This window comes from Toxotes jaculatrix, chromosome 16 (genome assembly GCF_017976425.1).
Source record: "Toxotes jaculatrix isolate fToxJac2 chromosome 16, fToxJac2.pri, whole genome shotgun sequence".
Taxonomy (NCBI): Eukaryota; Metazoa; Chordata; class Actinopteri; family Toxotidae; genus Toxotes; species Toxotes jaculatrix.
In genome coordinates, this window is record NC_054409.1 from 22,980,067 (window position 1) to 23,051,112 (window position 71,046).

The 71,046-nt window shown below is 40.2% G+C and overlaps 3 protein-coding genes across 4 annotated transcripts; all 3 read left to right on the top strand.

Moving 5' to 3' along the window:
- Positions 1–23,636: 23,636 nt before the first annotated feature.
- Positions 23,637–32,704, top strand: tbca (tubulin cofactor a). The gene is made up of 4 exons (XM_041059823.1): positions 23,637–23,782; positions 29,055–29,160; positions 31,334–31,420; positions 32,397–32,704. The coding sequence occupies exons 1-4, from the start codon at positions 23,730–23,732 to the stop codon at positions 32,475–32,477; spliced, it is 327 nt and encodes a 108-aa protein (XP_040915757.1). The 5' UTR covers positions 23,637–23,729; the 3' UTR covers positions 32,478–32,704.
- A 5,427-nt stretch (positions 32,705–38,131) lies between these two features.
- otpa (orthopedia homeobox a) lies at positions 38,132–42,370 on the top strand. The gene is made up of 3 exons (XM_041059821.1): positions 38,132–38,168; positions 38,691–39,100; positions 41,727–42,370. Exons 1-3 carry the CDS (start codon positions 38,132–38,134, stop codon positions 42,246–42,248), a joined length of 969 nt encoding a protein of 322 aa, XP_040915755.1. The 3' UTR covers positions 42,249–42,370.
- A 7,462-nt stretch (positions 42,371–49,832) lies between these two features.
- Positions 49,833–58,463, top strand: wdr41 (WD repeat domain 41). Of its 2 annotated transcripts, none has more exons than XM_041059631.1 (15): positions 49,833–50,033; positions 50,142–50,223; positions 51,150–51,265; positions 52,098–52,146; positions 52,241–52,369; positions 52,489–52,551; positions 53,572–53,683; positions 53,763–53,825; positions 53,942–54,046; positions 54,151–54,335; positions 54,444–54,565; positions 54,848–54,933; positions 55,495–55,628; positions 55,716–55,892; positions 56,790–58,463. In XM_041059631.1, exons 2-14 carry the CDS (start codon positions 50,176–50,178, stop codon positions 55,854–55,856), a joined length of 1,353 nt encoding a protein of 450 aa, XP_040915565.1. In that variant the 5' UTR covers positions 49,833–50,033; positions 50,142–50,175; the 3' UTR covers positions 55,857–55,892; positions 56,790–58,463. The 2 variants fall into 2 exon arrangements, with proteins under 2 accessions (XP_040915565.1, XP_040915564.1); XM_041059630.1 differs by lacking the exon at positions 56,790–58,463 and adding an exon at positions 56,288–56,781.
- The last annotated feature ends 12,583 nt before the right edge of the window (positions 58,464–71,046 follow it).

A 71,046-nucleotide genomic window follows, 5' to 3' on the forward strand; every position in this document is an offset into this window, starting at 1 on the left:
TCATTTCCACGGTGCTGAACACGCACAGGCAGCCCCTCTTTAGCGCGGAGAGAAAAGAAATAGGGGAGGCAATGTTGCAAGCCCAATTCTCCTCCTAAATCCAGCATCTAATCCCCTGAGATGGCCTTTGAAGGGGCGGATCCCGGGTCGGCCCGAGTCACTTTTGGGGAGTTAAACGCTTTGGAAAGATCCTTTTGTTTGCTCCACGCACACGGCGGCGATCTTCTGAGGCAGCTTAAATAGAAAGTGACTGGCCTTTAATTGGAGTGGTCTGCGAGCAGTTGTCATATGGAAATATTTGAATAGAGATCGTGTGCAGCACTTCACCCAAATCCACTGGCGGTTTGGAGGGTTTGAGGGCAGCCGTGAAACTGAGGGATTAGATAAATGGACTCAATCAGCCAATTAACACTTTACGCGGCCTCGGGAACATGCTGGTTAACATTTGAAAGGAATTCAAGGCCCGGTCCACTTGTGCGGCCACCTTTGTCACAGTGCTTAATAACAGATGTGTCATAATACAGGGGGATTACACCAGAGGAGGCGGTAATCTTGTTAGGTTAAGATTACAACTGTGATCCGGGCGCGTTTGTGTGGATTGTTCCGGATTGTTTGGGGTTGTTTGAGTTTTGGCTCGCACCGTTTCGCGAAGCCGCGTTCGGCTCATAAAGAATTGGATATTTGGATAAGTGTCAGTTGTTCCATTTTGTTTCATTTCTCATTGAAGATGATTTCATATCAGCTCGCAGCCTGACAAGGTTACACGCTGCATTTGCTTTGAGTTTGGCATCCCTAATCATGGCGCTTCCAATTGTGTGATTTATGTTCACCGTCCAAATGCGGGCTATGATTACGGGCCTGGTGGCGAGTGCAGTTTGGATGTCTGCGGTAGGCGAACGGGGGAGTAAATGGGCGTTTTATTTATCACCGGTGCCACAGCCCCCCGGAGCGGAAGAGCGCCCTCCCAAATTGAAATATAGCGGAGTTTACTCTCCTGATTAGGGCTCTCTCTCCGCCGCGCTCAGCCCAAGGCTATCATCAAACTGAGAACAGCAGCGCTCTGACACCTAATTGCGTCTGGATTAATGTGGCCCGGACTGACAGCAAAGCTTCCCTCCAAACCGGCCACACTCACTTCGCCTCTTTTGCAAAGACCATGAATCCTATAGCGAAACTCTGCCGCTGGATTTATGAGCTTTTAAGGGAAATAAAGCGCGAATTACTTCTTTGATTTATCTGCGTGCGTAATGTTGGCGCAGGTCTGCCTCATTTAAGATCACTGAGCAGATGGCTCAGACGCATTTTTAGGATGCTACAGTTCATATCATCACATGTTTTAGGGCCTGTTTAGGGAGTAAATATAATCAATATCATTTCTGAAAATGTTTGTTTCATTGGGCTTGTTGGCCTCATGATGGTCACCAACTGGAGCTCATATGTCACCCATGTATTTCCGGATAATACAAGTCTGTAGAGCATGAATACATAACAGCATCAAACTGAAGGGCTCTGAAAATGTACCATATTTAGTTTATTATAATGTCATATAATCATCCAGAACTGATCACGATCATAGATGAGCCCCCAAAACATTTATTTAAAATTATACACATCCAGAAATATTGAAAAAAATAAAAGACATAAAGTGAAATACTGAGAGGACAGATATCTCTGCCCTGACCTGCTATGGTGTGATCAGATATTTGATATTGATTTTGTTGGTCACAAACTCGTATCCCTCCATTTGACTCCAATAATCTTTGAACAGATCTGAACATCAGGCTGTTTCCGCCCTTTCACTGTGGAACCAGGAGACACAGGATAAAAGACTAAAAATGCTTAAGATTAATTGAACTGACTGAAAAAGTTTTTATTTTTTCCATTTTTCTTTCTGGACACAGCTGCATCTGCCCTCTGCACTGGATCAAACCTCAGAGCAGGTGAAGCAGCTGTGACCTGGGCCTCATGTCTCAGAATCTGAACCACTGATTGTGTAATTTCCTAAAACAGCTGAGAAGTTTAGTTTTTAGCAAACTTTACTCAAACCAGGTTTGGTGCTCAGGTGAGTGTCTCCAGCATCATGTGTGTGGGATTCATTCAAAGTGAACTGCAGAGCCAGAGTTGATGGTAATGAAGGAACGTGTCGCCTGTGCGACAGAGTGGATCACTGATGTGTTTAATAGTTTGTGGACAGTGAAGCTCTGTGTCTCAGAGGAATGAGACATATCAGACAAACACCGCGTGTTAGTATCTGTTTATTGATGGTTCTGATCTTTTCCTGATCCATTGTTGACAATAAGGAGAAGAAAAAAAAAACAATCAGCTCACGTGATCTGTTCAACCCACTGGACTACTTTTCCCAAAGGCTCGTGGGAAGTTAATCTCCCTTTACCTGTGAATGCAAAAGGTAAAGTCTTGTTATGAGAAAAGTGACCCCCATCACCACCCCTCCTCCCCAGAGGCGCAAGAACCCCTTAACCTGAACGAATATGTGTGTGCATGGGTGTGCGCGCATGAGAAGCACCGCCCGCCCGGCCGGCCGGCCCTGGAGGCGCTCACCTGAGCGTTGCCGTACAAACCCTCCATAAAGCAGCGGCGGGCTGTGACCTTTACTATAATTCATCACGCGGCGCGGTGACAGAGGGGCCCTTCACAGGCCGATAATTTGATTACTATAACATCTGTAACATCAATAATGTCCGATGAGATTGTTTTGCGCAACCAAACATGCAGAGGCCATAAAGGATTGTTGTGGCGGGAAGGGGGGGGGGGGGGGGGGGTCGTGACATTTAAACGCGCGCGGTCGGTTTGGCTGCAGGAGAGGAGGGTGTTGCTCGTGGTGATGTAAAGGCTGAAATGCACTGGAATCACCTTTACGCACAGGTGTAAATGACGCGCACGTTAAAGGAGACTGACATCCCATGATTTCAGGATCACGACATTACTGCGCGTGGCTCTGTGGCCTCATTACGCGCACGTTCATGTTCCTGCAGAGATGTGTGTGTGTGTGAGAGAGAGAGAGAGAGAGAGAGAGAGAGAGAGATTGTGGGATATAAATGTTTTGCTTAACCAGAGGAAACACTGTGCCCGCTAACCGATCGTCGAATCCATTAAGCTAATTTATTAAATGCAATTTGCCGTGTGTCATTGAGCTGAGTAATGCTGGGAGAGTTGAAAACGGGGCGACAAAGGGCCATTGGGCGGGACAGCGGGGATACACGGCCCTGACACGCGGAATTAGAGAGGAATTAAGAGACTCGGTGGTTCCAGGATGCCCAGAGCAGAGCCATCACGGACGGACAGAGACGCGGAGAGATCCGGCGGCCTCCGCGGCCCTCCGTGGATCTCTGCTCTGCCTTTCAAGGTGCTTTGATTATTGAATTTCCATGTTCAATACAGCCTATATTTAGCGAGTCATCAAGGTTTGATTTGCAGGCGGTATCCCCACCGGCCAGCATGCATGATTAGCGCTTTTCTCTGGAAGCTAATGTGCTTCAGCTTGTTTCCCCCCACGCAGCAGCATTAAATCATCTTCCAGCGGTCGTCTCCCCTCTGCAGGTCCCTTCACTCTGCAGGTTCCCCGGCTCCACCGTGAGGCGTTTACGGCCCCTTGGAACACACGCTGCCTCTTCTGTTTCTTCTACTGTTCTTTAATTCCCCATTCAAGTCCACAGCAGCTATATTTTTTCCCCTCACCAGTCACAACTGTTAATGCTACATTACAAGATTGATGTTTCATCATTTTGACCATTATTGTTCATGGTAACGAACGTAAAATGAAACGGCAAAAAAAAAGAGAGAACCGCGCTCCAATTCCCACACAGAAAAAAAAAAATCTCATGCGCCATGGTTATTAGCCCGGGCAATTTATTTTGTTGATGTCAGAAAACAAGAAGACCAGAAAAAAAGAGAATATATAGGCTTTCTTTTCCATTACCAAACATTACAACCTTATTTCCATCACTGCACCGTTAAGTAATTTGCGGAGAAAAAAGCCAACAGAGTCTGGCGGCATTCTCGGTGCGTGTGTTTAAACCCATTACTTTGCCTTTTAATCAAACGGCGCGCTGGTGTCAAAACGCACTATTTTCTCCATGCATCTCCCCTCCCCGGTTCCAGTTCACCGGGTGACCTTGAAAATGTTTGCTCTCCTAAACGTCTCCCTCTCCCTCCCTGCAGCGTTCCGGGCTCCCGCCTCTCATCCATTCCGGCTGATCCCCGGGAAAAACGCGGCTCCAGTCGGCCCACAGACAGAACCGGTGCTGGGCGCGGTGATCACCGTAAAGATGGGGATGTGATGGGTGGTGTACTGAAGAGGTGGAGGAATGGCCTCCTGTAGGTACATGATCATCACAGGCAAAACACCCACTAATATCAACAAAAAAAATCAATTATACTTCCAGAAAGGCATGAATTAATGTTTTTCTTGAAAGTTTAGCATGATGGATGGCATTCATTTAAGTCATTTAGATTTATATCGGCTTAAAAAGGCCTGTAGCTCGGTTTGTCCTCAGCTGCTCATCCGTGCTAATGTGAGGAAATAACACCAGACCTCACCTATCGGTGGCATAAGAAGGAGAAGGAGGGGAAAAAAAGGGTATTTAAAGCAAATTATACAGCAGAGTGTTGTTGTGTAAATCCTGATTAGGCCAAAGAATCAGGTCTAAACGAATATTAGTGCGTAATTGTTTCACTGTCATCGCATCAGGCTCAGATAATAGACTATTGCTTCAATTGCACTGCTGATCAACTGATTTAACCCGCAGGTGCAAAGGTGTGAGAAGCGCGTGGCCAGCACGTGATGTAGTAAACATACCTGCGTGCGCGCGCGTTGTGTGTGTGTGTGAGAGAGAGAGAGAGAGAGAGAGAGAGGGTGGGGGCCGTCTGAGTGTGAATGTAACAACACTGGGCCGTATGATTTATCGCGATGGGAACGCAGCTCCAGTTTTTTGGTGCCTGGCCTGTCCTAACGCATTTCGCTCCAGCCATCAGCTATGATTAAACACCTGCTGTTGCGGGGGAACAAAGCGCACTAATCCAATATGTATTTCTGACATCTTAAATATCACCCAATCCCCTGACATCACGGGCCGCTTTTTCCGCGGGATGGAATTCTAAAACATATTTTTCTAATTTATGGACGGACTATAAATCAAAATTAAGCCGGCGGACAACGAAATATACATCAGTGGAACCAAAAAAAAAAAAAAGGAAAAAAAAAAGAAAAAAAAACAAAAAGTGACGATGAAGGAGGCTCCTACAGCCACATGCTAACACACAAGCCTGAGCCACATGCCCCCCCTTTGCCCCCCTCCCCCGGCTCTGACAGATACCTTCATGTTTCCTGCAGGTGTTCACAGTAAAATAAAAATAATCCTGATTCTGGTTCTGTGATGTCCGGTATTTATTTTGGTCATTTGTAGCAGCAGCAGCAGCAGCAAACTAACTGCACCTGCTCTGCGCTAAGAGCCTTTTCAGCCATTTTAAACCCTCAAATGTTCATTTAGCTCCACAAATCGAATCAGCACCAGTGATAAGTCATTCATTCGCGCCGTTTAAACGTGCTCTCAGTCGATTAGACACAATTTAAAAGCTAAACTGGACAGGGACCTGTGGGCCTCCTCCTTGATTGGTCTGTGGTTTACACCCCTTTCTGTAGCCTATGCACAATGCGCACCGTGGGGACCTGGCATTGATGGTACTGGAGGAAGATGCTGTCATCGTCTCTGAGCTCGGTGTTTTGTTCAACTTCACATATTTTTTAATTTTCAGTTCAAATAAATCAGCTTCTTTAAGATCAGATGTAGAAAGTAACTAATGTACAGAATAACCAGAGGATAGTAATAATTCTGAGGTACTTGTACTTTACCTGAGTATTTCCACTTAATATTACTTTATACTAACACCGCTCCACATCTCAGAGGGAAATGTTGGACTTTTCACTGCATTACATTGATTTTACAGCCAGTTTACAAGCTGTTTTAGTTACAGGTAAAGGTTTTATATACAAAACTTATGATGAGTCTAAAATAAAATGCATTTCCACATTTACATTCCCAGTTAAAATGAGCTCCACCACAACATATGGTGCTGCTTACACATAATCCAACAATCTAACAGACAATAAAATGACTTTGACTTAAGTAATATTTTGAATCCAGCACTTTTACTTCAAATTGAATATTTTTACATTCTGGATATTTCTTCCAGAACTGCTTTTTATCAGCTGTAAAGGTAGAAACTGCAAAACAAACAAACAAACACACCTAAATACAACATGAGAAGATGTGACAGTTTAATAGTAGATGTTTAGATATCAAAGAAAGGGCTGCACCTAATGATTATTTTCATTATCAGTTAACCTGATCATCTTTTTCTTGTTAAATCATTTGGTTTATGAGGCGTACTGAAGAAATGGATGCCACAGTTCTCTGAGGTGAGGTCTCAGTTCACATTCTTTGTCTGACCAACAGCCTAAAACCCCAAAATATTCAGTCTCTGAACATATACCTCAGCAAAAAGCAGCAAATCCTTCCGTTTGTGAAGGTGGAACCACAGAATAATTAACACTTTCCTGAAAAAACGATGAATCGATGATAAAAAAAACAGTTGAAGACAGATTTCTGTGATTTGATTACTCATCTTGTTTTAGTTTATGTAATCAGGAGGAAGATTTATCATTCAGATCCACGTTCCCATCAGTGTTTCCTGTTTTTCTGCCTCCTGTGTGTGAACTTTGCCCCACATCGCACCTTTTCCTCACTTTATTTCAGCAGGTGTCAACACTGCTGAGGCATTTTATGTTTAGAAAGAAGATAAGTTTCTCTTATTTCTTCCAAGTTGCTGCAGTGTTTTAGGAAGTGTTGCTGAATCTGTGCCCCCAACTTCCCCCAACCTCCACCCTCAGCCCTCAGGCCACTGCCACCCCCACCTCCCTGAGGTGACACTCATTGTATGTGACTCCTCAATTTCGCTGCTTCCCTGCATTTACAGCACATTTCTGCCGCTGTATTACCGCGCTATGAACTATCTGGACAACCGGTGTTTCCACCAGGTAATGGATTGTTTTTTGTTTTTTTTTTTATCCTCTGGACCCCACTGCTGATGTGCTGAGAAGCCATTTCTACCACAGAATGCCCCCCCGCCCCCTCCCTCCCTCCCCCCAGTAAAAGACCAAACATTATTCTATTTGTTCATTTTCTGGCTGTAGGAATTCACAGCCTTTGTACCGTCCTAAGTGGCATTGTGTAGAAATTAGTCCCAGCGCAGTGTTGATTCTATCACAACAATGACCCATTACAGGATAACTGAAAAACTAACCCAGATAATTGTTTATAGTGGCCTTAATTAATGCACTAATGACTGCATTTCATGCTTCCTAATGAAAATAAAGTATATTTTCAAGCATATAAAGTTTGTGGCCAATAGGGCGGGTAATTGTCATAATGTCTTCTTATTGATATTTATGTAAATAAGCCGGTTTCTTTAATCACAGCGTTTGAACCAGGTGAAAACGTCGGGATTGGCTGCAGCGCGCACGCGGAGAATCGATGCAGCGGTACCGTGGACAGCGCGAGGACGCGTTGGCCAATTTGCATCTAAAACGACTCTGTCAGACATGTTTTGGTAATGCGTTTATGAGTGTTACTCAGACAGCGCCGTGGATAAAGAGCAGCATTAAGGTGGATTATTTTCCCTCCTATAACACAAACTGCAGCTAAATGGTCTGGACTGGTAGAGCGTTGTTAAGTAGCTACGCTGAAGGGGCCTAAAGTTAAGGACACTGGCACTGAGAGAGAGGCAGATATCTCCAAGTGGCATCAACATAATAAGATAAAACGAAGACTTTTTAACGGAATAGTCTTGTTGGCTCTGCGCTGAGCTCTCGGGCTTTGTAACAACAGAAAACGCAGCAGGTTTTCTTCTTCTCGGTGATTCGCAGAGGTTTTGTGGGAACAGGTGGCATTAATTGAGAGAAGAGTGAAAAATGCAGACGTTCCTACCCATTCAGCGACTTTTATGTCAGACAGCACGATTTAATGGCGACGTCAGTGTCCAGAAAATGAATGCTTGCTTTAATTATCATTTTCATCTCCCTGACAAATTGCTTTCTTTTGCCTTAACATGCCTTCCATGGCTGCCACTTACGAGGCAGACTCTGTTTTTCATTTTTCACCAACACGGCTTCCATCGTCCGCCTTTCGTCTTCATAAAGCTCCTAATGCTGAATTACTGGAAGTCTTCTTTACCGTCTCATCTCGTATGTGCAGAGCAGAACCTTGTGTTCGTGCTGTGAAAGGACAGATGTGACTAAACGGATGATGGAAACGCAGTGGTGGGATGTAACGAAGTACATTTACCCAAGTAGTGGTAGCATAATGATCACTTCTACTTTTGATGCTTTAATTTCATTTTTCTTCTTCAGCTACTTTAATTTGTTAATGCAGTGTTTACATTAAATGGAGAATCTTTACATTGTGGTAATTCTTCTTCTGCTCAAGTAAAGGAACTGGCTACTTCTTCCACTGCTGTAATTCTGATATAAATACATCATGTTTATCATATATGATGAATAAAGTCCACACGTTCACAGGTGCAACATTATGTCACTGCTCCCATCATAAACCACGCACACATGCGAACATACATACATGAATTTGTGTGTAAGAGAAATGAGAAGTGCGGAGGGAGATGATTTTTCATTTTGTGTTTCGCTTCAGCTCTGCCCCCTTCTACAGAGGATCCAATCAATCTGCCAGCTATTAAGTTTGTTAATTGATAATGCATACTAATTAGGCTGTGCGCAGTTACTTTGGAGACTCTGAGGAGGTAATTGTAGGCACAAGTCCAAATGGAGTTTAAAACAGTCTGTGCCAGGTAAAAATTCATTAGGCTGATAGATTGGAGAGGACGAGGAGAGGGAGGAGGTGTGGAGCGAAACAGGTGGAGGAGGGGGGGCGGCGTTGGGGCGGGGGCGGGGGTGGGAGAGAGGATGGGGGTCAATGCTAATGCCAGTCTATGGAGAAATTTCCCACCGTGATCCAATCATTGTTTCTTTACCGTGCGGCTTTCCACTTATGGAAAGAATTGGTTGTTGTTCTGTAAACTTCTCCATTCAGCCGTGAGGTCAGAAGACAAACCCCGAGCTGAGTTTCCCATTCTGCCTGAGTGGAACTTATTTCATCTTTTCAAACACTGCAAATATGTAGTTTTTTTAGTTTTCTACACCCACCACCATCCACCACCACCACCTCAGCTCACTGCAGCCGCCGCCTCCGTCTCGTTGTTGCCCTGAGGCGGGTGTGATTGACACGCATTTAACATAATGAGACCTATCTCCGGGATCTCTGCAGTGAATCAAAGGCCCGGCTGCTAATTGAGACGGTTGTGGTGTGTTTACTGTCCCCTTTCGGTGTCAGCCCGACGACCCTTTGAACTGTCTGTCAGTCCCCCACCCCCCACCCCCAACAAATGAACGTGTCCCTCACTGTGAGAGACATGCCCAGGGATCATGTCAAAAGCATGTTGTACAGCTCGCCTCAGTGTCTCTGTCACTGAGACGGAGTGACAGAGACACACTGTGGTGTCCTCAGATCCCTTCAGGAGTTCAGAGATTCCAGATGGGAATTGTGTTGCAGTGGTCGAGAGCGCTCAGATTGTTGTGCTGCAGCTGAATTGAAATATTTCCAAATGCTTTGCAGAGGCAGGGGAGCAGTTTGTACCGTAAGGTGTTGATGGGACTTTTTTCTGTCAGACAGTCGTCTTTGTTTTTTGTTTTTTTTCCATTTCATTGTTTTCGCAGCTGACAAAGTGAATTAGTGATTCCGCTGCTGTAATATGAAAAAGCAGGAGCATTTTTACCATCTGAAACTCGATGAACAGAGACTGTAAACTCTACAAATTGCTTTGATGTTCCGCCGATGTCACATTATTTATCCAGCAGTATCCTCCGTTTTAAAACACACCCCCCCTTTTGTTGAATTAATAATAATTTATAGTGAGAGATTTCCATCCTTCACTCTGTCTTTTCTCCCGTGGTCACTTGTTAAATAATCTCTCTCTCTCTCTCTGTTTCTCCCTCAGTCTCACTCTCTGTCTCTCAGTTTGTTTGTTTCCCGCTCGCCCCGCGGGACACCCAGAGACAGACAGCCTTGCCAGATTCATTTTCTGATCAAAGCTGTTTGATTTGGTCAATTTTGCCACATTGGAGACGTTCTCTATTACTGAGATAAATAGCCTCGGGCTAACTGTCAACGAAAACTTGTAAGCTAATAAATTATTCCAATTTCTTCCAGCTGGATTTCTCTTGGGAGTCAGCCTCTAGGAAATACACTTTTTGATTAGTAAATTTCTGCCCGTGTTTGTGTGTGTGTGTGTGTGTGTGTGTACGTCTGGACATTCGGATGTGTCGTTTCTGATTAGCGGGCAGGCTGCTGGAGTGGAAGGCGGCAGAGGGGGCTGTCAGTAGAAGGAGGCCTCTAATGCATTATGCATTGACAAGGCTTTGGATCCTGCCACCTTCACTGGCACGCCTGGGAGAGGAGCCTGAGCCGGGCTCACCTGAGGGGCCTCCGCTCTGCTTCCCCTTCCCTGCTCCTCAGTCCTCGCTCGCACTCCTGGGAGAGGAGGGAACTTTGACAGAAGCCAACCCACCCCACCCCCCCACCGTCTTCAACACCCATCCCCTCGGACCCCCCCACCCCCCAGGTGTGTGCTCACTCTCTCTCTCTCTCACTCACTCACTGACACTCACACAAACATGCACATTCAAGACAAACACACACACACCTAGACTTTCTTTTTCGCTCTTGGCCTGGAAATGGGCCGATGGGCAGAGAAAGTGTGTCATCAGCAGAAACGGACAGAGTGAGAGGACATGACTGATAGGCTGGAGGGGAAAATTGATCGGCTCCACGTCTCCCAGCCAGGCAGTCTGTCCTCTTTCCATCGCTCCATCCCTCCTCCTCTTCCTCCTCCTCCTCCTCCCCCCCTCCTCCTCCCCTAGCCTGTCTCTCCACTCAACTAGCCCTGGTGACTCAATAAGGCTCAGCATGCTCCACATCTCTAGCCCTGCTCGGCTGGGTTTAGGCCGGAGCAGATAAATAGGTGTGCGTGTGCGTACGAGCACCAAAGCCACACACACCATTCATCAACCTACCAAAACTGTCCCTAGATGATTACCTCTTCCAAGCTCCCCAAAACCAGAGGGAGGGAGATAGAAGGGGGAGATGGTAAATGAAACTTTTGAGGGGTCAGTGGTTTTGTACTTTGGCTATTCATCTTCTCTCTCACCTCGCAGGGCTGCAGAACGGCAGGAGTGCTGCTGGGTAATTACCTCTCAGCGTGCCGCACTGCTTCATTATGTCCTGCAACTCCAATCCACTGAAACATTTGTAATTTAGTCTGGGAAGCTTCGCGCAGGCCATGCTGAGAGGAAGATGGTTGTGTGTATATGCTTGTGTGAGAGCAGCCGTGTGTGTGTGTGTGTGTTAGCCTCAGAGGGTAATATGTGTATGCATATTATTGGTTGGGATCATTTCTATCTCTACCTAGCCCATTTAGGAAATGAATCGAAATTTAATTCATCAGTTGCAGAGATTGCCCATTATTTTCAATGAGTATTGTTTTTCAAATCAGGGATTGGATTTGGATTTACGAACCCTGGTTGAACAAAGTATACATGATGCATACAGATATACACTTTCTGCTGAACACTCTGGTATTTTGACATGCTCTGCGGCCAGTGCTTCAGGAAATTGACCAAAACCTGACATGCCTTCTTCATGCTTGGCTTCAGCGGGATAGTAAAGAGTCTGAAAATGGAGCTGGGCGAGAAAAACTGTGTCTCCAAGTTCCACGTCTTTCCTGACGTGACCTTCACCTAATCTTCCACGTCATGCTAAGCTGGAGTCAGACCAGCGCCGCTCCCCTCCGTCATGCAGACAAACCAGTGACAACACGCTCAGACATCCAAATCCCACGGGGCTTTTGTCCAGGACGAGGCCCGAGTCCCTCAGATGTGGACTCAGATGACAGGACGGATGGATGAACAGGCCTTTGTTTTGACAGAGCCGGTGGGACTGGGGTTACAGTCCCTGGCAAGATGTGTTTTCTGATCTTCTAAAGGCTCCACGCTGACAGAAAACACAGCGCTGTCACTCAAATGGCTTTTTATGTGACACGTGTGTTACCTCTCACTTAACGCACCTCGAAGCCTCCTCTAATCTACCAGGATACAGATGATGCATGTTCTATTTCCATTTCTATTTCCATTATTTAATAATATCTTCAATTCAATCATTATTCAAAGAATAATTACAAATATTTTTTTTGCACACAGAGATCTCTTACACTGTGGAAGTTATATGTTCATAATCCAGGTTTTTACCAAACATTAATACAGATTTTTTTTTGTTTCTGTTTCTGTTCCCTCTAACTTTAAGCATCCCGGTTGCGTGTCGACTTTTTGTACTTGAAAACGACATGTCCTAACATCTTGAATCCTTCCAAGAGGATGATGGAGACAGATAATCTCATCCCTGAGACAAGTTGCGGTAAGTCCACGTGCATGTCCTCTCACCGTTCCCTCCATTCATGATTTTAAGGCCCTGTTTGATTTCTTTCTCTTGTTGCTTCCACTTCCTCTCCCTCGCCTTCTCATCTGAGAGCTCCCTCTAACCAACCAGCTCCAGGACGAGTCCCTGTTAGAGACTGTTGGCCTCTAATCCGCTAATCAGAAAACTCATTTTTCCCCCATCCATGAACTCCCAGCAGCCCACGAGCACACACACACACACACACACACACACACGTTTGTGATGTTGTATGTTTACACACACACAACAGTGTTCCTGTAAGAGGTGGGGCCTTACTGTAGGAACCCCCCTGCCCCCCCTCACCCCACACTCCTCCGCTCACCCCCCCCCCCCCCCCCCAGTGGAGAGGAGAGAGTGTAGGGAGGGCAGGAGCAGCCAGCTGGGTTGTAGGAGTAATAAAGAAGGAGAATCAATAGGGCATGCAATGGAGCCAAGGTGCTGCCATTCATCACGCCGCCTCCCTGACTCCCATCATTCATCATGCTCAATGAGGCAGCAAATAGGAAAATGACTATTTGTATCAAACACATCTGCACTCATCCACCAAGGTATTTTATTCCCATTAACTCTCAGAGTAAAATACGCACAGGGTTGTTGTTTTTTTTTCTCCTCCTTCCAGTGATTTTGTGTGTTTGAGTGTGCGTCGTCTTCGTGTTGCACGTGTGTCTCTCTGTTTGCAGAGAGAGAGCAGTGGTGAAGAATTTCTCGGGCAAAGAACATATTTATGGCGGCGTTAGCTTTTTTTTTTCATGGCCTTCCTACTTTTTTTTTTTTTTTTTTTTGCAGACAAATATTTTTATGATTCGACCACACCCACATCCCCACCCACGTTGCAGCCCCCACCACCACCACCACCTTTCCCCTCCCTTCCCAGGTCTCACACCCACCTCCCCATCATCCTTTATGTGCTGTCATTGGCGGGTTTTCATGGATGTCTTCATTCTTGAACACCGACTATACAAGCGCACGCACACACACACTCGAGCAGGCCGATTCTATTTGCCTTTTGGGTTTACAGGCCTGTAATAAATCTCTGCGGTTGACTCTAAGCGTGGGTTGTATTATTCCAGAGCGGCTTATTCACGCCTTTGCTCTATAAATTACCCGTGCCAGGTAAGATGGAGGTGCAGCTCAGCAGCTAAAGGCTGGATGGGATGCAAATGTCGAGGACTATCATCATTATAGTGTAATACCCCATGAAATGGCGGGATCATTACAGTCTATGGCAGGATCATTATTGTCTATGAGCTTTATGAGGTTCTGGGGAATGGCAGAGAGAGAAGAGCGACTATATGGGAAAATAGGCACGGGCGTGCACGTATGCTCGTGCACGCCCGTGCCTCCTCTTCAAGGCTCTGTGATCCAGCCCCCTCAACCTTTACATTAAACTAGTGCTGTTTGTTTTGAGGCTGCTCCCCTGGTGGCAACCCCATCACATCATTATGGGCCTACAGTTTTAATTGGATCTGTCAAATTCTAATTAATGTGGATGATCCTCAAATCACAAAACATAAACAACCAGATTCTCATTAAGATGAAAATAATGCAGTCTGAGTTTTGAGGGGCTTGTTTTTTTTTTCTTCTATATCAACAGGGAGGCTGAGGGGTGGAGAGAAGGAGGAACCATCTGAACATATTGTGCCTGTTTCAGAGGAATTGATTTGTTTTACTTTAAATCTAAATCTTTCTCTCGTGTCATCAAACTTTTACAGTGAAGAGTTTGACCTCACACTGACAAATCACACAAGTTTGAATCGCTGAACAAACGGGTATAACGAGCTGCATGTTTGAATCCCACAGAGGAAGCGACTCTCAACCCAGCCTTCAGATACTGTTTGTTGGGATCCCCACAAGGTGTCCACATTCAAACAAAATACCTAACAATGTTTGCACTTATATTACACACACTACACAACAATATATTTACAGCAGTACCATACAAGACCATACAGACACAAAACCTTAAAACAGAGCAATTTAAAAGGGTTCACAGGTCAAACCAAACAACTGACTTCAGTCAAGTTGATTTGATAATATATTGGTTTTTTTGTGCATTGTTGAGTTTGCTGATTATCCTCGAGGAGAAGCAGCTTCGCCCTTACAAACTTCTCTCAGTTTAACATCAACAGTTGGTTTAAAACTATGGAAAACCCTAAACGTTCACTCATGGATAAAGTAGTAAACGTTTAATAGAATGACGCTGTTTTCCTCAGGAAGGTGTACACAGAATACATGTGCCTTTAAAAAACATTAAGACGTTTTTTTGGTTTTGCCAGAACTTAATGATAAAGATGAAAATAGATGTTATGTAACTAAAATCACACAGAACTACATTCAAATTGTTATGTAGTTTGTATATTGTAAAAATAATTGGTCATGTCTTTTTTTTCAGGGCATGAATTTCAGATTTGTGTTCTAATAGAAAGAACTGAAGAAATGATTTTTGTCCTTTTTAATGAAACAGATGAGAACATGACACTGTGACTCTGCTGAGTGGGTTTATGACTTTCAGCTGAGGTAGGAACCACTGTTTCGCCCAAAAACTACAGATGAGCTACGCTGAAGTGAGACAACGTGCACCAGGGTCACGCAAAGCCAATCCTGTGAGGAGACCAAAACCAACAACGTGTTAGTCCACCTCTCAAAACCTTCTGACTTCCCCATCCTGTCTGCGGCAGGACAGTGCGTCATTGTTGTTTTTCATGAACAGTGGAGCTTTTTGGCAACACCACAGCTGTTAGCAGAAACAATTCATTGTTGGTTTTAGTCTTTTCATGGGATTTGTTGAAAAACAAAAATATTTATATATATATTTATTATTACCAGATTTATACCTTAAATGTGATGATTGACAGAATGAGAAATTCAAACAATAGCTCTAATTATGCAGGAAAAGTACACTGAACTGCAAAAATACCTGCACTTAGTATACAAATTGGAAGGATGCCCTGAGTTACCTGATCTTCAGCAGCATGCATTAAGCTTGTTAAAGGCGTGAAATGAAGCGATGCTTTATATTTAGCTGAATAAGAATCTAAATTTACGTGTGACTCGTGTCTGCGGTTGTTCGAGTTCTGGGAATGTTATCATTATTATTATCGCTGCTTATGAGAAACAACTAAAAAAAAAACAAAAAAACTATCACTCAACCAACATTTCTCACTAACCCCTCAGTCACAGTAACTTAAATTAACCTTAAATGGCATCTAATGGTGCTTTTCGTTACCATGACAAAATCAGGCTAACTCAAAGTCTCACTGGAGCCAGACTGGAAACATAAAGTTCTGTAAAAACCTTAACACTTTTCCCCTTTCTCCTCCTTTTCTCCTCCCTTTCTCTTCCAGATCTCCTCCATTTGGCCCGCTGCCTGTGCTCCACTTTCCTCCGGGCCCCTCAGGGAGCAGCCAGCAAAGTCACAGACTGCAGGAACAGACCTTTCAAATTCATAAAATTCATAGGATTTTTCACAAATGAATGAACACAATTTTCTACCAATTTCCTCATTATGCAAATATGCAAAATATCGCATTTAGGCCAATTAGGGCTCCACACAGTTCCAAATTTACCCGTTTAAGCCATAATTGCAGAAACTATCAAATAATTACCGCCACTAATTGTGAATATTTGTGACAGATACAACAAATTCTCACACAAATTACATTTTATTCAAGGAGCCACCGAATGCCACTGCAACTATTTTTTTGCAAAGTCTAATTTAACTTACATAATAAAGTGAATTGAGTGCTTGTTATCAAATTTGAACAATTCATAAGGCCATAATGTGGAATGATGAAGTAAATTGGTCCGAGATCCGCGCAATATTTTACTGATCGTCTTCAATGGCATTTCTCTTTGAGGGAAAATGTCTCCCACTATTACTGTGGGTGTCACAAAGTCTTTCAGAGAGTGATGGAAGATGATAAAAGGTGATGGGCTCTCATCACCAAGTCTCACTCCTTCTGCAGTGAAGCTGATTTCAGAAAGACCAATATTTCTGGTACCAATGTTTGTTTGTTTTTGTTAAAATTAGTCATTTAATAACAATATAAAAAATTTTTTATTACAAAGCCTTTATTTCTTCTCTCTCTTTCTTTCTTTCTTTCTTTTTTTCTCCCTATCCTTGTAATAAACTGCAGGCAGAGGCTGGTGCTGCATTCAGGGAAGGTCATCTTTGGACACGGACATCTATTCTACCCCTGATACTAGACACAGGCATTTATAACTGTCTTGCTGGTGACCCGTTAGCGGATTATGGATGTCCCCCTCGGGCAGTGATTTGTTTAATCCGTGGAAATGGTCCTTGTGCTATGTAAACAAGCCAAGTGCGGAATGAAGGTGGGCATCCAAGCGTGGCGGGGAGGGCCCTATTTGTCAGGGACCCTTGATAAAATACGGGGACGGTGCTGGAGATGTGATGTCTTCATTTTACACACAGGGCAAAAAAGACTATTCCAGCGAATTTAACCACAAGAGGAATTTTTAGCTCATTGTGAGCGCTGCTGCAGAAAAATGAAGTTGTACTCGCTCAGCAGATGGCATGAAAGCACTTTCAAGTTAATTGCCTGGTTAGAATATTTTTAGATTAAATCCAGCAAAGATAATTACTTAACAATCAAAGAGAAAATTGAATCACTTTCTATTTGTGTTTTCTAAATAGTGACTAAATTGAGTTTATTTACCTTGCTAACTTTAGTCTTTTAGCCTTTTTTATTATTTCCTGCAAAAATGTGCCTTATTAGTTAGATTTTTTTTTTTTCCCCAAAAATTTCCTTTTCTGTTGATGGAGCTCTCAAAGGAATAGTTTGACATTTTGACATTTGTTTGCTTTCTTGCTGAAGAGTTAGATGATGCCACTCTCACGTCTGTGTGTTAAAAATGAAACTACAGGCAGCAAGTTAGCTTAGCATAAAAACTGGAAACGGGGACACAGTTAGCCTGGTGCTGTCTTAGGGTAACAAAATCCACTGGCGGCCACGAAACTTGCTAATTAACATGTTATTTCTTTATTTTTTTTATAAAAACTAAAACCATGCACCTTCACACAGAGCCTGGCTAGCTGACAACATGAATGTTTATATTTAACAGACAGAGTGATTATGTTCAAGTTACTTTCATCGCAGCCATGTTTCACAGACCTGTAATGAGACCTTTCACGTCCTTTAAAGGAAGACTTCCCATTCATTTTAATGTTAGAACAAATTTACATGTGAGAATCATTAAGTTACACGCAAATATGTCAAGATGATTCCTGTGTTGCAGCGGAGGGTGTGTTTGTTCCTGAAAAAGTCATTATTTTATGGCATCCTTTTCAGACACACACACGGCTGCAGCACTGGACCCTCATGGAGAATGATTTTGGGAGTGAATAGAGATGAAGGAGGTGATATTAAGTCACTCTATATAACATCCAGGACACAATGCCGCAGTGATTGATGGGGGACAAAGTGGGAACAGCAGGACATGGGGCGGCGGGGGGGTGGGGGGAATCCTTGGAGACAGCAGGGGGGAGTAAATATGGGAGAGGAGAGGAGAGAAAAAGGGGAGGAGAGGAGGTGAACAGAGAAAAACACATTTTGGAGGAACCAGGCAGAGTTTGGAGTCTATTTGTATGAGTAATCAGACGCCCATCCACCCCCTAACACACACACACACACACACACACACACACACACACACACACACAAACACACACACACACTGCTCTCTCTCTCTCTGTCAGCCGTGTTTACTCGCTGATTTTCTCAACAAGACAGCCATTGACACTGGATGGATGGGGCTAATCCGACACAGAGAGGAACAGCTCTGCCGGGGTTACAGGTCTGAGATAGAGCGCCCTCGACACACTCCTCTCACCTAATCTTCCGGCAAATATTTATCACTATCAATTTGGCCTGACTCCGTGACATTAAAATACCACGTATAGATAACCTCTTGCTGGAGAATCGATCGTGGGCTGCTGCCGCCGGCCCGTCCAGCTCCGTCTCCCTGCGTTGCAGACCGGAGGATCAGATGGAGAGGGTCGCTTTAGTGGCACATCGCACCTGATACCAAGCAGGTCATCCGTGCTGCTGCTGCTGCTGAGCCCAGGGAGGCCTTATGCATTTTAATACCCCAGAACAGAGTCCGGGAGCCAGCGGTGTTCCTGAGAAGAGGGGGGCACCAAGGGGTCTGCTGGCAGCGGATTGAGGAACCGAATCATTTTACTAAAAATAGAGAAAGAGTTCAATGATCAGGCCTGGTTGTCATCACACTGTTCACTGTTATAGGCCAAAGTCTTTGTTTAGCTTTTAAACTCCCCACAGCCTGACTTATCACTTTGTCAGTTTAATAAAGTATAAAATTTATTAAACCCACCAGGAACCAAAAATGAAAAAACAAACAAACAAACAAAAAAAGACAAGAAAAAGACACAAAAAACACAAAAAATACTTTTTGCACTGTTATAGATTAAACTCCCAACAGTGTATAAGATACTTAAAGTTTGCTCCACTGCGACAAACTTCAACATTAAAATGCTGAGTACATGTTAATACAGCAGTAATTATAATCTAATTTTGTCTAATAATGTGACACTCACAGAGGCCTTTTACTTGCTTTAAGTACATTTTCCATGAGTAATATTTTTGTTTGTGATCAATATTTTTATCTTTAACTATTGTAATTCTGAAGTAAAAGATGTGAATATTTCATCTTTTCTTAATATTTTTTGTGTGTTACTTTTTCTGGCTGATTTTCTTTCTTTCTTTTAAATTCTATTTTACTGGTGTTAAAAAAAAAAAAAAAAACTTTCAACCATGTCTTACTGTTCCAGAGACAGTGGTCCTGAGCCTGGAGTATCCACAGCTGTTGGAGCTGCTTTCTGATGGAGTCTGTGGATTTTTCAGAGTAAGTGATTGTGTTTTTGATCGTTTTAAATTTCATTTTTCAGATCTGTGAGCCTCAGAGACGGATACCTGAAAACCTGAGCGAATAAAAGCAAAAACGATGTGCACAGCCAGAGGTTAGTGAGAGAATAGCTTTTCTTTTTGTCATTTGAGTGAACTGACCCTTTAAGGTGTGTGATAAAAGCTGCTGACACGGGTTCAGGAAATGCAGCCGAATAAACATCCAATAATAAAACACTTCTCTTTAGTCGTCATCACTGTCAGAGATGTTATTTCCCCAACTTTATTATAATTCAGAGGAAATCACATAAGGCTTCTGAGAGAGAGGAAAGACAGAAGGCTGGTGTGTGTGCGTGCGTGTGTGTGTGTGAGTGTGTGAGCGCGCTCTCATCTGCACCGTGTGAGTACCAGCTGATTTCCTCGCCTCCTCCCTCCTCTTCCTCTCGCCTCTCGCTAATTGACCGACGGTGTTCATACACACATTTCACACTAATTTCACATTTGCTATTCCAGCAGTGGCCGAGGCACGTCTCGAGGAATACATCTCGCCCTCACTACTGCAGAGCCCATCAACGACCCCCCCACCACCACCACCTCCACCTCCACCACCTCCCAGTTATAAATTAGCTGTTTTGTTTGATAATCAAATCTCTGTGAATCCGCCTTGTTCTCTCTCTCTCTCTCTCTCTCTCTCTCTCTCTCTCTCTCTCTCACACACACACACACACACACACACACACACACACACTCACTATTACGCACACACGCGCGCGCAGATGCTTTACGCTGTTTCTGATGGAGAAAATTGCCAAAGTGAATTGATATCTGATTTTTAGCATTATAACTGGCTGGCAAACACACACACACACACACACACACACGCACACACAGGCGCATGCATGCATATATAGGCAACAACACATATACACATGCACATGGAGACACACACCCACACACACACACACAGGCAAGGCAGCGCATTAGAAAACTCCAAAGTCATCCAGTTTGCTCTAATCATTACAATTAGTCGTGAATTATCACCGGACTCTGACAGACGTTCCTTGTAACTCTCTTTTATTTCCACCCCGCGCTAATCAGCGGCTCTCATTACAAACGCTGATTAAACTGCAAATTACCCAGCAGCGGCCCCGTCCGCGCCTACCAGAGCCTCGCTCAATATCAATTAAGTCTAGCAGCCCGTCTGTAGTCTCACGGCGCTTCCAAATGCTTGATAGTGCCACTTATTAGTTTGGAAAACTCGGAAAATACCAATAATCAACGGCCATGAAGCTGCAGGGAAAGAGCCCCGGGTTTTCCCACCACTCAGATGCAATCACACCAGTTTAGCCCGATATAGGATTTCTCTGCTGCTCCCACTCCTCCATCATGCTTCATTCATGTCTGCTGTGGGAAAGAGAGAAATACATATTGGACAAGCTCATATCTTTTGCGTTGCAGTGATAGTTTTTTGAAATAATGACTTGCATTAATGCATGGCAAATCTCAAATCTAACATCATTAGATCGTTCCGGCTGCACAGAGAAATGAACCGCTTTCTACCCTCTTATGTTAACCTATTTAGTCTTGGTATAATATAAATTAATAGCAACTCATTAAAATTATTAAAAGGGAATCCTCCTGCCTGCTTCCATAATAATAATTTTTAAAAAATGCCAGTGGCTCCTACACAACTGGTTGAAGAAGTATTCAGACCCACTATAAGTCAGAGTAAGTCAAGATAAAATTATTCCATTACAAGTAAAAGTACTGCATTGCAAACCTAAACAGAATTTAAGTTTTATTATCAGAAAATTTATATTTAAAATAAAAGGAGTCATCAGGCAGTAAAATGATTGCAGTCTGTGTCATTAGAGTAAAGTGTGCATTATTACTGGATTATTCTAACTGATGTATTAAAGCAGCATTTTAATGTTATAGATGACAGAGGTGGAGGTAATTTTAACTTCTGTCAACATATCGTTAGATGGTTTAATCCAATAATGGTTATGAGCATTTTACGAGCTTGTCACCGGTTTGTGTGCAAACTGTTAATCTGCAAAGTGGCTAAACTTAATGAGAGGATGGTTTTATTTTATTCAAAGTTACATTCCGTTTTAAGTGTGAGTTTATATCAAGTCTGTGTTACTACAGCGCAAGAATGTGACTTGGACAATAGTAAAAGCTGTAAAGTGGAGTAAACTCAAGCAAGCATCATGTCAAGTTGAATTTCACCTTGTTTGACATGGAAATTAATGGAAACTAACTGTTTCCTGGAAGGGCACTGGAAATCTGAAATCTGAAAACACACTTTATAAATCTGGTTATTTTAACCCAGCAGAAAAAAAATATCATATGTTTGGTTGGTTTCCCAATCCAGCACACCAGGTCAAATAATGTCTGGGTGGGTTTGTACACATTTGACCCATCTTTGGGTTCCACAAACAAACCCACGCTGGGTAACTTTCAGCCCAACATTTTTATTCAGCCACCTCATATTAAATTTATTGTGGATTGGATTTACTTTATTTCCTCCAGTATTACACAAACAGATGGAACATTTAATTAGGCTTTCTCTGTTTTCCAGGCTTTGATGGCGTCAGATGTTCTGGTGATGGAAAAGCAAAAGGAGATATTTGCTGAGATTTATCAAATATACAGTGTATATTTTTATTTTTTATTTTATTTTTTGTATTTTTTTGTTTAACCTCACCTCTGTCATTATCATGTTTTTCATGCTTAGACTATCACTAACACATTCAGACTGGATTTTCAGTGTGTCTTTCAATTTGACAATGACAACGTTTTGACAGTTGAAAAAACAAGACAACACAGGCCATCAGTCAACTCAATGGTGAGGATGTATTTAACACAAAGTTGTTTTTTTAATGAAGAGAATTTGGAATATGTACTATTTTGCATGTAACAAGAACGTGTTTCACTGCACGAGAAAAGGTGTAAATCCACCCTCTGTTATGCAGTTAACAACTGCTCTGCTCATCTGTCGTAGGTTTTGTTGTTATGATCCGCTGTGACGAACAGTTAAGACCTTTGAGATGTGTTTCTAACATATTGTGTATAATTAGTATTTTGTTGTTATGGAAAAGTTGTGTTTAAGCTCTTATATGTGCAGAAATTTACTTTAGTAACATAAACTTTTAATGGTATTGGCAGGATGAAGACTTGATTGTAAGAAAAAAAAAATTATATTTTGACACATGGAGCCTTGAAGAATACTATGAAATTGATTCTTTTTTCATAGATCACACAAATCAATATCAGATGCACAAAGATTCAAATGATATTGAATGTGCTGTCTTTGTAACACAGCTTTATAAACCATGTCAATTGTTTAGCTTAAGTGATATAGTGTGTGAATAAAGAAATAGGTTTATTCTGAGTCTTTTAAAACCTTAACTTACACAGTATCACATATTTGCCTGTATATAGAGTTTGATGTTTGTTGAAACTTAATGTTAAAAGCCAAACTAATGCAAAAATAAATGAATACACTGACCTACAAATAGATCTATGTTACATTTAGATATTACAGTGAAGAAGATATACACCAAACTAGCAGATTAAACTTTAAGATAACCTGTAATAATAATTATCTCAGGTATAAGTACGCTGCAAAAAGTAGATATTTCATTTTTGGGTTCTGCTGAATGACTAAGCTCTCAGTTTGTAAAACTGACTTTAGATTAGATTAAAAAATATTTAGAGTAAAATACCAGTGGATACCTGAGGTGATCCAAGGTGGGCATTGCTGCCACTCTACAGTAAAGGGTTATTGTTTAATTGACCGTTATTACAGATAACACACTACTTATTGTTTTTTTATCTTTTCGACTGAGATTTTTTTTTGCACTCTATACATGCAATGGTGGAATGTAACTAAGTACATGAGGAACTTGTACTTGAGTATTTCTGATTTATGTTACTTCATATTTCTAATTTCTACATTTTAATCCAAAACTGTTTTGCATTGTAGTATTTATGCCTTTACATATACTGGTATAGATGTAATTGCAGGACGAATATAATTAAATGGAGCGAAAAGGATCAGATGAGCTCAGGCCAAAAAGAGTTTTCCCAGTGAACCTGTCATTCTGATCCAAACGCTCGATAATCTACTCCACAGGATCGATTTATCTGCGAGCAGCTCGTCATCACTGGCTTCCACCTGCTCAGCGTTCACTCATTCACCGGCTACACGTTACAACTGAGAAATAACACACCTTCTGCGGCCATGGCAGATCCAAGAATACGGCAAATCAAGATTAAAACTGGCATCGTTAAACGGTAAGGCTGGTTTTTCTTTCCAGTTACTGTTGTTTGAGCATGTAGAGGAAGCTGCTTACGTTTAGCTAACGGATAGCGGGCTAATTAGCTTAGCCGGGCTCATCGGCGGGCGTGGTATGAAACCACGCCGCGCATTGGAGAGACATTGTCTCAGAGGGTCTAACTTTACTCCGGCGCCTTATCGTGGCCTGTGGCCAGTGACGATGTTGCTAAGCAGTGTTCTTTTGTTTGCAATAGCTACACGACATTGTTGTTTGACGGTAACCAGATAAAGTTTCGGGTGTGGTAATGGAAGCGCATTGTACTCTTAAAGACAGCGTAAATGAATAAATAACTAATGGGTGAAGTGTGTCTGGTAACGTTAGCTAACGCTAGTTCAGTCATGCTAGCTGCTAGCTGGCTAGCTAGCGAACACAGCTACAACAAGTTCCATTTTTTAGCTCGTCTGTGAGATAACGCCTGCTGCATCATTGCTATTTACTGTCACATACGCACATGGAAGAGGCCCCTCGTAACTAGGTTCTCGTGTATTTTTTTATGATTTTATATTGGTTGAAGTGGATGTAAACACAAATTCAACAATCGCTAGCTACAGAGACGCTCCCACTGAAAACTGACATATCTTGGCTAACGTTAGGCACAGCGCTGTTTTTGAGACAGCCCTGTCTGGTTGTTTTTATGCTTTTGTCTCCATTTATCAAGTTTTTTCCCCAACCCAGTCTGAACTGATGGTGGACATTTGTAGTGCTGATGTTGGGAATATCTGCTCAGTCATGACACAACAACAGGGGTTATACCCTATGAAATGCTAGTTATGGCCTGACCAGTTACAGCCAGTGAGGACAGAGCAGTGAAAATTCTTCAGGCATTTAAAGTAAAGTGAGGATGCTTTAATAATAATCCAGTGATTTGCACCACTTCTCCTTGGTACACCTGCACACAGCTTTTCAGGCACTTGGCAGAAGAATAAAATGTCTATTTAATTTATTTGTAGTAACCAAACTGTATATTATGAGCTCATTTCACAGATATTTGTGACTACTCCTCTTGACTATTTTTTTGTATGAGAGAGTATCACATCTATGCCAGGCTTATCAGTGCTGTAAAGACAGGCTATCTAAAAATAAACACTAAACACTTCTGAAGTCTTTGCTTTGTTGCATCTGCTGTGAGGCAAACAAGTCCGCTCTTTCTGAAGGTTTGTTATATTGTGTTAAAAATATCTTATTCTCCAATTTGTACTCTCAAGGCAGACAGACAGTTTATGCATTTGCATTGTTTGATTCAGTCTGTGCAAATTAAAGTGGCAGATCTCACTTGGTAGGGTGAAATTAAAGGACTACAGTGATGTGTGGGAATTTGGGCTATTAACTTACAGCGACAAAGACATAATACAACACTGGTTCTTAATGCCAGTCGTGGATTTTCATTTAAACAGTGTTCAATATAAATACTGTATAGGTTTTGGCAGATGTCAATGGAATTCATAACACTGGAAATGAATATAAGAGGCGTGTCAGTGTTTGTAAAAGGAGTAGTCCAACAGTGAATGGACATAATTATAGAGAAAAATGTGACTTTATTGTGCATCAGTGTGTAAATAATCTGAGTGTCATCTGTTCGTAACTAAGCAAAGAGCTGATCATGTGATCTCATACTTGAGCAATTCTCATGTCACCCAGCAAAGCTAATACTGCAGATATGTTGTGCTTTTTTTAAATCAGTGCTTTCAAATTGAGTTTTCAACAATGCTCATTCAGAATTGATAGAATTTTTCACTTAAGTTTGTGCTGAGACATTCTCAGGCCTACACAGTTTAATATTTAGTGTAAATTTGCTTTTGGTCTCTCTGAACAGAAAAATCGTGCACAGTATTTTTAGTCCTGTATGTAACCCCAGCTTAGTTAACTTTTCTACCTGAAGCTAGAAATGATTTCCAGCTGATGATGGATACTGCTCTTAAATTTACTGTCTCAATTTTTGTCTTTTGGCAAAATGGGAAAAATGGACTGTCACAGTGCAAAGGAATGATAAATAGATCATCCAAACCTGTACCCTAAAAAAAATTCAGTTTGCTTTGTACATTACATCTGAGGGATCTGATATGCTACTAAACAGGCCTTTAGATGTTGAACCTTTTGAGCTCAGCATCCAGTTTAAGCCAGTCTATTAATAGAGCTGACATCTATTCTGAGCTAACATCTGAATTTGTACAATGGGCAGATTTACCATGCTGGAGCAGAAAATATTGTTGGTGTTGTCAGTGTGGTGAGGTGATGTGCTCAGTGTAGTGGTCTGAGGTGGATCTCTCGTCGATCAGGCAGACCTCTAATTCCCTCCTGTCGATGGCGTTTGTGTAATGTGTTATCGATTGTGTTTTGATGAGGGTCAGATTACTAACAGGCTCCCTGAGGTGGTAATGATGGAGGCTGGATTTCCCATAGAGGATAATGTCACACAGGGTCCAATATAGGAAAAACAAACAGTGCAGTAGTACCAGTAGTGCACTTCATCAACCAGCCCTGTCCCCGACTGCTGTACTGATGTTTTTAAGTGTACTATTTCAACACAACGCAAGAGATATTGCATCTCACTCCCTTCTAGGCCAAAAGTACTTCCATGACATGGACCCTTAATCAAGCTGTTAGGTTTAAATGTACAGACTGTCATTGCTTTCTGTCTCTTCATAATCTTGTGTCCCTCCCATTCAGTCTCTTTCTCCCATGTCTCCTTTTTCTCTCTCCTCGTGCCTTCCTCAGTTCCTCCTCCCTTTTATATATTGGAGTTTAGAGAAAACCTGCCTGCTCTTTTAGCCAGGCCTATTTCCAGTGGCTTTTGCACATTCCAGTCAGTGCCTTTCTGCCCTAGCGAGGCGGATGCCCTTAATAAAATGACAACAGTAATTTGCCTTTGTCATTCCGGTCCCAGCACAGACTACATCGTGGCTCAAAAATACAGTGCTAGAGGAGGCGGCCGAATGTGTGTGTGTGTGTGTGTGTGTGTGTGTGTGTCGGCTGACTCTAATTCCCTTTTTTTCTATTTTCCACAGAGCTGCCTTTTCCATTAAGCCTGAGGTGGCAGGTCTATTTAAAACCAGCCACGACCCCACCCCTCATTCACACAGGCGCTCCAAGTCTGGGAGAAATAAGAAATTAACATCAGGACTGGAAGGGGAGGAATGGACATTTTGTTATTAGACTGTCCTTCAGTTTTATTCAAATTATTCCAGCCTTCCTTCCTCCATCTTTCTCCCTCTCTTTGCCACCTTCTTTTACTCTAAACAGGTGACATCACTCATTCTGCATCAAGCCGGCGAGTGGAAGGCAGGAGCTGCTGTTGCATATGGTGCCTGTTTAAAAGCTTCTTGATGGAACTGTATTAGAATGGGTGGTAATTGATGTAAAATATGACAGAGTGCTGTTGGCTTCCTTGGCTAAGCAAGGAGCGGTGCAACACGGAGGGAAGGGTCTCCAGTAATGTGACTGATTAATGAAGGATCACTCACTTACGCACACGCAGCTGATTTTATGAAAAATGAAATTTGTGTTGTCATTCCGACGAGCAGGCACAGCCCGGAAAAAGACTATTAGTTAGGAATCATTATCAATAGCGATATTTTCAAACTCCATTATGCCAATCAGGGTCGGAATCTGTTTAATAGATTTTGTTCCATTTGGCCCGTAATTGATAAATAATCAAAATTTATCAATGTACTCAGGCCCATTTTCACTAACAATCAAGGAAAAGAGGCCCATTTACCACCTGACTTGGTCCAAATTAGGGACTAAATTGATGATCAATTAATCTCTAAAAAGGAGTAGTAGTAGTTGTGTGTGTGTGTGTGTGTGTTGGATAGAGGTGGATAAGGGAGTCAGCTCAGCATTGTGATAAGGATGCGAGCTGAAAGGCATGATAAAGTTAACAAGGACAGTAAAAGGTTTTGTGTTCGTCCGGCTGCTGCATGTTTACTCAGCACTGAGAGAGCAGAGAAACTGTAGTGAATGGAGAAATTCTGCAGTTCAGCTATATGAAAAGTGTACTGGTACCAATAAATTAATTCAGAATTTAGTTTGTTTCACAGAAGGGATGATCACTGATTGAACTCATTCAGTTAAACTAATCCTCGTTAGTATTGTGAGTTGTCGTATTTTTGAATTGTGTTGCTTTAGGAAGAAGAAGATCTTAAATTTAATCCGCAAGAGTCAGAGGCAACTAAAAGTCACTGAACTAAGGGGAAATATGACAAGTATATATTTCAGAATTATCATCTTATAGTTGATAATCATGTTCATTATTGTTGGAGGAATGTGACAACTCTCTTGAATATGACTGAAAAATGAAAAATGGCAAACGTGATGTGGTCGCAGCTTCTCACATCTCCAGCTGTTCCAGCTGTTCTTGTCTGTTTTTATGTGACTGTAAACTGAATCAGTTTGAAGATATCATCCTGGGATTCTCGGAAACTGTCATTGCTATTTTATTATTATTTTGAAGACCAAACAATTAAATGATGAATCAAATCAATGCAGTAACTTATTTTACTGATAGAGAAATAATTATCACTTGCAGCCCTAGAGTAGATGAAAACTAATTTACTGTGTAATTGAGTAGATCCTTTTGATGTAATTAGTCTAAGAAAAGTTTTATTTGCCAAAGTGTAAAAAATGTGGAGTGTACCAAAGTAAAACATGTTGTACAACTCTTCAGGAGTTCACCCTGCCATCTTACCTTCATCAGGGTTGTTATTTTGGATAAATCGCTTGTGCTAATGTAGAATAACCATCTGGTTCATGTTCTGAAATCTATCTAGCAATATGTCCAGTCTCTCAGCCCAGTACCATTATTGTCCATTGCTGGTACCTGTCCACCAAGAAGTCTTGGTTGGTTTTACATCATGGTATAAATAATTATAAGCTGAATTTCATATCAAAGCGTGATTTGAGGCTGCTCTCCTCCTGGATAGCAGTATGCTGTGAGGCCCTGCAGCAGTGAGGAGGAATGATGTGTTCGCTGGTTGTTATTGAGGTGTGTATCTTTCCATCCTGCGGGAGATGATCTCACTGTGTCCCCCCTCAGTCAGAGGAGCGTTGGGGAGAATGAGGATAGATGGCCTTGTCTGTAAAAGGTGACCATCACAGCCCGCCTTTTCACGGTTCGGCCTGTATCATCTGTCCGGGAGGCTGCGCATTTGTGTTTCATGTTTGATGGAACAACAGCCGTGTCACTACCTTTAACTATGAACTGCGTTTTCCTCTCTTCCTGTTCTCTGCAGGCTGGCGAAAGAGGAGATTGCGTACATCACTGAGGCAAAGCAGCAGGAGGAGAAGATTGAGCGGCTGAAAGCAGAGGCGGGAGATGATTATGTCATCAAGAAACAGGTACGCGGGTCCTGTGTTTCTCTACAACAGTTACGTGTCTTAATTTGAAAACTTTGCATTATCCGTTTGTCGCCAACTGTTGTGATCCTCTGGTGAAGTGAAGGGGTTTTTTGTTCTCCTGTAGTTAGGAAGTGAATTGTATCTCGGTGACTTGAGTGGCCCCTCGTTCGTGTAATGAGGTCAGTCCACAGTGATAATGAAGGATTAGGTTTTGAGAGGAAAACCATTAGTGATTTCGTAATTTGCTTGATGCAGATGTAATTATATCATGTTACTTTAGAGGAGTTTGATAATTACTGACACATGCTGGTAATTTAGTGTCCCTAACAGATCACTGGCCCATATCCTGCTCTCCATTCTCTCTCTCTCTCTCTGTGCCTGCAGCCCTCCATCATTCGCCTGTGCTCTGGAGAAGCAGAACAGCGTGTGAGAATTTGTATGGTAGATCAGTTGTTAGCTTGCTCGGCGTCTCAGTAGCATCTTAAACACTAACTTAATCTGTATGTGGTGACTTATGTGCCTTTTTTTAACTTTAGTATTATTTTTTTTTTACAACATTTTAAATTTAACAGAAACTAAAATATAAAATGAAAAAGACTGTAGTTAGAGAACAGATCTTAATGACTTTGGTAATCCCGGGTTTTTAACCCTGTCGCCAGGTTGACATTCGTAGTTTTGGGTGAAATTCGTAGTTTCATCCCATCGTTAGCTGAAAATCTCTGTCCACTACTTCATAGACCCGCAAATCTAAGCGTGCTAACGTTAGCAGTTCTCTCAAAGCACCTCTGTGCCCCAGTAAAGATTCACAGGAGCGCTAACATGGACTGAGTCTGGTTCAGCCATGTCTTTATTTATATTACAGTTGGCAGTGTCGATGAAAATGTCCAGAATAAGGTGTTTTCTCTGAAGCCAGTGGGCAGACATTACATGTACATAAACATTTTAGACATATCTCCAAAGAGAAAGAAACAAAACATGAATGCTGAAACCCAGGATCGCTGAAATTAAATGTCCCACCGTGTCCCCCCCCCCAAAACAAGCTGAGTTTATGGACAGTAACAAACTGTGTGGCCATGGTCCACCGGTACTGATCCACACTTCCTCCAGGAGAAGTTCTGGGTCGCAGTTAATTTGGATTTGACTTCTACAGGTTTCAGGCAGGGGCTGCTGTGCAGACTCCACGTCTGATTAAGTCTGCTGGTACCATTAAAATTCTGCGTGTGTTTTGTTTTGTTTGTTCATTCACAGAGCGGCGCTCAGGCTGAGCAGCAGGCTTGGCTGGTGTTAAATGGGGAGATTGGGAGGCCAGATGGATTATGGTTGGAGATGAGAGGTCTGAGGCAGGATGGATTAGAGGTTTTTATTTTAATGGAATCAATACGCTGTAAGTGTCATCTTCATCCAGCGCTGATGGGATCATTCCACTGCGCTGGGAGGGCACCGCGACTTTTCTCTGTTTCAACACTCCTCCGCTTAGTCTGGCTCACCTTGTCACATCTACATGGCAACCAGCTCGACTAGTTGTCTGCCGTCTTTCAGTATGTCAGTTAGTCTGCCAGCCTGCCCGCGCATGAGTTCATCCGAGCGCCTGTTAGTGTGCACAGCCGTGTAATGTACACGCGTGCGGCTGAGTCCATGTTTTGACTTTCCAGCTCGACAGAGGTCCAGGTGAGGAAGCATCTGTCATGAGTGAGTGTGTCTGACAGCGTTAGCCAACTCTTCTCTGCTCTTTAGGGTGCCAGCTGGGGGAATTCCACATTAGCCGTGACTGTGAAAGTTCCCCAGGCTATAACACAGTTTCACTCCAGGCGTAGTAATACCTCTTTACGCCGGATCACCGTGCCCTCGGCTCAGGGTTTCTTCATTCATTCAGGTGTGCAGTCAGATCGCGGTGGTCCCCTGCTGCCCAGCTCCCTGCCCGATCGATAACTCAATAACATTTTTCATAACGGCGGCGTGTTGGGAGATGTTCACCACAGCAGAGTGTGTGTGGGACGCCCTGCGACTCATTGTCAGGAACAAGGCCACAGCGAATGAATATTCCTGTATCTAGCTGTTTAAATTAAGGCTCCAAACTTTGAAAATACGTGTTCAGTAATGTGTTGATTTTTTTGTGAGGACAGATAATGAAAAATGCATTCTGATTAATAAAGACGGGGATGTGTGGTTTCAGATGGAGGTGTTGCAGGAGTCCAGAATGATGATCCCAGACTGCCACCGCCGCCTGGCCGTAGCACACGCAGATCTGCTTCAGTTACTAGTAAGTAACTCAGTGAGTCACCGTTAAATGGAAGCGTAAAAAAATATTTTTCATCTCACAACAGGACAAAACCGTATTGATGAAACTCTCCATCTATTTCTGTTGTTGCTATTACTGTTGCTAATTTCTGGCCCTGCTGAAAAACTGCATGGTGTAATCGTATTAAAGGCACGTGGTAACAAAAGCAACTGTTTTTCCATAAATGTGCCCTGAACTTCAGCTTGTGTTGAACACAGAGTGGTTTGCTCTTTGCCATCAAGCGGTTTATCCTTTATCCTTTATTCCTCCACATCTGAATGGTTAAATTTATAAATGCTTGTGCTTTGATTTTGGAGATTTGAGATAGAAAAAGAAAGAGAAGTAAATACATTTTTTTCTAAGTAAAGATGTATTAGCGGGTTTCAGCCACTAGGGGCAGGAAACCATCAAACAAAGCTGACATACCACTGTCTTTTAAAGTAAAGCATTGACGTTTTATAGATCCACACAAAAAGATCCAACATTAGAATTAATGTGGAGCGACACTTCTGGACACCTGGCAGGTCTTAGTTCACCTGCCAGGTGTTGGACTTTGTTCACTAACTTTGTCTGCGTTTGTCTACGTTTCCTGTCGGGCCATGATGGGAGCACTGAGACTGAACTGTGCATTAAAACCAAAACAATGAGCAGAAAGAGGCTAAACTTAGAGCTGGATGTTAGGCAGAGAGAGCTAGCCTGCAGTCAAGCTAACCCTGTACTGCTAAGTTAAATATGCTTTTACATTCACAGTTACACAGTAAAGTTGAAGATGTGTGGATTTATTCTTAAGAACCTGTTGTACTTCCTCGTTTCAGGTACAGGAGACAGCAGTGTTTTCTAAAATGGCAATAAAACAAAACTCTGTGTGTGTGTGTGTGTGTGTGTGTGTGTGTGTGTGTGTGTGTGTGTGTGTGTGTGTGTGTGTGTGTGTGTGTGTGTTGTGTTTGTGTCTTTCCAGGAAACAGAAGAGGATTTGGCCGAATCAGAGGAGTACAAAGAGGCCAGGAACGTATTGGACTCAGTGAAGCTTGAAGGATGATTTCTGATCCGTTTCTGTTCTCACTGTGAGATTCACTTGCTTAAATGTCCATTCCTTTCTTCAGGCCTTGTTTGGAACCATGCAGGCAAACTGAATCCATTCAAAGTCTCTGTTCTTGATGTAATGATTTCTACTGTTTACTGTTAACGTGCCACCACATTTGATCATCCTCCTTCCGTGTGTAAGAATCCCACAAGAATCCCACCATAAACTTTCAGTTTATTACAGTAGAGGAGTGGAGGGTTTTTCTTAGTGTTTTTTTTTTATTGATGCACAGCCTGGATTTTATAGACATGATTAAATACTCACATTTGACTTTTATTTTTTATTCTGTAATGATTTTTGATGATGTGGATCCACTGCAGGTCACACCTGAAGCTCCGGTGTTTTAGGAAGTTTTAGAATTAACTTTGCTTTTGTTTTCTATGGATCTGAAGCTTGCAGCACCTTAATTGGCTCTAACCGTTGATGAGGATGTATCCCAGAATACTAACAAGAGCTGCACTTAACGATTATTAGCACAATCAATTAATATGTCCATTATTCTTTTGATTAAATGATTAATTTTGTCTCTAAAATGCAGAAAATAGTTTAAAAAAATACCCATCACAGGTTTCAAACAGTCCAAAAAACCCAAAGATTTTCAGCTCACTCTGTCAAAAGCGGGAAATTATCACATTTGAGGAATTTGTGGCATTTTTTTTTTTTGCTTAAAACGCTACATCGATCGATGTTTTTCTTATCGAATAATCGATTGATCAGCTAATCATTTCAACACGAACACTAACTGATGGATTTATGCGCACGGTGCATTGGCCTGCTGATATTCCTGTTAACAGCAAAGACTGGAGCACTTTGGGCAACCCTGACAGTCAAATGACAAATGTTGGTTATGGCCATGAATGAGAGAACGGGCCTGTCTGACGGCAGCGGTTACATCTATTATCCAAACGGCCTAAAATAACGACACCTTGTATTAAGGCGGAGAGAGTCCTTCCTAAATAGTCATACTAATAAATGAACTCAATTGCCAGACAAATTAAGGTTACATTTGACTTGATCCTTATTTTACAGATTTCGATAATTATTGGGATCACCCCAAAGTCTCATTACCGCCCTAATGAGGCGCTGCTACTCCGTGACATCTACCCCGCTCCATCTCGTTAAGGAAATCGCTCTTCAATGCTGATTATTTTATTTGGAGGTATAATTATATTTCTTTCGGATAAATCACGGCCTAATCGAGTCCGTACAGAGGGCAGCGGTGCTAATTGAGGCATGAGATGCGGCGGCGGGGTGCTACACCTGGGTTTATGTGACCGGAGGACCCGTGCAGGCTGCTGACTGCTCTGTGAACATGCAGCGGCTGGATGAGAAGCATCCACATCCTGAACTGTAAATATACTCTGTTACATTCAGTACTCTACATTCACAATGTTGTTTAAGTGAAAGGATGTATTGTTAGCAAAATGTAGGCACATAATATCTAAAGTGAAAGTCATTAGGCAGCAGAATGGGCCCTCTGAGAGTTAATGTGTGCATCATATGATTGAATTTAATGACTAATACATTAATGTGAAAGCAGGGTTTCAGTGGATATTGTAGCTGGTGGTGCTGGAGCTAATTTAACTAGTTTGCAGTAGTAGTTTAATTTAAACTCATAATGCAGTAACTGTAGCTGTCAGACGAATGTAGTGGAGTGAAGATGTGTACAGTACTGTCTCTGAGATGTAGTGGAGTTACTCAGAGTACAAATACTGAGGCAGTTACTCATCCTGTAATCTGCATTTCATTTCTGAAAACTGTTTCGACCTCTTTCCCTCTTAAATCCACCTGGTTTATCTGCTGTAAATGATCAGGGAAACCAACTGTTGGCCTCCTACAATTAGCCCTAAATGAACAGATTGGCCTGTATATAACCCGAGAGCAATGGTGTGTTATTCATCTGTGGAAAGTGAGGAAGGAAAGTACATCTACTCAGATACTGCGCTTAGTACTCAGCAGGGAATATAACACCTGTTACTCCATTACATTTATCTGACAGTGTTAATCTGTAATTATTTGTGAGCATATAAAATACAGTGCTGTCATACATTGAATTAGCTCTTTAGCAGCCAGCTTCAATATTAAAATGCTTAATTTTAATATGTAAGTGATGATAACCCAGTGGTATAATTCATATTCAATGTAACGCTGGCAGTGGCCGTTTTCACTGCACACTGAGTATTTTTGCTTCTGTGCGTTTGGCTCATGATGATCTGCGTAATGTTATTTACTTTGGTTTAATTTTGACCCGGAAGCATTTTAAAACTTTTACTGCAGGATGTGAATACCACCTCCGCCTGGTGGGAGCGGCACAGCGCGCCGCTGAAGTGGCGCAGATTTGCTGCCGCTGCCACTAAACTTTGTCCGCGTCAGAGTTTTTGCCGCAGAGCAGACCGCTGCGGCTGCGGCTGCCGCTCCTCTCCTGTCGCCACACGGTAGCTTACTGCTCCTAATCGCCCCCCAGACTGTCGCCAAATCAGCCGCATGAAACAGGAATCTCATTTGTTAAACCTGAGGCTTGTGCGGATGGAAGATCGATTGTTTTTCTCCTCAGAAATCTCTAATTGAGTGAATACAGACTGCAAAGGCGGATCAGAGAGAGGAAGGGGGAAAAAAATCACGGGGACCCAGTGGTTTGGAGAGGCCGTACTGTCACCGGGAGGTCACAGGTTCAAGTCCCGCCCGCCGCCAACTGTGCGTCCTCCTGTAACAATCACACGCGTGGATCTGAGGTAAAACGCAACGGCCTCACAGACACTGATGCCCCAATACATTATTTACAGTAGCATTACAGTTTAGTTTAGTTTTATTAAAAGTCACTCATCTCCACGGCGCGTGAAAATATCTACTTTCCACTCAGATGCGCAGCATTAACCCGCGCGGGGCGAATTTGTTTGTCTATTTTTATTTATATCGTGCGTAAGATTGATGTGAGCACGAGGAGAGATGTGGCAAACTGTGCCTCGGTCCTTGTTTGCCCTAATTACAGCCTGATCAGCTCAGCAAAACCAAGAGCCCCTGCACACACACACACACACACTCTGAATCTATTGACACTATTAAGTGAAAAGATGCCTTTGAATTAGTTGAACTAAATGCGTTGCATGCACGAGGAATAACAGCTTCCAGGGAGGATGATTTATCAAACAGCGAAACTGCTTCATATAAAGAAACGTATAATAATAAAATTAATAATAATAATAACTTGCGCGTTAGGTGGCCCCTGCATTCAGTACATTTGTTTTTTTTTTCGTTTTATTATAAAGCATGAAAATGAAATCTTGCAAGATTCAGTTCAGCCAACAGAAACTAAAGCAGTTAAATTGTTTTACGTGCAGCCAATTCTGTCTGAAACCAAACAAAAAACATTTATTTTGGAAAAGAAAAACAACAATTATTATCCACCAAAAAAAATAAACTGCTGTCTCTTTTCGGCTCGAAAATAAAGAACATCATCTTAAGAATATCACAGAAAGTCTTATAATTTTTTGTCGCTTTTAGCTCCATGTTTGGCACAAATGTGTCGCGCTGTCTGACATCCTGTGATCCCCTCTCTGTCGCTGTTTGGGTTAAATATGACCTGCTGCTTCCAGAGGAGTCGTTCACTTCTGTTTGTACAGCTATAAAAGCGCGGAGATATCGCAAAGTCGTAAAATGAAGCGCGCAATCCATCAACCCGCGACGCGATGATTTTAAATAATCCTTATAGGCTCCCGGCGCAAAGAAAAGCTCTATAAAATATGGAAACAAGGAGGAAATACCATGAATTTTGAGCAGAATTATTTACTCGAATAATCAGCCCGCAGAATTGTAAAAATAGTCGTTCATCTAGTTCTAAATCTGGAAAATAAACAAACCTGTTAATCTGTGCTGGGTTACATCCCCTAAAATATTGAATAGCCTATTCTGAACCAACAACGTTTCGTTCCGGTCGTGAATCTCCTAAAGTCTACCTCAAGTTCGGCTTCTAAAAAAAAAATATCTCCAATTGCGCATCTTCTTCTTTTCCTCCTTTGAAGAAAGACGTACGAAATCTCCTCCACATCCCGATGCGTCCGAGACAGACTCACTCACTCCATCCATCCATCCATCCATCCGTCCATCCATCCATCCATCCATCCCAGTCTGTCGGTCGTGCCACCAGATTGCAGACAAATAAAAGATGAGCAGAGGCAATTGAAGCCTGGATGGATGAAGAAAAGAGCCCAAACGAGCCCCGGGTTCACGCTCGGACGCCTCCTTTGTGCCACTTTTCCAGCACATAATAAATAAACCTGCTCTCTCAAAACGTCCCGACATCTGTCTAAAGCATGTCTGATTTTTTTTTTTTTTTTTTTTTTCTGATCCTTAAATATTTGGCAGACCGGTGAGTGTGTGTGTGTGAACCAAAAAAAAAAGAAAAAGCTGCTGTGCTAATTGAGCCTAATGGTTTATTCGCGACTCCTTTTTAAAGCTGATTTTTTAAGAGGGTTTTCTCGTCTCACTGAAAAACTAAAATAAGCCTAATTCAGACAGATAGTGAAGAACTGGACTGCGGAGTGAAGCCAGCTCCTCCACGTGCTGCAGACACAGTCATGTGTTTACCCATGTATCTGTTCGGGTGTCAGGTTATTCACAGCGTATTAACTGTGTCCCTTTATCAAAGGCAAGGCATTCACAGCTCATGTTAAACTCCCTCCACTTTCCGCCGAATTAATTTGCTCACACATCATTTACACCAGGACCCTCCCCTCCTGACAGTTGGTCCTAAATACTAGTAAATTACCGCTAATTTATACTGATCTTACTCTGATATTTGCAATAAAGGCGTATAGATTTGGCACTAATTACATAAAAGCCTAATGGCCTTGAAAATTAGCCTGGTTAGAATTATATAAAGTTTGTTGTTTGGCTGACTGGGAAATCAAGGATATTAGAGGAGGTTCACTTGGTCTTCAAGAAGCATTTAGTGTCGTGAAGAGGTCGACAATGTCATCATGAGACAAAAAAAAATGTCATTAGAAAGAAGAAAGGGCAATAAGAAGAAATGCGGGTTCATAGCATAGACTCGGTGTTACACGGGGCATATTAGCAGCCGCGCAGCGTGGTGTCAGTTTGCGCAGCCATGTGGTTATTCCTCATATGAATAACTCCGAATCTTGTTCGAGTGGCTTGCTATAAAAACGGGTGCAGAGCAGCATGCACAATTAAACAAATATTGTGGTGATCCAACATTTCTTGAACGGGTCGAAGCTTTCACACAGATATTAAATCAGGTTATTTTATTGGATGTAATTTGGAGGAGAAATCAAAGCCAATTACGGGAATGAGGAGGAATGAACTTGTGGATGTGAGAGGATGGTGTGGGGTGTGGGGGGGCGCTGGGGTCTCGGGCTAAAGCTGACATACCTCAGGCTTCAACTCTGATTGGTCCTCGTTTGGAGAAGCTCATGGGTTCATTCCGTTGTTAAGCGCCTCCCCATTTCTCTAAACTACATTATAATGCAACCAACCTCCCTTTTAACCACAAACCGAATTTGCTTTCATTTAGGCTATATATATTTCTTAAATAGGTTAAAGTCATAGAGATTTTTTTTTTGGAGTAGCATTTCGCCCTGGAGCGGTGCGCAATGCTATCTCATGCCGACCTCCTGGATGCTCGCCTCGGTGAGTTATCATCACCAAACTCCGGTCTTCAACTCTACTGTAAGCTGGAGGCACTTCTAATCTTAAATCAAGCTCAGAAAATTGTCAATTTGCTTCTTATATTATCTTAATGTGACTGAAGTGAACTAAACTCGCTTAATTCATTGGAAAAGTAATTATTATTATTATATTACTGCATAATTTGATTTAACCATTTTCTAAGATATCGGTGTGATCGAATTGGATTAAGAGTATTTAAGGAGCAGATTGTAATGTGCATGCTGTAGTTGTCTCTCTCGAAGAGCTGCACTCATCGCTGTTTTAATTTCTTCGTTTGTGTTTTAAAATTTTCTTTGTACCCGGATCGTTTAATGCATGTGCCGCTTCTGTGTCACCATTTTCCACTGGCGCGAAGCAACGCTTCACCTGTTCATGGCTTCTCCTGTTCGCCTGTAAAGTTTAAAATGTCTAACCCTGTCCTTTTTCCTCCTGCAGAGACACTGTTTACTGTGCCCATCTCACCAGCTGTGCTTGTCTCTGCAGGGATGAAGGATGCCGCGGCGGAGCTTCTGGGCCACAGGGAGGCTTTGAAGTGCAGGCTCGGCGGAGGGGGACCCGACCCGGGACACTCCGGCGAGCTCGGCCCGGGCCCGGACGGCGTGGAAGGGGCCACGATGCTCCCCGGTGATGATATCAGCAGCGGCGGAGGATCCAACCCGGTGCAGGTCAACAGCAAAGAGCAGGAGAAGCAGCAGCAACAGCAGCAGCAGAACAACAACAACCCCAACCAGTCCGGAGGGCAGCAGACCCAGAAACAGAAGCGGCACCGGACCCGCTTCACCCCGGCGCAGCTCAACGAGCTGGAGCGGAGCTTCGCCAAAACGCACTACCCAGATATCTTCATGCGGGAGGAGCTGGCGCTGAGGATCGGTCTGACGGAGTCCAGAGTGCAGGTAGGGCCGCTGGAAATGTGCGACACGATTCAGATGCAGAGAACTGACAAACAACGACTCACTCACATTATAAAACGAATCCATTTAAAAATCATCTCTATCAAATGTTTATTACAATTACAATCTACCACCAACTCCAAAAAAATAAAACTAAAATAGGAAACTGTTCACAGACAAAAGCTGCCACGGTGTTTCAGCAGCAGCGATAGAGACAGAAATGAAAAATGAAAAATCCCTGCTCACAGCAGCCGCCTGTTATTCTGTGACTTCAGCTCATTGTGTCCTCTGACATTACAGGAGCGTGTCAGCAGCTGTAAAAATAAATCCATCCACAAACACCAATTATTTCCTTTCAATAATTTCCTTTCAAGTAAAATTCCTATTTATTTTTTTAATGGATGTAAAATTAACGTTTCTCATTTTAACCGTCGGTATAATCAGAGAAATTGGAAATTATTTTTAAATTGTAAACTGCTAATTAAGTTATGTAGACAAAAAAAAAAAAAAAAAAAAACCAACCACTTTATTATCGTTTTGATTTAGATTTCTGTTGAACGGAAATAATTTTCTGTAATATAAAAACAAAATTCAGAATACACACTATAATCAAACTATCCCTGAATTTTACTCTGTAATTTATTTTATTCAATAAAAATAGTCAAGAAATTCACATGACACAGAAATTTATATTGTTAGAATATTATTTTAAATATTACAGGAATATAAAGGTAAAGTGAGTCAGGTAATAACCAGCGGAGTAAAGATTACAACACAGGTGTCCGGCGTTCAGGTGTATCTGTGTGTGTGTGTGGTTTCGCTGCCGTGCCCTCACTCGGATTCGAACCGGCGACCCTGTACATTTCACCTGAACCTCACACGTTCACCGTAGAAAACAAGGCTTTCAGCAGCAGACCTTCCCGTTACACTGACATCTGACCCAGCCCTGTTGTCTTTTCACTTCACTATATTTCACACTATCACAACAAAAACAGACATTTTTTATTTTATTCGTATTTTACCCAGTGTCTGTCTGTGCCTGTGTGTTTACAGCGGTTTGTCTCAGATTCAAACTCTGGGTATAGCGACATGTCATTTCAGCTCGGTGCTATTTATTGATGACCAGACTTAAGCCCCTTAATTCAGCCTGATTTAAAACTGGCCCATATTTTGTGTCCATCTCATTTAATGTAATTGATCTGGAGGGAACCTAATGATGAGCTTTATTACACTCCTCTAATCTCCTCTGATAAAACTGGCTCTGCAACCTTTTTAATGCTTTTTTAACCTTGTGACGACGAGTGCAAGAAAAAAAAACTCGACTAAATTCTGCTCCTGTTGTGTTTTACTCTGGATGTGATGCTGCCCTCAGTGACTTCCAGTCTGCACAAAGTCAGAATACTTTCCTCTAACATCCGCCACATTAGGAATTATACTGTCACCGCCTTATTAACTATAGGAATGGCAAATGCACTTGGGTCGCTCACATGTGAAATAATACCCCCAATAATCATTATTATTATTGCACGGGTCAATTCAGCTTCTATACACTATTTACATAAAATAAGAATTAGTGTAATGATGCTCGTCTGCTCTTATGATAGGGCTGAAAATAAGAAGCAGGTCCAGAGTCGGTTTAGCGATGGGCCTGTCACCGCCGCCGGCGTCTTAATGCCGGACGCGCTGAGGCTGCGCTCTGTCTTTTTAAACGGAATGAGAAATTGCGTTTTCTTTCCTTTGAAGTGTAATGCATTTCAGGCCGGATTTCACGGCTGGATACACGAGGGGAGGGGAGGGGAGAGGTGGGGGGAGGGGGGAGGAGGGTGAGATTGTCCCGTTCTTATTACTGCGCCCCACTTTCTCAACCAAATCTTCACATTAATCATAGACGCCCGCGTACAACCAAACCTACAGCAGCTCAAGGACTCACGGAATAAAGTCTGTTTGCCAGCGAGACGATTTCTCACAGCAATAACATTATCTTTATTATCTGAGTGCGCGCTTTTCACTGGCTCCTTCCAGCACAGCAAAAATCACTGGGGGTCAAATGATGTCAGGAAAACTCCGTGTTTTACACACACACACAAATAAATAATAATAAATATAATAGATAAATAATAACAGTCGAGATAATTAAAAATACGGATGTTAGTGCGGCCTGTAAAATGTTCTGTGGAAATTCTGCAGATTTACTGAAACAAAAATGACACAACTCTTCCCTATTTTCTAAAATTCAACATTTTTTTTTAAGGCTAATAAAAGTTTATTATAATAAGTTTTGAGATATAAACTCAAACTCTGGATATTTTTGGACGGTTTTCAGATAGAGAGTAATAACCAAAATAAACTGAATGTCCCAACATGCTGTTTATTTGTTTATTGTTATTCATTTGGAGCGTTTGTGTAAACAGATATCACACTGAGCTCACAGGACCCTGGAAGGACATAAATCTGTGTTTTCCTGGAGCCGATTTATTGTTGGTTGTTCGCATCATGATGGTGATCACGGGCTGATGTCGTAACCTTTTTATGTGCGCTCACAGCTCTGATAACATGACCTGTCAGTGCACCAGCAGCCATTACACCTGCGCCTCCTCACTCATCACATCACCTCTCTGTCTGTCTGCAGGTCTGGTTTCAGAACCGACGCGCCAAGTGGAAGAAGCGCAAGAAGACCACCAACGTCTTCCGGGCTCCGGGCACTCTCCTGCCGACGCACCACGGCCTGCCTCAGTTCCCGTCCGCCGCGGCAGCAGCGGCGGCCATGGGCGACAGCCTCTGCTCCTTCCACGCCAACGACACCCGCTGGGCCACGGCAGGGATGCCCGGCGTGTCTCAGCTGCAGCTACCGCCGGCTCTGGGCCGCCAGCAGGCCATGGCTCAGTCCCTGTCTCAGTGTAGCCTCGGCGCCGGGCCGCCGCCCAACTCCATGGGTTTATCCAACATGTCGTCTAACGGCTCCGGGCTGCAGTCACACCTCTACCAGCCTACTTTCCCCGGGATGGTACCCGCGTCCCTATCCGGCCCGACCAACGTGACCGGCTCGCCTCAGCTGTGTAGTTCCCCGGACAGTGACGTCTGGAGAGGGACAAGCATCGCCTCGCTGCGCCGCAAAGCGCTGGAGCACACAGTATCCATGAGTTTCACCTAGTGAGGAGGGCCGGCGCGCAGAGCTTTTCTTTCGCTCACACAGAGATCTTCTGCATTTAGTTCTTATTCATCCAGACCATCCAAACGGTGCACCGGGGAAAATACAACCAGGATACCTGTTCACATCACGAAGCGCAGAGCTGCACACCTGGCATTTTTTCTCCCGAATCACAAACCAGAGGGGAAACTGAAGCTATTTATCAGGCCCGTTGGCCTTTATCAAGCATAGGGCTGGTTCTGTTTTAAGCTATAATTTATTATTTCGCATGTACACTATGACGACTATTTATTTGTCTATTTAAATTAACTTATTCGTTTGCTCAGTATTTATTTATTTGGCACACGCAGCCCTCGCTCTTACCGTTGCAGGGTTTTCGGTGACATTTGCTCGGTGAGTGACGGTTTTTGAAGACAAATTCTGTGGATACTTTGAAACACAAAACTAGGGTTTCAGATTCCGTTTCCAAGCCCGCTGCACAGCACGCAGCTCCGAGGGGGGCCGAAGGGATGCACGGTGGACGTGCAGCGACAAGACGCCTGGAAGTTTAAAAGGCCGAGAACATGAAAGATTCACCAGGAGAGGGAGGGAGGGAAAACTGACAGGAATCAGGACAACATGGACTGCATGTGCTGTTCAAGGCAAAAAAAAAAAAAAAAAAAAAAAAAGTTAAGGGAAATACTATAAATTAAGACATGGAAACTGACTCTAACTATAATCTGTTATATAGGATGTTTTGTGTAGCGGAAGCTCTCTTGTTCCCATTTGGTCAGTTTGTGATAACTTATGTTTCCAAAATTATGTCTGTGCTTATTATCAAATATGACTTTCTTAAATGTTTGAACCATTTTGTTTCATGGACATGTTTATATCAATTAAATGTAAATGATCAAATAAAAATCATTTTCAATTATGTCACATCACGAATCAAACCTTTCTCAACCTCCTTTCTTGAAGCAGTTTAAAGAAAGCAAACCGTGTTTCTTCAGAAGTGAAGTAACACAACCGGTCCAACACATCGATGTTCCACCTGCACGTCCCTGCTCCACCGTATCCTCCAGTGTAAAGCTCCAGGTCAAACTAAATTATGAGTCACCTTCACATTTACATCTGTGGTTAATACTGAGCATTGACTTCACCTCTAATCCTCTGTTCAGTGTTGTGTCAGGACATGAAGAAGCTGCTGTGAACTCACTGTGAAGCTAAAAACACAGCAGCAGTAAAAGTATTGTATGTTTTTTCATCAACAGGACTTTGGTCTGTGCACACACACCTCTGAAACACAAACCTCTGAGCATTTGGGGAAAGTATAATGAAAAAAAGATCTTGAGCACTTTTTCCTCAGCTCATATATTGATAATAAAACCGTGACAAACAGAGCTGACTGGGAAACAGGGGAAGGAATTTCAGGAAAATCCTCTGACTGAATTCTTCTTTTCAGATCAAATCCAAAGGACGCTGGGGGGCACTACACGTCCTTCTTGTTAGATCCACATAAAGCAGGTTCAGGTTCAGGATTTTTATCATTCACTGATCAAGCTCTTATTAGTGAGTTAAACCATAGAATCCTGTTTATTTTCTGACTCTGGCTTCATTGTTCTGTTTTTTTTTCTTGATTTTCTGATTTGACAGGAAGCTGCTGCTGCTGAGGTGCTGCACAGACTTTGTGTATCAGTGTCTCTGTGTAGATTGTGCTCTTTTGTGTGCGACCCACAGGTAAGTGCATCATTTTACTTCAGGTTATTAGCGTGAACCCACAATGACTGTGCTTTGTTTTTGATCCTTAAACCTCCCACTGCCTCTGGTCGCCCAAACAATGTGAAAATACCAATGTAATGATAATTCTGAGAAAAGGGGGAACATCAGCTGTGCTGCTCGTGTCACTGGCCACGGCTTAAATACCAACACATCTCTTTAGGCTTGTGTTAGTGAATGTATTAATGCCTATGAAAGCTCCATTGGCTCTGATAGATTCATGATGGAGAATTGAAGATAAAAACCACAGCTGGCATCGTGGAAAATGATGTTGCTGTTGCTTGTCTGCAGTTTGTGAGTTTGGCTCATTGGCATCAGTGTGGAAGTTCAGCACCTGTTGGTGTCATAAAGTTCTGGGTGATAATGTTCAGTCGACAAGTGCGTGATCTATTATTTCATATTACTACATATTTTTTGTGTTTAAATCCAGCTTTGAGTCAGGGTGCTTTGAAAACTAACTGGACTTTAAAGTGCATCCATGCATATACAGTATATAAATGCTTTAGACGTTACCTTTTATTTGTAAGACCCTGCTCTCTGAGTGCTCAGAGTATGGTCCTCACATTTGCTGTTTCTGAGCATGTGCTGTACAAACCCTGTGTATTTTAAACTAATCCAGAATCTGTTTTTAAAAGGGCGTCTGTGACTGTTTCAGTTACACATTAGTTCCCTTTGTCCTGTTATTTTTCTCTTTCAGCTCATTAATAATGTTTCAGTGAAGCTGATTAGATTTCAGTGGATTTGATTTAACTCAGGAACAGTTTAGCCAAAGAGTCACGTTCCCTTCTATGACTTATATTTAAATATTTCTTACAGGCCAGAGGAGGTTTAACCATCAAATATCTCACCTAAGAAATGCTAAGATTAAAACTGAACATAATTCAAGTTGCCAAAATATTTCTTCTTTCCTTTTCTATCTTCTTTATCATCTCATGACCTCTCACCTTTATCCTGTGACCCTTGAAGGGGTCCCCGTCTCCACGCTGAAAGCTAATGCTTCAGGTGCTTTTTGACATATATAAGAATAAACTTTTAACTAATGTCAGATTTATTTTTAAAGAGCTGAAATAAACTGAAATAACTTTAAAATAAAAAAATCTTCACGTATGCCACAGATAAATGCAGAATGTGTATGTTTGTGTGGATGATGTGTTTATAATCAAGAAGGAGCGATTGGGGGCGGGAAGCACTGGGATAAAGATTTTTGTAGTCTAGCGACAGATGTGAAATAATATTACATAAATGTAATAATTTGTTTCACTATCACGCAGGTTAATTAGTTTGTGGAAATGGGTAACCTATTTCTCATTGGGTAATTTGTCACACGCTGACGAGGTAGCCAATCAGTGACCCCGCTGTTGGTGGGTTCATTCTCCCAGAATGCTGTGCAGCGAGTGTGTCGCGGAAAATGTGAGAGCAAGCCAATGTTTACCTCCTATTTATTCCACACAAATAAATGAAATCAGTCAATAAACCATCCAAGGGTGAATATGGCTCTCTCTGTCCTGGATTATGAATGAGAGCTCATTAATTTTCCTGTGTGTGCATTTGTGTGTGTGTGTGTGTGTGAGAGAGAGAGAGACAATTTGTGCGTGTGTTTGTGTGCATGCATAGATATGCATGTATGAGTGTGTGAGTGTTTCTGTCCACATGTTTACAGATGTGTATGAGAAGATGATGTCTGGATGAAATGATGTGAATTTATATTTGTGAACATACGTATTTATTTTCCTGCAGAGGTCCAAATATTTTTCATTGTCTTTACAAAATAACAAAAGTAGTTTGACATGTCGGAAAATTCGCTTGTTTGAATTTGATGCTGGCTCACATCAGTCTGTACAGTCAGCAGCTGGTTAGCTTAGCTTAGCATAAAGAGATTGCTCCAGGACCAGTGTGGACAGAAGGGACAAACAACCACAATGAGCCTGTGTGAGCAGTGTTTTGAGACAGACTTTAAAAATGTGAATTTCAGTAACAGCTAAATGTTATCAGTTGTAATGAGAACATGATCTGAACCCTGGAGCTGATGTTATTGTCCATAAGTCACAAATACTTTCAACAGCGTGTTTTCCAAAGTTTACATTTCCAACGTCTTTAATTCAACCAATGAGAAAAAGAGAGGCTGATCTCTGAAATCAGTTTGAGCCACACATCTCATTATTATTGATATAAAAAAAATCAAATCCTCTGGGTTTTTTTGGAGCAGAGACATGTTGGTGGCTTCACATCCACGTTATGAATCCAAATTCATGAGAACTTTAATTTTATTTGACAGGCAGAGTCTAGGAGTGTCTTGGTGATTGTTATTCCAGATGGCAGCGAGAAAATCCCATTTGAAGGTTTTATTAATTTTCGTTAAAATGGAAGAGGTTCGCCGATGCTTTGCTCTCACAGTGACGAGGCTGACTGACATCTCGCTGCTCCCTCCATTTGTCATTGTTTGAAAAGGTCTTAATTGTATTACATGCAAATGAAGAGATTTGATTTTTGCCCATTATCTATTCATAAGAGAAAATGAACAGAACATTAGTGGGTCACCAAATGAGGGAGGGAAGGAGGAGGAGGGAAAGGGAAGGAGGGTTGAGAGACAGACAATGATGATCAGTTAGACAGAGAAGAGCAAGATACAGAGTAAAAGAGAACTGGCAGCTTTACATTACTGTGCTGTAATGGCTTCTAACTTTTTGGGACTGCACAAAAACAATCCTTCCATCCCCGTATCAAAGCCGTGTGAGTGTCTGTATGCGTGGATGTAATAGGTCAAGGCTGATAATTAACCTATGATGACTGAAACACAGCAATTACAGTCATACTCATGTGACAAATCAAAGTGACAGAAGCTTGAATACACTCATACGTCCTCCCTGGTTTTAGCTTTAGACCATCATCCTCTGGATTATGTGCCATATATATTCTAATCAGATACACATCCTCTTTGTTTTAATTCAGTCTTATGGCTTAAAAGAAGTTTAAAGGGCCAGTAAAAAAAAATAATAAAAAAAAAGATGCAGCTGTTGATCTTTTCTTTTTTTTTTTAGAGAGAGAGATTTTTGACTTTAAATGGCTGAAACTGTTAAAAATACCCATTTGATTTGTGTAATTTGTGCTGTGACCAGCAGTGGAGTCCTCTACACTGTACTGAACCGAAAGACAGGCACTGCACCAGTTTATTTTGATTCATTCTCACACATATGGTCCTGCAACCATAAAAACACACAAATACACCCAATGTGTATTCATCCGCAGCTGAAAATAGTCCCCAATAAATACACAATTTACTCTGGTTTGAGTAACATTTGCATCTGTGGATTTATATCTGCAGTAGGAACAAATGAACGTCAGGCTGACAGGGTAGGGAAGCTGGAAAATACCGACCAACACATCAGTGGTTTCAATCTTGTCGTGGAATTCTTTTGATTATAAGATATACATATGGAATAAAACCAACCTCGTCCTTAAAGGGATGAATAACTTGTTGGCAGAATTTAAGATAATAAAAAGAAAATTCATGTTCTTAACACACAAAAACTGATGTGGGCGTGAGGTTTTTGTAAAGAAACAGAAATTATGGACAGGTCCTGTGTGTCATTAGCTGTGGACTTATGAAGACGCTACTGTACATGTGGAGGTCTGAGTTCAGGTCTCCTGTGGAGGCAGAGGCCACAGTAAAGCAGAACACAGTGAAAGACTGATGAAGAGGGACAGTGAAGTGTGTTGGTCAGGAATGAGCCTCTCTCTTCTACAAGGCCCCTCCGAACAGCGAGGGAGGGAGCCCGTTATTGAAAACTGTTGTTGGGCCGTTGTTAAATTACAGCTTAATTCCTTTTCCATCATCATAACCATTTGTTTTCCTTACAGGCTGGAGATAGGAGGATGCGACCAGGCACTAAGGCGCAGGAAGAGGGGGACGGGCAGACTTTTCTCTTTGCTCTGACTCTCGGTTGGTCTTTAGTGCTGTGAGTGTTTTGGTGGCCATCGCATCATGACTTCACCTCTTAGCTGATTCCTGCCATTGGTCATATTTGACATCTGGTCTACTCCAGACCGAGGCTGCTGCATTCAGGAACCACTTACTTTTTTTTTCCAATTTTCTTCCTGTTACCTACCCTCCTGTTCTCACCTGTTTTTTTTTTAAAAATAATCTTACTTCATCTTTTCTCTCATCTTCTCCTTATAACGTGTCAGGTGTCGGTCGGTCCACCACTGGTCCAGACTGAAATATCTCAACAACAACTGGAAGAACTGAGGATAAATCCCGCTGACTTTGGCGATCCTCTGACCGTTCCTTCTGTGAACATCTTCCAGATACACTGGTTCAGGTATTAATGTTTAGTGTACAGTGTGTCCTAATGACTTTTCTGTAACACCACAATGTGGTTGACAATTTTGGCTTTTAGTGAAATAGCTTGACAACTCTTGGATGGACTGCTTTGAAATTTGGTACAGATCCTCACGTCCCCATGTGACATGTTAACATGCAGCTCTGGCAGCGCAGCCTCACAGAGCATCAGTTTTGAGGCTTCTGTACTTGGATCACATTCCTCTACATCTTTTAAATTAATTATGTACTGACTCAAAACACTTCTCTGGAGTCTGCATGTTTGACCCATTCATTCAGAGAGCTGACAGGTAGTTAAACAAACAGAGCATCACCCGTCCTCACATCTAAAACCCATTCCCTCCACCTCAACCAATCCCTCTCCCTAACCCTCCTCCTTTCTCTAGCTGCCCTTGAGCTTTTCTATTACCACATGGAAAGCACCTCGCAGCCCCTGACAAGCGCGGCGGATCGACACTAAATCAGAAATCAGTGCCAGCCGCAGATCTGAGCCACCATGAAGGTCACAGGCCCTACACTGCGTGTCGTCTCAATCGGGGGAGCAGGAGTAGACACAGCCAGGGTGATGTGTGACTGTGTGTCTGGTGTGTATGTGTATCAGTGTGTTAACAGGGGAGACACCGAGAGGAGGAGAATACAGAGTGGGGGGAGAGGATGTGGAGGGAGAGCAAGTCAACATTAATGCAAAAGTCTTTGGAGGGAAGTGATGAAATAAGAAAAACCGTAGGCAGAGAAAGTTCACATCATACAAGATAATCAAACAAATTATTTGATTTTAATTTGTCTTTTTAGAATTATACCCACGATTTATATGAATGCAAGAGGAAACCATCTGCAAAAATATTTGGTTGTGCCTTGCTAATAAAGGTTTGGACCTCATCTGATCTCATGGGATTGTCACACACTGCCATCTAGTCGTTAGAAGGAGAATGACACTGAATTAAACAGGATACACAGCCGACTCTGCACCAGAGTCCCGTCTGATCACTGTTACATGCAGAGTTTGAACTCTAAGAGGCCGTTTTCACATTCAAGATTTCTCTGTGCTCACCTGAAATCTAAGGGTTTAGTACCTGGACAAGCCAGTCGTGGTCCAGAATGAAAACTATTCAAGTGTGCTGTGGAAACGTGAAAGCTCCACGGCTCATGCACTGAGAACTGACCTTCAGTTGAGTAGGAAGCATCTTGTGTCCAGCAGTAAAATGTGTGAATTAAAAAAAAATATTAGCATTTAGTGTCCCCACACTGAGGACTGAGTATTTTTACACGGATGCATCAGTACTTTTAGTTCAGTAAGTGATTCGATCCGAATACTTCTTCCAACCGTGGAAATGTTGTGTGAAAGTACAGATTTTTATACATCCTAAAACAAGCCCGGGCCTGATGTTTAACTTTTCTAAAAATAAAAATGTTTGGCGCAGCAGATTTTTACTATCGCTTCCCAAATATTAATCGACCCGGATGAAGCTTGTCCTACAAAAGCTTCCGTAGTTGCAGTCACATGAATGGTTTGTTGTGATCGTGACCGAAATTCTGCTTTTATATCATGTAGCTTATATGTTACACTGTTCGGTTTTATATTTGGCAGCTTTGGTGAAATAATCCGAGCGTTTCATTTCAAAAATCCTGACATAAAGGCGACAAACAGGACGAAATCTCAGAAAGCGAAAGCGCTTTGTTTATGCTAATGATCGGTAAGATCATTCACACACGCCCGTAGCGTTAGCTTGTTTGTTGAGCGGTGTTTTTGGTCCATAAACATGTAAATGTGACTCTAACGTGTCTTTATTGTGTGTCTTCAGCTAACGTTAGTTGGTGAACAAAAAGACCTAAGTCATGCTTCGGTGGATTCTCGGTGGTCGGGAAGCTCAAAGCTCGGTGGAGGTGAGACGGCCGTGAAAACGTTATGTTAGCTGTAATCACATTTACTCAGGGACTGTGATTAGTAAAGTTTCCAGGTTCTTATTTTATTCCTGCTTTTACTTTTCTACTCAACATTGCAGAGGCAGATATTACACGTTTTCCTCCACTAGCTGCACATATCTGACAGTTACAGCTCATCTACAGGTTAAATTTACATGAACAGTAAGCTAAGATGAGAATATATAGATTGTATTTTAAAAACAAATAGCTGCCAGCCTTTGTGGCTTCTGCTCCCGTACAAAAAAGCCTCAGGGGCCACATGTTCATGAGCCGGTTATCATCAACACCTGTGATTCCTAATGTCTGAAAATCCTTCTGTTAAAGCACAGTTCATACTTCATGTCCTCACCTAAGAGATAACGTCCAGTCGGGAATGATGAGAAGACACAAACTAAAAAGGTTGAAAAAGCATTTAAGTAACTGACAAAGGCTTAACAAGGTGAAATAAACCAATATTTCACAAACAAATTCAAAGATTAGAGAAATATCTGAAAACAACACAATTCCTCAGTTTTATCCAGTGACCCTCTGAAGGGGCCTGGTCCCTACGTTGGGAACCACTGGATTAGCTGACTAATATCAAGCAGTGGAAACCAGCTCCATCTCAAGCAGCTACAACAGGAAAATGGAAAATAGTCTGTAGATGAATCTGAGACAATAAGCGATTGTTACTGCCCTAAAAATGACAAAAGTACAACATGTCCCCTTGAAATTTAGAGAAGTAAAAGTATAAAGGAAAGTGCAAGTCCCATAAAATTAAGTACAGTGCTTGAGTAAATGTAGTGAGTTACTTTCCACCACAGTCCGTCTCTGCTCTACTTTCTCCAGCCTTCCAGCGTCTGCACCTCAGCCTGTTTGTCTCACTACTTTCCCTCTTATGTCTGCAGAAAAGCCCTGTGCTGTGCATTGGTGAGGAACAGCCCAAAAACTGGTTCACTGAGCTGCAGGTGCTGAAAGGACATTTTGACATTGTTCGATTTCTGGTGCAGATTGATGACTTCAGGTAAGCAGACCACAACCCCCCCCCCCCCCCCCCCCTCCCTTTTTTTTCTCTTTCTCTCTAACCTCTCTCCTCTCTACCCTTGGCTGGCCTCTATCCCCCTGTGATTGACAGGAGATCCTCACCTACAGCAAACTTACAGAGCATGACAAGAGCCCAATCATCACCACTATGTGATTGTGTGTGCACAGCACAGTATAACCAAAGCCCTTTAATGCTGTCCATACACACACACACGAACACATATAAGGGTTTTGCACCTGCTCTCTTCTCTGCGCTGCGCTGTGGAAGCATGCTGCACACTGGCATGGTACAGTGGGTCTGCATAAGTGCTCAGATTGGGATTTATAACAGAACTAAGTGTGTGTGTGTGTGTCAGTAGGTGGGGGTTGCTTCACGCCTGGTCTCCTCCAGTAATAACCCCCTCCTCTGGGTCTTGTCCTCTCCGCACACAGGTCCACAGTCGGGGGCAAAGGCCAGAAAATTCTCTCCGGATTGCTTTTGAAGTCTGAAAATATATCCTCGACAGTTCCTCTCTTCTCATTTTATCTCTCTTTTTTTTTTATCCGCTCATCCTTTCTGTTGATTTTGGATACAGGCAGTGTGGATGGTTGAGGGTCAAAGGGGCAAGCGAAGGTGCTAAGCCCCAGGACAGATGTTTTTTAAGATTTCTCGGCTGGAGATGGCGCTACGGGAAATGATTCCTCACATAGATAGAGATTGTCTGGCAGTGTTTGACTAGTCAACCTGCTAAAGGTGATCTCCACTGAGGTATTTGTGTCACATGAGTCTACTTGCAAGACACAGCTCGTACCCTTCATCTTATCTTTTCCAGATGTGCCTCAGCAGGAGATGATGGCCTGGTTTTGGTGTGGAATATTGAGGTAATATGTTGCAAGTGCATTATTTTTGTGCTTTGTGAAGTTTCACCCAACGCAGTGGCACTAATTACTGATTTTCTTTTGGTCTGACCGTTAGACCGGCGAGAGGCTGCAGGAGCTGAGGGGCCATTCCCAGCAAATAACAGCCATAACCACCTTCACCTGTAATAATGGACTCACGTCGCACACCTCGCTCATCACCGCCTCCTCAGACAGAAGTCTCAGTGTATCCTCAAACCAAAAGACAAAGCAGACACCCCTGCATTTCAACACACACTGAACTCGTGCATATGCAGCTGTTGTGTTTGTAATTCAAACTTGATTCTCCTTAATTTCATTTGTCAGCTGTGGGACCCTGATACAGGCAACAGGGTTCAGACCATTTCAGATCTTCAGTCTTCTGTGAAGGTAATTGTGGGGGAGGTTCTCCCCCACAACGCTTTACGTTTATTTTATACACAAACAGGAATAAAAGAGACTCACAGTTCAACTTCAGAATAAATTATACAACTACTGAGATAAGGGATTAGTGGATTCATTAGTGAGAAGGGAGCTTCAGCAGCAAAATAAATTTTAAAATCGAGAACTGACAGAGGCTGAGAACTGCTGTTTTACTGCAGTGACACCACTCCCTCTTGTGCCACAGATGCCAAATTGCTGCACAAGCATTGTGGCTCCTTCCCTCAGGGTCCAGTCATGAAATAAAAAGAAGGTTTATGTAAAAGATGCCTGTGTGTGAATGACAGGAATGAAGGACTAATGCTGTTCATGACAACAGTGGTTCTGTAACATAATCAGTCACCTGTCGTTTATCTCACAGGTTTCACATGATGCCTGTGTAAAAATAGAATGTGTGTGGACAGTGGGTGCGTTTCAGCTTGTAATATCTGAATCCAGATATTAAAGATACTGTGTTATCTTTCTATAATCTATAAAAGAAGCAATACGATTATTAGTAGTTAAACCTAATTTACAGTGTTCAAGTGTAAATTTAGTTCAAGGTCCACAGAATTCTACGTTACTGTCCCGTTTCATCTCAGTAGCTGTTAAATATCACTGTGCTCTAATTCCCCAGCGACTAAATATTTTTTATCTTTAAAAAGAATCAAAGGATTAAAACTGGAAAGCAGCTTAGCAGGAAACTGTAAAAATCAGTGTTTCATGTATTTTAATACAGAACATGTACAGAACATCTGGGTCTTTCACGTTAGATTTTCTTGTATATTCCAGTCATGGCATCCAACTCTACTGTGACTTCATGGAATAAGGTTAATTGCTGCATCTATAGGCTAATTCTATTTAATTTATTTTCTTCACTGATATTGTGTGTGTGTGTTTGTGTGTGCACATGTATGTGTGCGAGCATGGCCAAATTAAAAACAGCACGTCTTTGCTTCATGTCCTCACCCAGCTGTGTGTCTCTCACAGTGCTTGCTGGTGCTGGAGCGTCTGTGTTTGTGGGTCTCCGGCGGAGAGGAGCTGTGTGTGTGGAACAAAGACTTTCAGCTGCAGTGTCACAGGCAGAACCACAGCGACACTGGTAAGATGCACCAGCTGTGTTCACCCTGACGCAGCCGTTTGCACACAAACTGATTAACGTTGGCTTTGTGTTTTGGCAGGAATAACTGCTCTGATAGAGCTGCCCAAGAACTGCGTAGCAGCTGCAATGGATAAAGAAATAAGTAAGAGAAAGATTCTGATGATCTCTTTTGATAAGGATGTTAAGTGATAATAGTATGTGTTATGCACAAAGAGGAAAAGTACATGACTTAATAGAATCTGTATTTCTTCTTCTCAGTGATCTACAGGCTGACATTTTCTACTGATTCCTCTGTGTCAGTGGCTGAAATCCGCTGTCTGTCCGACCACCAGGACCAGATTCGAGCTCTAATCAACGTCAACGGTCAGTCTCTTTGAGGAAACTCTGAAATATTTGTTTTTAATATAGAACTGAACGGTGCAGGCTTTGTTTAAACCGAGTTCTGGGTATTCTTGTGTCTCCCTCAGACGGGCTCTTCGCGAGCGGTTCCCACGCCGGCGAGTTGATCTTATGGGATGCGATTGATTGGAACATTCTGGCTTATGAGCACATCCTGTGGGAGGAATCACAAACCTGTGCTCAGGCTGAAATACGACTGGGGGCTCCCACACCCAGTGAGATGTCCATCCAGCATCTGACCACCAACGGAAAGGTGAAGCACACAGGATGGGTGGATGCATCTGTTTGTATCATGAGAAAACGTACATGTTGTTTTGTTTTTGTGATCCAAAAAATAACGTAATGTTTGTGTGTTTTGTAGCTCATCCTGGCAGCTGTGGGCAGTGGACTGTACGTCTACAGTGTTCTCACCAAAACAGTGGTGGCCTACAGGAAGGTCGCCCATGACTCCAATGTCTTACACACTATGTTGTTATCTGACAGGTAAATACACTGTACATGTTGATAATTAGTTTTGTCTGTTGTCTTGTATATTATATTTTCCGCTGATTAGCTTATATGAATGATCTGAGGAATACTTTTCTCCATGGATGCATCATGAAACCCAGGATCTCACTGTGAACTGTGATATATTTAAAAATGAAAATCAATTATGAAAACTATTTTTATTTTTCTATAAATTTCACCCAAAAAATTTTTCTCAACAATAATAATAAAAAAAACTCAATAGACTAAACTGTGAGTGTGATGCTGTTTCTGTTGTAGCGAGTTGATGTCCTGCTCTGAAGACGGCAGCGTGAGGATGTGGGAGATCCAAGACCTGCCTTTACCTGCTGAACCTGCCTCTGCAGGTGACACACACACACACAAAGACACAAAAAGACTGAAGAAAACTGCTTCCACTCAACCTATGTGTGTGTGTGCGTGTGTGTTTACAGATGAAGTTTTTTATGTGCAGGCAGTGTGCAGTGATGCAGTCCAGATGTGGTATTGTGTTTATCAAAGGAAAGTGAGCTCTTCCAGCACTGAGAGCTTGAGCGTTGTCTCTGCCGTCTTTGATGGTCTGATCCTGAGTAGATCTTGGCTGCAGAGTTACAGTCAGGCTAAATCTCTTCCTGATCATCACCAAAGTTTCATGTCTCTCTAGGAAACCAGAAATCAATCACTTGGGTCTCCTTGTGATCTTTAAAAGGAAAAGTTGGTATAAATGGGTCCACAGATATTTACTGTAGCAGCTTTAAATTCGGTTTCTCCCTCACATGTTGTGCTTGATGTGCTGCTCAGCAGCGACAGTAAAAGTTTGAACAGTAATAGTGTGTTTAACTGGTTCAGTACGTACAAACTCAGTTGTGTTGTTTGTGTTCTCTTTAATTCATTGTTCTAAAGAAGGTTCTCTCTGTCCATCAAACCAGGGTTCTTTGGGATGTGGACTTTTGGCCGGTCAAACAAACAGACCGGTCCTCCGTCCAAGAAGGTCGTGGACATCCCCAACATCAGGACACTGGAGCTGACAGGAGACCTGATCGGACACTCAGGGGCAGTGCAGGTACGATTTCATGATGAGCAAAAACACGTTCTGCTTCAAAACGGTGTGACGGTCGTGTTTTAATAATCCCCTCTGGGTTTCTGTCAGATGTTTGTGAGCTTCAAGGAGAACGGTTTGGTCACATGCTCGACGGACCACCTGCTGATTCTGTGGAAGGACGGAGACAGGCAGTCCCACCTCCGCAGCCTGGCACTTTTCCAGAAACTGGAGGAGAACGGAGGACTCTGAACTTTGACCTTTGTGTCACTGCCTTAAAGAGGAGAGGTGGGAGGTTGTTGGTTGATAATTTGAATTTAATGTCATGATTATTGTTGCTGTTTACTGATAAAGTTAACAGTTGTCTGCCTTTTGAATGAAAAGTACTTAAACTCAGTAAATACCTCGTATCAGAAACAGATCAATCGTAATATTTTTATTTCCTGCCTCGTGTGTTGATGTGAAGCCAGTCATTTCCTGTTGGGGGGTCACATGCTGGTGGCCTGCCAGGGCTTAGCTGGTACATTGAGTGGAGACTGAAAATGTATTCTATTGCAATTCAGTACAACAGCTCTTTTTCTTTTTGGTGTACGATCGTCAGACGCTTCTTTATGCGGATATTTCAGCTGAGTTTTATCAGGACGGTCATAATACGGTGCCTCCATTTCTTTCCGGGATCCCAGCTCACCTTTGCCGCACCCCAGCGGTCTTTCCTCCGGGGAAAAAGCGCCATCGCCGCCGGGGGAAACGAAGCGGTAGACTGGTGAGGCTGAAGACCTGTTTGGGCCGTCTCTCTGTGGCCTCCAGGGCTGAGCAGATGGACTTCCATCCCCTTTGCCCCGCCGCGTGCCGTTCACTGGGGCCTGTAAACATCTGTTTGGTACCTGCCATCGGACCGGATGTCCCGTTTGGACCGCGCCGTCCCCGCTCCACTCGACCACGTCAGCGGGGAGTAAACCCCCAGAACCTGCGGCCTCTCTGCCGGGCTCCAGGGGCTTCCCGCATGCCTCAGTCAGCCAGGGATGACGCGCACCGGCTTCGTTTTGCGCTGCTGAACGTTCCATTGCGAACACAACTTTTATTCTAAATGACATTTTTATCAATGAGCGCTTGGACTTAATGTGTCTCACTGAAACCTGGCAGCGCGAGTTGGATTATACTCTTCTGAACGAACTGTGCCCCCAGGACTGCTCCGTGTTCGGCGCTGCTCGTAATTCCGGTCGCCGAGGAGGAGGACTCGCTCTCGTCCATCGGGATCGTTTCCCCTGTAGACTAACAAGCCAAGACTCTTTCAGCTCGTTTGAGCTCCAGATGACCAAGGTTGGAACAAGTCATCCTTTTTATTGTATCCTAATTAACAGACCTCCTGGTCCTGCTCATGTGTTTTTAGATGAATTTGCTGAATTTTTATCCTCTATTATCAAACTGGAGTCAGTGCTAATAGTTGGTGATTCATATTGATAATCCCTCCTGTAATATTGCTTCAGAACTAATAACCCTAACTAATTCTTTAAACTTGACATGTTTCTGGTTCCACGCATGAGAAAGGCCACACTCTTGACTTGGTTTTCTCTTTAGGCCTGAGTATTGACCACATATATGTTAAGGACAGTGAGTGATCACTTTCCACTTTTACCACCGTCAAGTGCTATTGTTTCTCAACGGCGCATCATTAATCAGTCTGTCATTGAGAGGTTTTTAGAGTCATTTGATTCTGACTCGCTCGCGAATGAGTGTAATGATGTTGAATCATTCGTTCTGTCTTTTAATAATCACTGTCTGTCAATTTTAAACAAGGTAGCTCCTGTTAAACAGAGTGTTATCTCTCGAGAAAAATCGTGCCGGTGGATAAAGGACATTTGCTCTTTTAGAAGAACTTGCCGTAAAGCAGAGCGTTTATGGAAATCTACTAGCTGGAAGTACACAGACTGCATCTTAAGGACTTGGTTTCCTCGTTGAACGAAGTGATAAAACAAGCCAGATCTGCTTATTTCCAACGGTTAGTACTATCAAACAAAAATAATCCAAAAATTCTTTTTGAGACATTTAATAATATTGTCTAGCATCTCAAATTCAAGTGGACTCAGCATTGGACTGCAACAAACTCCTATGTTTTGTGAACAAGGTTCAAGATTTAAGGGCAAACATCTGTCCATCTGAGGATGTCCAGCCCAGAAATACTTTGCTCCCATTTCATACCTGATCCACCTTCTCACCTGTTACGCTTGAGGATATTCAGTTGTTGATAAAAAAGATCAAACCTTCTTCATGTCCTCTATTATAAAAAAACAAATCTAAATCAATCTTAGGCCCATTTTCAAGCTATCTTTTATGTCCAAAAGTCGTGGCTGAGCAACTTAGCTCCTTTCTGGAGAACCATGACTTTGAAAATGTGTCCTATCACTTTTATGCGGATGATATTCAGTTGTATTGTTCTTTTTCTGAATCTGAGATAGGTTATCAAATCTGTGAGATTGTCAGCCATCAGAAAATTGTTAACAAACAACTACCTTCAGCTGAACTATAAAAAAAAAACTGAGATGCTGATTATCGCCCCAGATGAATAAATCCCTCATATTAAGCAACACCTCGGAAGCGTTCAGGGACGTTGGTGAAAAGCTGCTTCATTTGAGGAACATCGCGAAACTCAAAAACATTGTATCAAGCCCTGATCTGAAGTTGATTATTCATTCTTTTGTTTCATCTTGTTTAGATTACTGTAACTCTCTTTTTATGTGTTTTAACAAGGGCTCTTTAAACCGGCTCCAGATTATTCATTGATCGTTTACCCCCGTACTCCGTGGGTCGTTCACTCGGGCCCTCAAAAAAAAAAACCTTCTGTCGGTGCCTAAGACACATTACAAAACCAGAGGTGACCTAGCATTCCAGTCTGTCGCTCCCCGTCTATGGAACTCTTTACCACTAACCCTGCGTCTGACTGAATCTGTTGACTCTTTTAAAAAAAACAGCTGAAAACAATTTTTATTTAGACAGGCTTTTAGTTGACTGGGTGGCTTGCTTATATTATTTGAATGGTTTGTTTTTATGTTATTTTATTGGTTTGATTTTACATTATTTTATTAAGTTGTATTTATGTAGTGTTATTTTAATTGTCTTATTTTTATCTCATGGCACTCTGTGCTTTTGTTGAAAAGAATTTTGTGATCTTTATCTGTGAGAAGTGCTATATAAATAAAGTTTACTTACTTAGTCTGATCTGAAAGATGTTCTCTCCCGTGTTTACAACTTTATAAACAGGTCACTTTACAGAAGTCTTCCAGGCAAAACCTTTTGGTCCCCCCATCTGTTCGTAAGTTATTAACACAGGAGAGAACTGTTTAGATCAGATGTATAGTAAGGTTTCAAAATGGGACAAAGAAAGTCATATTTTAGTAAGACCTCAAAATGTCATAAAAATGGTCATAGTATAGTAAGGCGTCAAAATCGGGCAAAAAAAGTCAAAAAAATTTTTGACCTCAAAAAGTCATAAAAAAACGTCATACTATAGTAAGGCGTTTTTTTTTGGACAAAAAAAGTCAAAATTTTTTTTGACCTCAAAAAGTCATAAAAAACGTCATAGTATAGTAAGGCGTTTTTTTCGGCCAAAAAAAGTCAAAAAATTTTTTGACCTCAAAAAGTCATAAAAAAACGTCATAGTATAGTAAGGCGTCAAAATCGGCCAAAAAAAGTCAAAATTTTTTTTGACCTCAAAAAGTCATAAAAAACTTCATAGTATAGTATGGCGTTTTTTTCGGCCAAAAAAAGTTAACATTTTTTTTTACCTCAAAAAGTCATAAAAAACGTCATAGTATAGTAAGGCGTCAAAATCGGCCAAAAAAAGTCAAAAAAATTTTTGACCTCAAAAAGTCATAAAAAACGTCATAGTATAGTATGCCGTTTTTTTCGGGCAAAAAAAGTCAAAAAATTTTTTGACCTCAAAAAGTCATAAAAAACGTCATAGTATAGTAAGGCGTTTTTTTCGGGCAAAAAAAGTCAAAAAATTTTTTGACCTCAAAAAGTCATAAAAAAACGTCATAGTATATTAAGGCGTCAAAATCGGCCAAAAAAAGTCAAAAAAATTTTTGACCTCAAAAAGTCATAAAAAACGTCATAGTATAGTATGGCGTTTTTTTCAGACAAAAAAAGTCAAAAATTTTTTTGACCTCAAAAAGTCATAAAAAACGTCATAGTATAGTAAGGCGTCAAAATCAGGCAAAAAAAGTCAAAAAAATTTTTGACCTCAAAAAGTCATAAAAAACGTCATAGTATAGTAAGGCGTTTTTTTCGGGCAAAAAAAGTCAAAAAAAATTTTGACCTCAAAAAGTCATAAAAAACGTCATAGTATAGTAAGCCGTTTTTTTTTGGGCAAAAAAAGTGAAAAATTTTTTTGACCTCAAAAAGTCATAAAAAACGTCATAGTATAGTAAGGCGTTTTTTTCGGCCAAAAAAAGTCAAAATTATTTTTGACTTCAAAAAGTCATAAAAAACGTCATAGTATAGTAAGGCATCAAAATCGGCCAAAAAAAGTCAAAAAAATTTTTAACCTCAAAAAGTCATAAAAAACGTCATAGTATAGTAAGGCGTTTTTTTCGGGCAAAAAAAGTCAAAAAATTTTTTGACCTCAAAAAGTCATAAAAAAACGTCATAGTATATTAAGGCGTCAAAATCGGCCAAAAAAAGTCAAAAAATTTTTTGACCTCAAAAAGTCATAAAAAACGTCATAGTATAGTATGGCGTTTTTTTCAGACAAAAAAAGTCAAAAAAATTTTTGACCTCAAAAAGTCATAAAAAACGTCATAGTATAGTAAGGCGTCAAAATCGGCCAAAAAAAGTCAAAATTTTTTTTGACCTCAAGAAGTCATTAAAAATGTCATAGTATAGTATGGCTTTTTTTTCGGACAAGAAAAGTCAAAATTTTTTTTGACCTCAAAAAGTCATAAAAAACGTCATAGTATAGTAAGGCGTCAAAATCGGCCAAAAAAAGTCAAAATTTTTTTTGACCTCAAGAAGTCATTAAAAATGTCATAGTATAGTATGGCTTTTTTTTCGGACAAGAAAAGTCAAAATTTTTTTTGACCTCAAAAAGTCATAAAAAACGTCAAAGTATAGTAAGGCGTCAAAATCGGCCAAAAAAAGTCAAAAAAAATTTTGACCTCAAAAAGTCATAAAAAACGTCATAGTATAGTAAGGCGTTTTCTTCGGGCAAAAAAAGTCACAATTTTTTTTTGACCTCAAAAAGTCATAAAAAACGTCATAGTATAGTAAGGCGTTTTTTTCGGGCAAAAAAAGTCAAAATTTTTTTTGACCTCAAAAAGTCATAAAAAACGTCATAGTATAGTAAGGCGTCAAAATCGGGCAAAAAAAGTCAAAAATTTTTTTGACCTCAAAAAGTCATAAAAAACGTCATAGTATAGTAAGGCGTCAAAATCGGGCAAAAAAAGTCAAAAAAATTTTTCACCTCAAAAAGTCATAAAAAACGTCGTAGTATAGTAAGGCGTCAAAATCGGCCAAAAAATGTCAACAATTTTTTTGACCTCAAAAAGTCATAAAAAACGTCATAGTATAGTATGGCGTTTTTTTCGGCCAAAAAAAGTCAAAAAAATTTTTGACCTCAAAAAGTCATAAAAAACGTCATAGTATAGTAAGGCGTTTTTTTCGGGCAAAAAAAGTCAAAAAAATTTTTGTCTTCAAAAAGTCATAAAAACGTCATAGTATAGTAAGGCGTTTTTTTCGGGCAAAAAAAGTCTAAATTATTTTTGTCTTCAGAAAGTCATAAAAAAACGTCATAGTATAGTATGGTGTTTTTTTTTCGGACAAAAAAAGTCAACATTTTTTTTTACCTCAAAAACGTCATAGTATAGTAAGGCGTCAAAATCGGACAAAAAAAGTCAAAATTTTTTTTGCCCTCAAAAAGTTATAAAAAACGTCATAGTATAGTAAGGCGTCAAAATCGGCCAAAAAAAGTCAAAAAAAATTTTGACCTCAAAAAGTCATAAAAAACGTCATAGTATAGTAAGGCGTCAAAATCGGCCAAAAAAAGTCAAAAAATTTTTTGACCTCAAAAAGTCATAAAAAACGTCATAGTATAGTAAGGCGTTTTTTTCGGGCAAAAAAAGTCAAAAAAATTTTTTACCTCAAAAAGTCATAAAAAACGTCATAGTATAGTAAGGCGTCAAAATCGGCCAAAAAAAGTCAAAATTTTTTTTGCCCTCAAAAAGTTATAAAAAACGTCATAGTATAGTAAGGCGTCAAAATCGGCCAAAAAAAGTCAAAAAAAATTTTGACCTCAAAAAGTCATAAAAAACGTCATAGTATAGTAAGGCGTCAAAATCGGCCAAAAAAATTCAAAAAATTTTTTGACCTCAAAAAGTCATAAAAAATGTCATAGTATAGTAAGGCGTTTTTTTCGGGCAAAAAAAGTCAAAAAATTTTTTTACCTCAAAAAGTCATAAAAAACGTCATAGTTTAGTAAGGCGTTTTTTTCAGCCAAAAAAAATCAATATTTTTTTTGACCTCAAAAAGTCATAAAAAACGCTATAGAATAGTAAGGCGTTTTTTTCGGGCAAAAAAAGTCAAAATTTTTTTGGACCTCAAAAAGTTATAAAAAATGCCATAGTATAGTAAGGCGTCAAAATCGGCCAAAAAAAGTAAAAAAAAATTTTGACCTCAAAAAGTCATAAAAAACGTCATAGTATAGTAAGGCGTCAAAATCGGCCAAAAAAAGCCAAAAAAAAAATTTTAACTCAAAAAATCATAAAAAACGCCATAGTATAGTAAGGCGTTTTTTTCCGGCAAAAAAAGTCAAAAAAAATTTTGACCTCAAAAAGTCATAAAAAACGTCATAGTATAGTAAGGCGTCAAAATCGGCCAAAAAAAGTCAAAAAAAATTTTGACCTCAAAAAGTCATAAAAAACGTCATAGTATAGTAAGGCGTTAAAATAGGGCAAAAAAAGTCAAAATTTTTTTTGACCTCAAAAAGTCATTAAAAATGTCATAGTATAGTATGGCGTTTTTTTCGGACAAAAAAAGTCAAAAATTTTTTTGGACCTCAAAAAGTCATAAAAAACGTCATAGTATAGTAAGGCGTTTTTTTCGGGCAAAAAAAGTCAAAATTTTTTTTGACCTCAAAAAGTCATAAAAAACGTCATAGTATAGTAAGGCGTTTTTTTCGGGCAAAAAAAGTCAAAAAATTTTTTGACCTCAAAAAGTCATTAAAAACATCATAGTATAGTAAGGCGTTTTTTTCGGTCAAAAAAAGTCAAAAATTTTTTTGACCTCAAAAAGTCATAAAAAACGTGATAGTATAGTAAGGCGTCAAAATCGGCCAAAAAAAGTCAAAAAAATTTTTGACCTCAAAAAGTCATAAAAAACGTCATAGTATAGTAAGGCGTTTTTTTCGGCCAAAAAAAGTCAAAATTTTTTTGGACCTCAAAAAGTCATAAAAAACGTCATAGTATAGTAAGGCGTCAAAATCGGCCAAAAAAAGTCAAACATTTTTTTGACCTCAAAAAGTCATAAAAAAAATGTCATAGTATAGTAAGGCGTTTTTTTCGGGCAAAAAAAGTCAAAATTTTTTTTGACCTCAAAAAGTCATAAAAAACGTCATAGTATAGTAAGGCGTTTTTTTCGGGCAAAAAAAGTCAAAAAAAATTTTGACCTCAAAAAGTCATAAAAAACGTCATAGTATAGTAAGCCGTCAAAATCGGGCAAAAAAAGTCAAAATTTTTTTGGACCTCAAAAAGTCATAAAAAACGTCATAGTATAGTAAGGCGTTTTTTTCGGCCAAAAAAAGTCAAAAAAATTTTTGACCTCAAAAAGTCATAAAAAACGTCATAGTATAGTAAGGCGTCAAAATCGGCCAAAAAAAGTCAAAAAAAATTTTGACCTCAAAAAGTCATAAAAAACGTCATAGTATTGTAAGGCGTTTTTTTCGGGCAAAAAAAGTCAAAATTTTTTTTGACCTCAAAAAGTCATAAAAAAGGTCATAGTATAGTAAGGCGTCAAAATCGGGCAAAAAAAGTCAAAAAAATTTTTGACCTCAAAAAGTCATAAAAAACGTCATAGTATAGTAAGGCGTTTTTTTCGGGCAAAAAAAGTCAAAAAAAATTTTGACCTCAAAAAGTCATAAAAAACGTCATAGTATAGTAAGGCTTTTTTTTCGGCCAAAAAAATTCAAAATTTTTTTTGACCTCAAAAAGTCATAAAAAACGTCATAGTATAGTAAGGCGTTTTTTTCGGGCAAAAAAAGTCAAAATTTTTTTTGACCTCAAAAAGTCATAAAAAACGTGATAGTATAGTAAGGCGTCAAAATCGGCCAAAAAAAGTCAAACATTTTTTTGACCTCAAAAAGTCATAAAAAAATGTCATAGTATAGTAAGGCGTTTTTTTCGGGCAAAAAAAGTCAAAATTTTTTTTGACCTCAAAAAGTCATAAAAAACGTCATAGTATAGTAAGGCGTTTTTTTCGGGCAAAAAAAGTCAAAAAAAATTTTGACCTCAAAAAGTCATAAAAAACGTCATAGTATAGTAAGCCGTCAAAATCGGGCAAAAAAAGTCAAAATTTTTTTGGACCTCAAAAAGTCATAAAAAACGTCATAGTATAGTAAGGCGTTTTTTTCGGCCAAAAAAAGTCAAAAAAATTTTTGACCTCAAAAAGTCATAAAAAACGTCATAGTATAGTAAGGCGTCAAAATCGGCCAAAAAAAGTCAAAAAAAATTTTGACCTCAAAAAGTCATAAAAAACGTCATAGTATTGTAAGGCGTTTTTTTCGGGCAAAAAAAGTCAAAATTTTTTTTGACCTCAAAAAGTCATAAAAAAGGTCATAGTATAGTAAGGCGTCAAAATCGGGCAAAAAAAGTCAAAAAAATTTTTGACCTCAAAAAGTCATAAAAAACGTCATAGTATAGTAAGGCGTTTTTTTCGGGCAAAAAAAGTCAAAAAAAATTTTGACCTCAAAAAGTCATAAAAAACGTCATAGTATAGTAAGGCTTTTTTTTCGGCCAAAAAAATTCAAAATTTTTTTTGACCTCAAAAAGTCATAAAAAACGTCATAGTATAGTAAGGCGTTTTTTTCGGGCAAAAAAAGTCAAAATTTTTTTTGACCTCAAAAAGTCATAAAAAACGTCATAGTATAGTAAGGCGTTTTTTTCGGCCAAAAAAAGTCAAAATTTTTTTGGACCTCAAAAAGTCATAAAAAACGTCATAGTATAGTAAGGCGTTTTTTTCGGGCAAAAAAAGTCAAAATTTTTTTTGACCTCAAAAAGTTATAAAAAATGCCATAGTATAGTAAGGCGTCAAAATCGGCCAAAAAAAGTAAAAATTTTTTTTGACCTCAAAAAGTCATAAAAAACGTCATAGTATAGTTTGGCGTTTTTTTCGGACAAAAAAGTCAAAACATTTTTTGACCTCAAAAAGTCATAAAAAACGTCATAGTATAGTAAGGCGTCAAAATCGGCCAAAAAAAGTCAAAAAAAATTTTGACCTCAAAAAGTCATAAAAAACGTCATAGTATAGTATGGCGTTTTTTTCGGGCAAAAAAAGTCAAAAAAAATGTTGACCTCAAAAAGTCATAAAAAACGTCATAGTATAGTAAGGCGTTTTTTTCGGGCAAAAAAAGTCAAAATTTTTTTGGACCTCAAAAAGTCATAAAAAACGCTATAGAATAGTAAGGCGTTTTTTTCGGCCAAAAAAAGTCAAAATTTTTTTTGACCTCAAAAAGTCATAAAAAACGTCATAGTATAGTAAGGCGTTTTTTTCGGGCAAAAAAAGTCAAATTTTTTTTTGACCTCAAAAAGTCATAAAAAACATCATAGTATAGTAAGGCGTTTTTTTCGGGCAAAAAAAGTCAAAATTTTTTTTGACCTCAAAAAGTCATAAAAAACGTCATAGTATAGTAAGGCGTTTTTTTCGGGCAAAAAAAAGTCAAAATTTTTTTTGACCTCAAAAAGTCATAAAAAACGTCATAGTATAGTAAGGCGTTTTTTTCGGGCAAAAAAGTCAAAAAAAAATTTGACCTCAAAAAGTCATAAAAAACGTCATAGTATAGTAAGGCGTCAAAATCGACCTCAAAAAGTCATAAAAAACTTCATAGTATAGTAAGGCGTTTTTTTCGGGCAAAAAAAGTCAAAAAAAATTTTGATCTCAAAAAGTCATAAAAAACGTCATAGTATAGTATGGCGTCAAAATCGGCCAAAAAAAGTCAAAAAAAATTTTGACCTCAAAAAGTCATAAAAAACGTCATAGTATAGTAAGGCGTCAAAATCGGGCAAAAAAAGTCAAAATTTTTTTGGACCTCAAAAAGTCATAAAAAACGTCATAGTATAGTAAGGCGTTTTTTTCGGGCAAAAAAAGTCAAAAAAATTTTTGACCTCAAAAAGTCATAAAAAACGTCATAGTATAGTAAGGCGTCAAAATCGGCCAAAAAAAGTCAAAAAAAATTTTGACCTCAAAAAGTCATAAAAAACGTCATAGTATTGTAAGGCGTTTTTTTCGGGCAAAAAAAGTCAAAATTTTTTTTGACCTCAAAAAGTCATAAAAAAGGTCATAGTATAGTAAGGCGTCAAAATCGGGCAAAAAAAGTCAAAAAAATTTTTGACCTCAAAAAGTCATAAAAAACGTCATAGTATAGTAAGGCGTTTTTTTCGGGCAAAAAAAGTCAAAATTTTTTTTGACCTCAAAAAGTCATAAAAAAACGCCATAGTATAGTAAGGCGTTTTTTTCGGCCAAAAAAAGTCAAAATTTTTTTTGACCTCAAAAAGTCATAAAAAAGGTCATAGTATAGTAAGGCGTCAAAATCGGCCAAAAAAAGTCAAAAAAATTTTTGACCTCAAAAAGTCATAAAAAACGTCATAGTATAGTAAGGCGTTTTTTTCGGGCAAAAAAAGTCAAAAAAAATTTTGACCTCAAAAAGTCATAAAAAACGTCATAGTATAGTAAGGCGTCAAAATCGGCCAAAAAAAGTCAAAAAAAATTTTGACCTCAAAAAGTCATAAAGAACGTCATAGTATAGTAAGGCGTTTTTTCGGCCAAAAAAATTCAAAATTTTTTTTGACCTCAAAAAGTCATAAAAAACGTCATAGTATAGTAAGGCGTCAAAATCGGGCAAAAAAAGTCAAAATTTTTTTTGACCTCAAAAAGTCATAAAAAACGTCATAGTATAGTAAGGCGTTTTTTTCGGCCAAAAAAAGTCAAAATTTTTTTTGACCTCAAAAAGTCATAAAAAACGTCATAGTATAGTAAGGCGTTTTTTTCGGGCAAAAAAAGTCAAAATTTTTTTGGACCTCAAAAAGTCATAAAAAACGTCATAGTATAGTAAGGCGTTTTTTTCGGGCAAAAAAAGTCAAAAAATTTTTTGACCTCAAAAAGTCATAAAAAACGTCATAGTATAGTAAGGCGTTTTTTTCGGGCAAAAAAAGTCAAAAAAAATTTTGACCTCAAAAAGTCATAAAAAACGTCATAGTATAGTAAGGCGTCAAAATCGGCCAAAAAAAGTCAAAAAAAATTTTGACCTCAAAAAGTCATAAAAAACGTCATAGTATAGTAAGGCATTTTTTTCGGGCAAAAAAAGTCAAAATTTTTTTTGACCTCAAAAAGTCATAAAAAACGTCATAGTATAGTAAGGCGTTTTTTTCGGGCAAAAAGAGTCAAAATTTTTTGGACCTCAAAAAGTCATAAAAAACGTCATAGTATAGTAAGGCGTTTTTTTCGGGCAAAAAAAGTCAAAAATTTTTTTGACCTCAAAAAGTCATAAAAAACGTCATAGTATAGTAAGGCGTCAAAATCGGCAAGAAAAAGTCAAAAAAAATTTTGACCTCAAAAAGTCATAAAAAACGTCATAGTATAGTAAGGCGTTTTTTTCGGGCAAAAAAAGTCAAAAAAATTTTTGACCTCAAAAAGTCATAAAAAACGTCATAGTATAGTAAGGCGTTTTTTTCGGGCAAAAAAAGTCAAAATTTTTTTGGACCTCAAAAAGTCATAAAAAACGCTATAGAATAGTAAGGCGTTTTTTTCGGCCAAAAAAAGTCAAAAATTTTTTTGACCTCAAAAAGTCATAAAAAACGTCATAGTATAGTAAGGCGTTTTTTTCGGGCAAAAAAAGTCAAAATTTTTTTTGACCTCAAAAAGTCATAAAAAACGTCATAGTATAGTAAGGCGTTTTTTTCGGGCAAAAAAAGTCAACATTTTTTTTGACCTCAAAAAGTCATAAAAAACGCCATAGTATAGTAAGGCGTTTTTTTCGGGCAAAAAAAGTTAAAAAAAATTTTGACCTCAAAAAGTCATAAAAAACGTCATAGTATAGTAAGGCGTCAAAATCGGCAAAAAAAAATCAAAAAAAATTTTGACCTCAAAAAGTCATAAAAAACGTCATAGTATAGTAAGGCGTTTTTTTCGGGCAAAAAAAGTCAAAATTTTTTTGGACCTCAAAAAGTCATAAAAAACGTCATAGTATAGTAAGGCGTCAAAATCGACCTCAAAAAGTCATAAAAAACGTCATAGTATAGTAAGGCGTTTTTTTCGGGCAAAAAAAGTCAAAAAAAATTTTGACCTCAAAAAGTCATAAAAAACGCTATAGAATAGTAATGCGTTTTTTTCGGGCAAAAAAAGTCAAAATTTTTTTGGACCTCAAAAAGTCATAAAAAACGTCATAGTATAGTAAGGCGTCAAAATCGACCTCAAAAAGTCATAAAAAACGTCATAGTATAGTAAGGCGTCAAAATCGGCCAAAAAAAGTCAAAAAAAATTTTGACCTCAAAAAGTCATAAAAAACGTCATAGTATAGTAAGGCGTCAAAATCGGTCAAAAAAAGTCAAAAAATATTTTGACCTCAAAAAGTAATAAAAAACGTCATAGTATAGTAAGGCGTTTTTTTCGGGCAAAAAAAGTCAAAAAAAATTTTGACCTCAAAAAGTCATAAAAAACGTCATAGTATAGTAAGGCGTCAAAATCGGCCAAAAAAAGTCAAAAAAAATTTTGACCTCAAAAAGTCATAAAAAACGTCATAGTATAGTAAGGCGTCAAAATCGGCCAAAAAAAGTCAAAAAAAATTTTGACCTCAAAAAGTCATAAAAAACGTCATAGTATAGTAAGGCGTCAAAATCGGCCAAAAAAAGTCAAAATTTTTTTTGACCTCAAAAAGTCATAAAAAACGTCATAGTATAGTAAGGCGTTTTTTTCGGACAAAAAAAGTCAAAAAAATTTTTGACCTCAAAAAGTCATAAAAAACGTCATAGTATAGTAAGGCGTTTTTTTCGGGCAAAAAAAGTTAAAAAAAATTTTGACCTCAAAAAGTCATAAAAAATGTCATAGTATAGTAAGGCGTCAAAATCGGCAAAAAAAAATCAAAAAAAATTTTGACCTCAAAAAGTCATAAAAAACGTCATAGTTTGGTAAGGCGTTTTTTTCGGGCAAAAAAAGTCAAAATTTTTTTGGACCTCAAAAAGTCATAAAAAACGTCATAGTATAGTAAGGCGTTTTTTTTTCGGGCAAAAAAAGTCAAAAAAAATTTTGACCTCAAAAAGTCATAAAAAACGCCATAGTATAGTAAGGCGTTTTTTTCGGGCAAAAAAAGTCAAAATTTTTTTTGACCTCAAAAAGTCATAAAAAACGTCATAGTATAGTAAGGCGTCAAAATCGGCCAAAAAAAGTCAAAAAAAATTTTGACCTCAAAAAGTCATAAAAAACGTCATAGTATAGTAAGGCGTCAAAATCGGTCAAAAAAAGTCAAAAAATATTTTGACCTCAAAAAGTCATAAAAAACGTCATAGTATAGTAAGGCGTTTTTTTCGGGCAAAAAAAGTCAAAATTTTTTTTGACCTCAAAAAGTCATAAAAAACGTCATAGTATAGTAAGGCGTCAAAATCGGCCAAAAAAAGTCAAAAAAAATTTTGACCTCAAAAAGTCATAAAAAACGTCATAGTATAGTAAGGCGTCAAAATCGGCCAAAAAAAATCAAAAAAAATTTTGACCTCAAAAAGTCATAAAAAACGTCATAGTATAGTAAGGCGTCAAAATCGGCCAAAAAAAGTCAAAAAAAATTTTGACCTCAAAAAGTCATAAAAAACGTCATAGTATAGTAAGGCGTCAAAATCGGCCAAAAAAAGTCAAAAAAAATTTTGACCTCAAAAAGTCATAAAAAACGTCATAGTATAGTAAGGCGTCAAAATCGGCCAAAAAAAGTCAAAATTTATTTTTGACCTCAAAAAGTCATAAAAAACGCCATAGTATAGTAAGGCTTTTTTTTTCGGCCAAAAAAAGTCAAAATTTTTTTGGACCTCAAAAAGTCATAAAAAACGTCATAGTATAGTAAGGCGTTTTTTTCGGACAAAAAAAGTCAAAAAAATTTTTGACCTCAAAAAGTCATAAAAAACGTCATAGTATAGTAAGGCGTTTTTTTCGGGCAAAAAAAGTCAAAAATTTTTTTGACCTCAAAAAGTCATAAAAAACGCCATAGTATAGTAAGGCGTTTTTTTCCGGCAAAAAAAGTTAAAAAAAATTTTGACCTCAAAAAGTCATAAAAAACGTCATAGTATAGTAAGGCGTCAAAATCGGCAAAAAAAAATCAAAAAAAATTTTGACCTCAAAAAGTCATAAAAAACGTCATAGTATAGTAAGGCGTTTTTTTCGGGCAAAAAAAGTCAAAATTTTTTTGGACCTCAAAAAGTCATAAAAAACGTCATAGTATAGTAAGGCGTCAAAATCGACCTCAAAAAGTCATAAAAAACGTCATAGTATAGTAAGGCGTTTTTTTCGGGCAAAAAAAAGTCAAAATTTTTTTTGACCTCAAAAAGTCATAAAAAACGCCATAGTATAGTAAGGCGTTTTTTTCGGGCAAAAAAAGTCAAAAAAAATTTTGACCTCAAAAAGTCATAAAAAACGCCATAGTATAGTAAGGCTTTTTTTTCGGCCAAAAAAAGTCAAAATTTTTTTGGACCTCAAAAAGTCATAAAAAACGTCATAGTATAGTAAGGCGTTTTTTTCGGACAAAAAAAGTCAAAAAAATTTTTGACCTCAAAAAGTCATAAAAAACGTCATAGTATAGTAAGGCGTTTTTTTCGGGCAAAAAAAGTTAAAAAAAATTTTGACCTCAAAAAGTCATAAAAAACGTCATAGTATAGTAAGGCGTCAAAATCGGCAAAAAAAAATCAAAAAAAATTTTGACCTCAAAAAGTCATAAAAAACGCCATAGTATAGTAAGGCTTTTTTTTTCGGCCAAAAAAAGTCAAAATTTTTTTGGACCTCAAAAAGTCATAAAAAACGTCATAGTATAGTAAGGCGTTTTTTTCGGACAAAAAAAGTCAAAAAAATTTTTGACCTCAAAAAGTCATAAAAAACGTCATAGTATAGTAAGGCGTTTTTTTCGGGCAAAAAAAGTCAAAAATTTTTTTGACCTCAAAAAGTCATAAAAAACGCCATAGTATAGTAAGGCGTTTTTTTCCGGCAAAAA

What these genes read in the sequence shown, in the direction of transcription:
- tbca (XM_041059823.1), top strand. Translation starts at nt 23,730, where the DNA reads ATGGCAGATCCAAGAATACGGCAAATCAAGATTAAAACTGGCATCGTT. An exon ending in ATTATGTCATCAAGAAACAG is followed by an intron (nt 29,161 to 31,333) that starts GTACGCGGGTCC and finishes GTGTGGTTTCAG; the next exon opens with ATGGAGGTGTTGCAGGAGTC. An exon ending in CAGATCTGCTTCAGTTACTA is followed by an intron (nt 31,421 to 32,396) that starts GTAAGTAACTCA and finishes GTGTCTTTCCAG; the next exon opens with GAAACAGAAGAGGATTTGGC.
- otpa (XM_041059821.1), top strand. Translation starts at nt 38,132, where the DNA reads ATGCTATCTCATGCCGACCTCCTGGATGCTCGCCTCG. An exon ending in CCTCCTGGATGCTCGCCTCG is followed by an intron (nt 38,169 to 38,690) that starts GTGAGTTATCAT and finishes TTGTCTCTGCAG; the next exon opens with GGATGAAGGATGCCGCGGCG. An exon ending in TGACGGAGTCCAGAGTGCAG is followed by an intron (nt 39,101 to 41,726) that starts GTAGGGCCGCTG and finishes GTCTGTCTGCAG; the next exon opens with GTCTGGTTTCAGAACCGACG.
- wdr41 (XM_041059631.1), top strand. Translation starts at nt 50,176, where the DNA reads ATGCTTCGGTGGATTCTCGGTGGTCGGGAAGCTCAAAGCTCGGTGGAG. An exon ending in AAGCTCAAAGCTCGGTGGAG is followed by an intron (nt 50,224 to 51,149) that starts GTGAGACGGCCG and finishes TTATGTCTGCAG; the next exon opens with AAAAGCCCTGTGCTGTGCAT. An exon ending in ATCTGACCACCAACGGAAAG is followed by an intron (nt 54,336 to 54,443) that starts GTGAAGCACACA and finishes TGTGTTTTGTAG; the next exon opens with CTCATCCTGGCAGCTGTGGG.